General features: G+C 40.9%; 1 pseudogene; it reads left to right on the top strand.

Moving 5' to 3' along the window:
- The first annotated feature begins 20,832 nt into the window (after positions 1-20,832).
- On the top strand, positions 20,833-39,267 carry LOC138603254 (immunoglobulin gamma-1 heavy chain-like; annotated as a pseudogene).
- Positions 39,268-71,599: the final 32,332 nt, after the last annotated feature.

Below are 71,599 nucleotides of genomic sequence, written 5' to 3'. Positions count from 1 at the left end.
TGGACCAGTGGTTAAACGTCCTGGAGAATCCCACAGACTGACCTGTACAGGCTCTGGATTCACATTCAGCAGCAACAGCATGAACTGGGTCAGACAGGCTCCTGGAAAAGGACTGGAGTGGATCGCTTACATCAGATATGACAGTAGCAGCAAACACTACTCTCAGTCAGTTCAAGGCCGGTTCACCATCTCCAGAGACAACAGCAGACAGCAGCTGTATCTGCAGATGAACAGTCTGAAGACTGAAGACACTGCTGTGTATTACTGTGCCAGAGAGCCACAATAACACAAACCATCAGCAGAGCTGAACAAAAACCCCTCAGTGCCTGAACACTTGTAACATGAAGCCACCAGAGGAGGAGCCCTCAGACCACTAATGATTATAACAACAGTCTCAGTGGGACAAACAGGCTTTAAGTGTATTTAGGTGTTAAACACTGCAAAATAGTTCATAGTGGTAGTATCAGACCCTCCCATCAAAATGTATAAAATGTAACTCATAAAATTTGCACAAATTACCATAAAAATGGTGCATGTAGTTGAAAATTGTGCTTCTGAAACATCCTTTAGCTGAATCATTGTTCTTGTAAAACGTCTTCACTTAACCTCAGTGAGATGTGAACCAAAACTACAAGTTAACGTGTCTTCATGATCCAATAAAAATAAAAACAAAAATAAAGATTAAGTTCATGTGAATAAACTTCATCTTTATTTCGTCACCTGTCACCTGTCAATACTTGACTCTGATTGGTTGCAGGGTGTCACTTCTTTTCTCACTTTGGATTGTTCTGGCCTCTAAGTCGTCCATAAGTTCATCATAATGGAAACATCATCAGGGAATGTCCCTTTCTTAGTTTTTTAAGAGAACAGTGTTTATTCTTTTCTCTCGATTATAAGCATTATTAACAGGCAATATAAAAAGTCTATCTCTGTTTCTAACTATGCTGATTAAATCATTTGTATTTCTGTCATGAAACAGTATAATAAAGTCTTACTGCAGCAAAGAAATCAGTAGCAATGAAGTTCTTATTCTCAGGCTTCTTTTAATAATTGGTCTATTTTCATGTCAGAAATTCATGTTGTCTCTGATTCAATCATCAGAAAAATACACTGATACACATTTGAACACAGAGAACATGAAAAACAGCAGACAAGTTACAGCCACAAGCGGCGATGAACGGGTCCTCGCACCCATGGCCACGTTGGGGAGTGTCGCGGCTACGGGGTGTGAGGCAGCCTCGGGACGTGCTGCAGCAGCAGGGTGTGCATGAGCCACAGCATGTGCTGCAGCCAGGGGCTGTTAACCAGTAGGTGGTGCTATCAGCATGACCCAAATTCCTTTGTAGATCTGTTCAGGCCGAGACTTTAATCAAGCAAATGAAATTTGAAGCTGATTGAAAAATGTATACGAGAGTTACTACTGCCTCTTTCCACTAGGTGGCGCCAAGAGTATGAGTGAAAATGTATATGCAGATCTCTTCAGGGCAGTACCCCCATGAAAAATCACCAGTGCGTGTCACTATAGCTATCATGAAAAAATGACTCTGTTCAGGGCAGAGATGATGAAGTACAGCCACGTTATCAAAGCCTTGATGTTAGGCGACGCATCATGGCGAAGGTTATCTTCGCCACGGCACCAGGGTCACGACGTCTGTTGAAACCTCACCGGGTTTTTTCACAAACCTTGATCAAGGTCTTAAGGCTTTCCTGGCCAAAGTTTGATGTTGATGTGTCTTACCACCTTGGAGGGGAAGCTTGGAGAATAAAACATGTAATTTCCTGTTTCCAGTAGGGGGCGCTAGGCCCGATGGGAAATGTTTTCATGTAGTTGTGTTCAGGCAGGGGCTGTTATCATACATGTAAAATATGAAGAACATTGAACATTGTGTATGGGAGTTACAATGATTTCCTGTTTTTGGCCTTTGACCCCCTGCCAAGGCCCCGCCCTTTGATGAAAACTCAAGCTTGTGATAACTTTGAATGTCCAGTGTGTTGTCAATACACTGACTGAGTTTGAAAAGGATCAGATGAAGTCCCTCGGAGGAATTCATTAAAGTATGACCACTGTAAATCATCAAAAACAAGCCTTATTTTGAAATTCAAAGCAAAATGGATGACTTCCTGTTGGGTTTGAGGTATGGGTGCAAGAGGCTGTTTTGTGCATCTTGACCTGCTATATATACCTACCAGAATTCATACGTGTACGTCAGAGTAACCTTTATGGGGACCCCTTTTTTAAATTTGTTTTTTAAACAACCCTGATCGCTGTACGAGAAGCACTGAAGCATGTCGGACTTTAAAAGAATTTCCCCTTCAACAATGAAGAATTAACACTGACGCACATTTGATCAATGAAAGTGTGTTTGTCAGCATGTTGGGACAGTTCATCGTGACTCACAGCAACGGCTGCATTTATGTAAATACATCATCAATACGACTGAACAGAGAACTGTACTTTAAAAAGCTCTCTCTCACCTGTTATGTCTCTGGTTAGTCTTTGACTGACAGCAGATGTGCAACAGGTTGGATCAGTCAGTATGAAGGAAAACCAATGGACGGGATTTTTCATCAGTGGGGGGAGGAAACTTTCACCAGAATAATGTTCTGAAGAACACTACAGCAGAGACACTTGTGCTCGATCAGTGACTCTAACCAGACAGAATGTGCAGACTGAAGACACTGCTGTGTATTACTGTGCCCGAAAGCCACAGAAAGAGACAATAACAGGAGAGTCGTACAAAAATCACTTCCTCTGTTTACAACCATCAGTGGAAACATTTATTTGTCTCAGCGTCACTTCGTCTTCGCAATACAATTCTTTATACTCAGACTCCCTTCAGCTAATTTGTCTGTTTGTGTCACAAATTCATGTTGTCTCCGTTTCAATCATCACAGAAATACACCAAAACATATTTGAACTCAGAGAAGTTTAAAAACAGAAGAGAAATGATACAAGTGACTCCTGTTCAATTAAAAATGTCAGTAAATATTAGATTCTAGATAAAAGTCTGAAATCTGTTGTTTAACACGTAGTGAAAAATGAAGTGTTTTATATTCAGGAATAAAAGGAGGAAGCTTTCTTTTGTGTTCCAGAGTGTTACGTGCCGTAGTTTTGTCTCATGTTTCCTGTGTGCGTCTCTCTCCTGTGTGCTCCTCAGGTGCTGCTCTCCCTTCACTGCAGGTGATTGAGCTCACCTGGGTCTCATTCAGCAATCAGGAGAAGGCATAAAGAGCAGCAGAGAGGAGACAGCCAGGGCCAGTGGGCCATTCGGCTGCACGTGTGTTGGACGTCGACTAGCTTGTGTATATTCCTATTGTGGAAGGAAGGGGTTCTGTCTTCGAGGCCTTCGTGTTTGTTAGTCGTCATTTTGGGTTTAATAGTCTTGATTTATGTTACAGCTTCTCTTTTGTTGGTTTTGAAAGAAGCTCGCTTTGTGTTCCGTTTTTGCTTAATTTGTGAATAAATTCCTTTAAATTTGCAGATACTTTGTTCCTCCCTTCTTTTTTCTGGGTTATAATTTATCGTTACTCCCCTCATCACCTAACCATCCTCGGGGAACGTAACAGAGAGAATGAGAAAAGTGTAAATGATCATTTTCTACATGAAGTTTTCTTGCTTTGCCCGACCACACTGCAGTTAGAACAGAGGAAACATGATGATCAAATATGACTAAATATGTCGAGGCCACACAAAGAAAATCTCCCACCTGCCCCCAGAACACTCCTTTTCTCTCTGTGAGGAGGAGTCAATGCAAACTGTGATGTCTTCCTCCTCTACTTATGTGACTGCAGAGAGGAGGACAGAGAACAGTGGACACACAGTTTAACATGATGGACTACAGGACAGGACTGCTGCTGTTAACTGTCTGCTGGGCAGGTGAAGATCATCACTATATTCATGTTACATAGCGTATATATCTGTCAGCAGCTGATTTCACTTGATGTTTTTATCCTCTCTCCAGGTGTTGATGCTCAGACTCTGACACAATCTGGACCAGTGGTTAAACGTCCTGGAGAATCCCACAGTCTGACCTGTACAGGCTCTGGATTCACATTCAGCAGCTGGGCTATGAACTGGGTCAGACAGGCTCCTGGAAAAGGACTGGAGTGGATCGCTTACATCTACGATGATGGTAGCACCAAATTCTACTCTCAGTCAGTTCAAGGCAGGTTCACCATCTCCAGAGACAACAGCAGACAGCAGGCGTATCTGCAGATGAACAGTCTGAAGACTGAAGACACTGCTGTGTATTACTGTGCCAGAGAGCCACAGTGAGAGACAATAACAGGAGAGTCGTACAAAAACTACTTCCTCTGTTTACAACCATCACTGGGGACAGTTGGAACATATGTTTGTAATACTGATGTGCCATAATGTAAATTCTTATTATAGATTCAATGTTGAAGTCTTGTTTAATCTCATTCATCTGAATGTTAAAGTCGTTTCCATCAAGAATTCAACATCATTCATTTGTCATTGCACAACAGAGTTCCACAATGATTCAATGTTTTAGCCCATTCCTGCAACACACAGAACAAAAGGACACATTGTTTAAAGTAGAATAGAAAAAGATACATTGTCATATTTGAGTTATTTAGATACTAATACACTGGTTCATTAGCATAATTAAAATTATAATTCTGTTGCATTCTTTTTGGATTTGTTGTTTGGGGGAATGTAAACGGCAGCAACAAGATAGTGCTGATAACTTTATGTGATGAAATCTGAACTTTAAAAACATGACATCTGGGAAATATTATTAACTTTTACAATATTTGAGCACCAAGTATCATTGATAAAAACAGTTTCTCCCCTTGTGAACACTAACATGAAGCCACCACAGGAGGAGCCCTCAGACCACCAAAGATTTCAACATCAGTTCACTGTTACAGCAACAACAGAAACAGTCTTTAGAACATTGGAAATAATAGACAATGTTCCAATCACTGATAAAATAGTGTATGTTGTCACAGTAACAAACTCCACGATACATTATTAAATATTAAAGCATTCAACAACTTATACAAATTAGGTTGATTACTTTGCTCAGTGTTCCTCGTCTCTGAAAGTCAGTTCCTTTTTGAGAACATACTAAAAAATATAAAACTGATAAGTTATCAGAATCATACGTGCATTAGAGACTGAACCGGTCTTTAGCCAAAGTCATGGTGGTGTTTATTATTTAGGACATAAAAAATGTGATTTAAACATCAATCTCATTACGTTTGATATGACTGAAGTTTCACCAACTCTTTCTGTGAGACGGAGAGAAAACATTTTAATAAACTTTACTGTCCGATGGATGTAAATAAGCCTCCTTGTGTGTTGCCTTATAAGGACATAAAGTGTCTTCTCCTCTTGCTGGTTTCTAGTTTCTATTCACGGCTGCTCCTTTAGTTTCCAGTAGTCCTCTTCTTCATTGTTACAGCAACGCTGATTTTAATAAATATTATCAATGAATGCTTCTGGTTGTTTGCAATTTGAAAATAAATTACATGATGCTTAAAAATCAAATGTCTCTCAGTGCAAAACATTCAGACATTTATATTCTGTAAATGTTGGGACATTTTAAATGTTGAGTGTTCTGAAATGAAAATATCACATGTGAAGCAAAGGTGATTTCCAGGCATGTTTCTACTCGATTGCCCCTCCCTGCTTCACACACATAACATTCATAAAAACGTTTAAATCATCTCTAAGTCGTCCATAAGTTCCTCATAATGGAAACATCATCAGGGAATGTCCCTTTCTTAGTTTTTTAAGAGAACAGTGTTTATTCTTTTCTCTCGATTATAAGCATTATTAACAGGCAATATAAAAAGTCTATCTCTGTTTCTAACTATGCTGATTAAATCATTTGTATTTCTGTCATGAAACAGTATAATTAACAAGTCTTACTGCAGCAAAGAAATCAGTAGCAATGAAGTTCTTATTCTCAGGCTTCTTTTAATAATTGGTCTATTTTCATGTCAGAAATTCATGTTGTCTGTGATTCAATCATCAGAAAAATACACTGATACACATTTGAACACAGAGAACATGAAAAACAGCAGACAAGTTACAGCCGCAAGCGGCGATGAACGGGCCCTCGCACCCATGGCCACGTTGGGGAGTGTCGCGGCTATGGGGTGTGAGGCAGCCTCGGGACGTGCTGCAGCAGCAGGGTGTGCATGAGCCACAGCATGTGCTGCAGCCAGGGGCTGTTAACCAGTAGGTGGTGCTATCAGCATGACCCAAATTCCTTTGTAGATCTGTTCAGGCCGAGACTTTAATCAAGTAAATGAAATTTGAAGCTGATTGAAAATTGTATATGCGAGTTACTACTGCCTCTTTCCACTAGGTGGCGCCAAGAGTATGAGTGAAAATGTATATGCAGATCTCTTCAGGGCAGTACCCTTATGAAAAATCACCAGTGCGTGGCACTATAGCTATCATGAAAAAATGACTCTGTTCAGGGCAGGACTCAAGCATATGAAATTTGGTGCAGAGATGATGAAGTACAGACACGTTATCAAAGCCTTGATGTTAGGCGAGGCATCATGGCGAAGGTTATCTTCGCCACGGCACCAGGGTCACGACGTCTGTTGAAACCTCACCGGGTTTTTTCACAAACCTTGATCAAGGTCTTAAGGCTTTCCTGGCCAAAGTTTGATGTTGATGTGTCTTACCACCTTGGCGGAGAAGCTTGGAGAGTAAAACATGTAATTTCCTGTTTCCAGTAGGGGGCGCTAGGCCCGATGGGAAATGTTTTCATGTAGTTGTGTTCAGGCAGGGGCTGTTATCATACATGTTAAATATGAAGAACATTGAACATTGTGTAAGGGAGTTACAATGATTTTCTGTTTTTGGCCTTTGACCCCCCGCCAAGGCCCCGCCCTTTGATGAAAACTCAAGCTTGTAATAACTTTGAATGTCCAGTGTGTTGTCAATACACTGACTGAGTTTGAAAAGGATCGGATGAAGTACCTACGAGGAATTCGTTAAAGTATGACCACTGTAAATCACCAAAAACAAGAGGCTGTTTTGTGCATCTTGACCTGCTATATATACCTACCAACATTCACACGTGTAGGTCAAAGTAACCTATATGGGGACCCCTTTTTGAAATTTTCTAGGGGACGCTATGGAGCCATTTTGCCACGCCCATGTGCGTAACCCACAAAATAGCAAACTTTTCGTCAGACCTGATGCACAATCCAAATGTGGTGAGTGTTTCGGCATGTTTAAGCTGCGAAATTTGCGCTTCATTTGGGGAGAAAAGAAAGGGTCTTTGCACCCATCGGTGCTCGGGCACCAATAATACGAGTGACTCCGGTTCAATTAAAAATGTCAGTAAATATTAGATTCTAGATTAAATTCTGAAAGCTATGTTATTCAACACAGTGAAATTTGAGGTGTTTCATATTCAGGAATAAAAGAAGGAAGATTTCTTTTATGTTCCAAAGAATGAGGAAACTGTACATGATCATTTTCTACATTAAGATTTCTTGCTTTGCCCGACCACACTGCAGTTACAACAGAGGAAACATGATGATCAAATATGACTAAATATGTCGAGGCCACACAAAGAAAATCTCCCACCTGCCCCCCAAAACACTCCTTTTCTCTCTGTGAGGAGGAGTCAATGCAAACTGTGATGTCTTCCTCCTCTACTTATGTGACTGCAGAGAGGAGGACAGAGAACAGTGGACACACAGTTTAACATGATGGACTACAGGACAGGACTGCTGCTGTTAACTGTCTGCTGGGCAGGTGAAGATCATCACTATATTCATGTTACATAGCGTATATATCTGTCAGCAGCTGATTTCACTTGATGTTTTTATCCTCTCTCCAGGTGTTGATGGTCAGACTCTGACACAATCTGAACCAGTGGTTAAACGTCCTGGAGAATCCCACAGTCTGACCTGTACAGCCTCTGGATTCACATTCAGCAGCCACTGGATGCAATGGGTCAGACAGGCTCCTGGAAAAGGACTGGAGTGGGTCGCTGCTATAGACACTGGTGGCAGCAGCAAACACTACTCTCAGTCAGTTCAAGGCCAGTTCACCGTCTCCAGAGACAACAGCAGACAGCAGCTGTATCTGCAGATGAACAGTCTGAAGACTGAAGACACTGCTGTGTATTACTGTGCCAGACACCCACAGTGAGAGACAATAACAGGAGAGTCGTACAAAAACTACTTCCTCTATTTATCACCAGCAGCAACATCATTACAATAATATCTATATATTTTTGTTACATTTGAAGGACATTAATATTAATCCAAATCAATCTCTAAATCTAATCTTGTTTTATTAACGTGTTACATGATATTTTAATTGCAGGACTTCAGAGAGTTTTTCAGTGATCATCATCATTAAAGTGCTCAAACATACTTCCTGTTTCTCCCTAAAGTTACTTTCTCTGTAGTTTCCTCGTGAGTGTGAAATCTAATCAAACCAGCATTACTGTGACTCACATTCATTCAATTATCTGGCAGTGATAGAAATTCCACTGATTGACTCAATGTTGGGATCTTTTTTCATCTCATTCAGCTGAATCTGAAATTCACATTCAACCTGAAAATCAACATTAATATAGAAAGTTGTTTTTTCTCTCATGAAGAAGAGAGCCAGAGAGTCACAATAACACAAACCATCAGCAGAGCTGAACAAAAACCCCTCAGTGCCTGAACACTTGTAACATGAAGCCACCAGAGGAGGAGCCCTCAGACCACTAATGATTATAACAACAGTCTCAGTGGGACAAACAGGCTTTAAACAACCCTGATCGCTGTACGAGAAGCACTGAAGCATGTCGGGCTTTAAAAACATTTCCCCTTCAACAATGAAGAATTAACACTGACGCACATTTGATCAATGAAAGTGTGTTTGTCAGCATGTTGGGACAGTTCATCATGACTCACAGCAACGGCTGCATTTATGTAAATACATCATCAATACGACTGAACAGAGAACTGTACTTTAAAAAGCTCTATCACATTATATTCTGTTTTTCTACATAAACCTACAAATACATCTCCACATAAACTTTTACAAGTTTAAACACATTTTCACTGTATGACTCAAATCAGAGCGGCCCTACAAGTTTGATATATTAACCATCTAGATGGTGACATTTCATAAAAGCAGAACAAATAAAAAATGACGTTTATGTTCATTTAAGAAGAAAACAGAACCTCCAACTGATTCAAATTAAACTGAGATTATTTAAAAATATGCAAATATATGTAACTTGTACTTAAGGGCGTGTTTGTGTCAGAGAGAGAAGAGCTCACATCAGTCCAGCTTCATCATCAGCCATGTTCTCTGTAGCTCAGCTGCTGCTGCTGACAGCTGGATCCTGTGAGCAGCTTTAAACTAATAAACACATTAGAAACAGTGAATAATCAGATGAATGAACAGGTGAACAGATGAACAGCAAAGAGATTCAAACACAACCATCTTGTTTCTTCTACAGAACGATGAAACTGAAAACAGTTACAGTCCCTCCTTTAAAACTGTTGAGGGCAGACAAGGACTGACTGTATTCAGTGCTGATCACAGTAATGGCCTCCATGGAACGAGCTGTATGTACAAGTAATGGCCCTGAGGAAAACACTGACAGTTTAACACAGTTAACACCCTCAAACATCCTCTGAGTGTCTGTGATGCTTTCCTCATCTTGTCAACACACATGTATTTAGGTAAAATGGCTTTTGGAATCCTTTCAGGTGACAATATGTGTGAATGTGTTTGTCTCGTGTTTCAACTTGCTTGTTGAGAATGCAATGAGAAAAGTCCAGTCACCATGAAAAAGACAAAGTGGGTTGGAAGCTTGAAAGAATCCTGGTACCGCTCTACAAACAAAGTTGTGTCTCACGTCAGGCTATAAAACTCATTAGTGCAACGAGTCATTAATTAATGAAAGGGGTTATATGTTGCTTCTACTGTCTGTCTGTCTGTCTGCTGAAATCTGGCACCAAAGACTCGATCCATTCAGTTTGATTTATCGTGCACGTCTTGTCCAACCAGCCCTGAAACCTCCAATAAAAAACAACATGGAAACATGAGGCTAAATCTTCATGCTTCTATTTTCAGCTCTGTGAGGCGGAGTCAATGCAAATCTACATCTCTTCCATCGTTATTAATCTCACTGCAAACTGAGGACAAACCAATCCACCAACCAGACATACAAACACATTTTCACAATGACTTTGGATGTTTTTAGTTTCCATTAGTGCTTATCTTCATTGTTATAGCAGTGCTGATTCTAATAACATTTTCTATTGTCCATGAATGTTACATTAACATGAAGTAATAATGTTTGTAATTTGAAAATCAACATAATGTTTCAGTATCATATTTCTTTCAATGCAAAACATTCAGACATTAATATTCTGTAAATGTTGGGACATTTAAATGTAAATGAAAATATCACATGTGAAGCAAAGGTGATTTCCAGGCATGTTTCCACTCGACTGCCCCTCCCTGCTTCACACACATAACATTCATAAAAACGTTAAAATCAAGAATGTCATGAATTAAAATAAAACTATTTAAATAAAGTTATTTAGAGGAACACCAATACACGTATGCATGAAGTAATAATTCTGTAGTGCATTTGAATTTGTGTTTGCAGCTGAGGGGAAATGTAAACTGCAGAAACGAGATAGGCCTGAAAGTATGGCTGACATCTTAACATTAATAAGTCAACATCTGGGTAACATTGTCCATCGACTTTGGCTACAATACAGCCCCAAGCATCACTGATGTAAACACACAGTTTACAATGTGAACAACAGGAGGAGCCCTCAGAGCAACAATGATGTCAACATCAGTTCACTGTTACAGCAGCAAGAAAAACTTGAGACTTCATGAAAGAACTCTTCTGTTTCCATCAATAGAACTGATCATTATCAGAATCATGTGAGCATTGGAAACTGAACCAGAAGTCACCTTTATTATTCAAACTACAACAAATGAAGCTTTCAATACCAATCTAAACTCTGGGCAGATACCCAGAAACAAAGGAGACAAAACCTCCCACACATGTCGACAGTGAGATCTATAATGAAAGAACATCACGGGCAGTTAACACCTGATAGAGGTTTATATGGGAGCAGATCTTCTGGTGTCAAACAAGAGAAGAACTTACTGCTTCAGTCTGATGAACTGAAAATAACAGAGATAAAAGTCAAATGATATTCCTCCCTGAGGAGGAGTCAATGCAAACTGTGATGTCTTCCTCCTCTACTTATGTGACTGCAGAGAGGAGGACAGAGAACAGTGGACACACAGTTTAACATGATGGACTACAGGACAGGACTGCTGCTGTTAACTGTCTGCTGGGCAGGTGAAGATCATCACTATATTCATGTTACATAGCGTATATATCTGTCAGCAGCTGATTTCACTTGATGTTTTTATCCTCTCTCCAGGTGTTGATGGTCAGACTCTGACAGAATCTGAACCAGTGGTTAAACGTCCTGAAGAATCCCACAGACTGACCTGTACAGCCTCTGGATTCACATTCAGCAGCCATGAGATGGCCTGGGTCAGACAGGCTCCTGGAAAAGGACTGGAGTGGATCGCCTGGATCCAAACTGATAGTAGCGAAAAATACTACTCTCAGTCAGTTCAAGGCCGGTTCACCATCTCCAGAGACAACAGCAGACAGCAGCTGTATCTGCAGATGAACAGTCTGAAGACTGAAGACACTGCTGTGTATTACTGTGCCAGAGAGCCACAATAACACAAACCATCAGCAGAGCTGAACAAAAACCCCTCAGTGCCTGAACACTTGTAACATGAAGCCACCAGAGGAGGAGCCCTCAGACCACTAATGATTATAACAACAGTCTCAGTGGGACAAACAGGCTTTAAGTGTATTTAGGTGTTAAACACTGCAAAATAGTTCATAGTGGTAGTATCAGACCCTCCCATCAAAATCAGAGTTTCTGCATGTATAAAATGTAAGTCATAAAATTTGCACAAATTACCATAAAAATGGTGCATGTAGTTGAAAATTGTTCTTCCGAAACATCCTTTAGCTGAATCCTTGTTCTTGTAAAACTTCTTCACTTAACCTCAGTGAGATGTGAACCAAAACTACAAGTTAACGTGTCTTCATGATACAATAAAAATAAAAACAAAAATAAAGATTAAGTTCATGTGAATAAACTTCATCTTTATTTCGTCACCTGTCACCTGTCAACACTTGACTCTGATTGGTTGCAGGGTGTCACTTCTTTTCTCACTTTGGATTGTTCTGGCCTCTAAGTCGTCCATAAGTTCCTCATAATGGAAACATCATCAGAGAATGTCCCTTTCTTAGTTTTTTAAGAGAACAGTGTTTATTCTTTTCTCTCGATTATAAACATTATTAACAGGCAATATAAAAAGTCTATCTCTGTTTCTAACTATGCTGATTAAATCATTTGTATTTCTGTCATGAAACAGTATAATAAACAAGTCTTACTGCAGCAAAGAAATCAGTAGCAATGAAGTTCTTATTCTCAGGCTTCTTTTAATAATTGGTCTATTTTCATGTCAGAAATTCATGTTGTCTCTGATTCAATCATCAGAAAAATACACTGATACACATTTGAACACAGAGAACATGAAAAACAACAGACAAGTTACAGCCGCAAGCGGCGATGAACGGGCCCTCGCACCCATGGCCACGTTGGGGAGTGTCGCGGCTACGGGGTGTGAGGCAGCCTCGGGACGTGCTGCAGCAGCAGGGTGTGCATGAGCCACAGCATGTGCTGCAGCCAGGGGCTGTTAACCAGTAGGTGGTGCTATCAGCATCACCCAAATTCCTATGTAGATCTGTTCAGGCCGAGTCTTTAATCAAGCAAATGAAATTTGAAGCTGATTGAAAATTGTATATGAGAGTTACTACTGCCTCTTTCCACTAGGTGGCGCCAAGAGTGAGTGAAAATGTATATGCAGATCTCTTCAGGGCAGTGCCCCCATGAAAAATTTGTGAGGAGATTGGACAATGCATATGAGGGTTGATACAGGCTGTCACCAGCGTGTGGCACTATAGCTATCATGAAAAAATGACTCTGTTCAGGGCGGGACTCAAGCATATGAAATTTGGTGCAGAGATGATGAAGTACAGCCACGTTATCAAAGCCTTGATGTTAGGCGACGCATCATGGCGAAGGTTATCTTCGCCACGGCACCAGGGTCACGACGTCTGTTGAAACCTCACTGTGTTTTTTCACAAATCTTGATCAAGGTCTTAAGGCTTTCCTTGCCAAAGTTTGATGTTGATGTGTTTTACCACCTTGGAGGAGAAGCTTGGAGAGTAAAACATGTAATTTCCTGTTTCCAGTAGGGGGCGCTAGGCCCGATGGGAAATATTTTCATGTAGTTGTGTTCAGGCAGGGGCTGTTATCATACATGTAAAATATAAAGAACATTGAACATTGTGTATGGGAGTTACAATGATTTCCTGTTTTTGGCCTTTGACCCCCCGCCAAGGCCCCGCCCTTTGATGAAAACTCAAGCTTGTAATAACTTTGAATGTCCAGTGTGTTGTCAATACACTGACTGAGTTTGAAAAGGATCAGATGAAGTCCCTACGAGGAATTCGTTAAAGTATGACCACTGTAAATCACCAAAAACAAGAGGCTGTTTTGTGCATCTTGACCTGCTATATATACCTACCAACATTCACACGTGTAGGTCAAAGTAACCCATATTTGGAACTTTCTAGGGGACGCTATGGAGCCATTTTGCCACGCCCATGTGCGTAACCCACAATATAGCAATCTTTTCGTCAGACCTGATGCACAATCCAAATGTGGTGAGTTTTTCGGCATGTTTAAGCTGCGAAATTTGCTCTTCATTTGGGGTTAAAAGAAAGGGTCTTTGCACCCATCGGTGCTCGGGCACCAATAATACGAGTGACTCTGGTTCAATTAAAAATGTCAGTAAATATTAGATTCTAGATTAAATTCTGAAAGCTATGTTATTCAACACAGTGAAATTTGAGGTGTTTCATATTCGGGAATAAAAGAAGGAAGATTTATTTTATGTTCCAAAGAATGAGGAAACTGTACATGATCATTTTCTACATGAAGTTTTCTTGCTTTGCCCGACCACACTGCAGTTAGAACAGAGGAAACATGATGATCAAATATGACTAAATATGTCGAGAACACACAAAGAAAATCTCCCACACTCCTTTTCTCTCTGTGAGGAGGAGTCAATGCAAACTGTGATGTCTTCCTCCTCTACTTATGTGACTGCAGAGAGGAGGACAGAGAACAGTGGACACACAGTTTAACATGATGGACTACAGGACAGGACTGCTGCTGTTAACTGTCTGCTGGGCAGGTGAAGATCATCACTATATTCATGTTACATAGCGTATATATCTGTCAGCAGCTGATTTCACTTGATGTTTTTATCCTCTCTCCAGGTGTTGATGGTCAGACTCTGACAGAATCTGGACCAGTGGTTAAACGTCCTGGAGAATCCCACAGACTGACCTGTACAGCCTCTGGATTCACATTCAGTGACTACAATATGCATTGGGTCAGACAGGCTCCTGAAAAAGGACTGGAGTGGGTCGCTTACATCTACGCTGATGGTAGCAGCAAATTCTACCCTCAGTCAGTTCAAGGCCGGTTCACCATCTCCAGAGACAACAGCAGACAGCAGGTGTATCTGCAGATGAACAGTCTGAAGACTGAAGACACTGCTGTGTATTACTGTGCCAGAGAGCCACAATAACACAGACAATCAGCAGAGCTGAACAAAAACCCCTCAGTGCCTGAACACTTGTAACATGAAGCCACCAGAGGAGGAGCCCTCAGACCACTAATGATTATAACAACAGTCTCAGTGGGACAAACAGGCTTTAAACAACCCTGATCGCTGTACGAGAAGCACTGAAGCATGTCGGGCTTTAAAAACATTTCCCCTTCAACAATGAAGGATTAACACTGACGCACATTTGATCAATGAAAGTGTGTTTGTCAGCATGTTGGGACAGTTCATCATGACTCACAGCAACGGCTGCATTTATGTAAATACATCATCAATACTACTGAACAGAGAACTGTACTTTAAAAAGCTCTATCACATTATATTCTGTTTTTCTACATAAACCTACAAATACATCTCCACATAAACTTTTACAAGTTTAAACACATTTTCACTGTATGACTCAAATCAGAGCGGCACTACAAGTTTGATATATTAACCATCTAGATGGTGACATTTCATAAAAACAGAACAAATAAAAAATGATGTTTATGTTCATTTAAGAAGAAAACAGAACCTCCAACTGATTCAAATTAATCTGAGATTATTTAAAAATATGCAAATATATGTAACTTGTACTTAAGGGCGTGTTTGTGTCAGAGAGAGGACAGAAGATCTCTACCTCACTAAATGTTAACTTTATAAAGACAATACTCTCTGATTAGTAGATAAGATAAATGTTTATGTAACTCACAGAATCAGAGAGTTCAATATTTCAAAGAATCAAAGCAGATCTAGTTTCACCTTTACTGCAGCTGACATCAGTACAGAAGAATCAGAGAGAAGCTTCATCTTGTGATACCTAGAAACAGTTTGTTTCTGTTTTTATGGGATGGGGCAGAAATTACCATCTGATAATGTAACTACATAAACATTATAGCTCCCCGTCTCACACTTTTGTAAATCGTCAAGATAAAAACAGGCTCTAAACTGCTGAACCATGAGTTAAAGATCGTCAGTGAGGAGAGAAAGGTGTATTCTCCTTCTCAGCTGGTTCAGTTACTGTATGAATATATAAGTATTTAAGTCGCGGCTCTGTGCTGCAGCGGTTTTTATTCCCTGAGATCAGAAATCGACCAGTTTTTGAAAGAGAAGGACCGACCTCTTCATGAACCGAGTGACCCTCTCTGGTTGGCAGACCTGGCGTTTTTAGTTCATCCGACTGGTCATCTTGACACACTGAACAAGAGCCCACAAGGCAAAGACCAGTTTGTTCCACAGCTTTACACACAAATCATCACTGCTCCCACTGAGTGCAACGCTCTTCACATCTTCCCTGCTGTTTTGAAAATGAGCTGCCAGAAAAGAACGAAGGACACAAGCTACAATTTTAGGCCATTTTATTAAAGTCATGGACCACCGAACCCGCCCTCTTTTCTGTCACCTTCCTGAGACATTCATATTCCAACCCTTTGTGCTCAGGAACAAATGAAAACCATTCATGGAAAGCTGTGATGGAGGCTGTTTGTTTCTTTGAGCATATTCAATTACCAAGCATATCTTACCTTCATTGGATTGGTTTCACTAACTTTAATACACGAGAGGTGAGGTATGTTAAAGTGGGCCAGTTTCTCTCTGTGAGGAGGAGTCAATGCAAACTGTGATGTCTTCCTCCTCTACTTATGTGACTGCAGAGAGGAGGACAGAGAACAGTGGACACACAGTTTAACATGATGGACTACAGGACAGGACTGCTGCTGTTAACTGTCTGCTGGGCAGGTGAAGATCATCACTATATTCATGTTACATAGCGTATATATCTGTCAGCAGCTGATTTCACTTGATGTTTTTATCCTCTCTCCAGGTGTTGATGGTCAGACTCTGACACAATCTGGACCAGTGGTTAAACGTCCTGGAGAATCCCACAGACTGACCTGTACAGGCTCTGGATTCACACTCAGCAGCTTCTGGATGGTCTGGGTCAGACAGGCTCCTGGAAAAGGACTGGAGTGGATCGCTACTGATGGTGGTAGCAGCAGCAAATACTACTCTCAGTCAGTTCAAGGCCGGTTCACCGTCTCCAGAGACAACAGCAGACAGCAGGTGTATCTGCAGATGAACAGTGTGAAGACTGAAGACACTGCTGTGTATTACTGTGCCAGAGAGACACAGTGAGAGACAATAACAGGAGAGTCGTACAAAAACTACTTCCTCTATTTGCCAGCACCACATGGGACACTTGGAACACATTTTTGCAATACTGATTGTGATTAACTGTCATGTTCATTCTAACGGTGCCCCAATTGGTCGGCCACCGATCGCGATCAGCCGATATACATACTAACTGCTTTGATCAGTGGCCTGTATTAAAGGCCGATCATAAGAGCTGATCAGATGATGCAAAAAAACAATTTCTCTAAGCGACACTAAAATGGCGTCACCGCTCTGGCAGTTTTACTTGGTGTCTGAAGAAGATAATAAATTAGTCATTTGCAAGGTGTGTTCCAAGTTAGTACCTCGTGGGGGAACGCAAACGATAACATTCAACTCCACAAATCTCAGACGTTTGAGGTTGAGTCACGTCAAAGAATATGACGAGTATTCAAAGTGAGCTTGTAGCACTAAGGAGAGAGAGCAGCTGGCATCAGCAACACTGCCACGACTCACTCAAACATCTGCAGCAGAGACATTTCAATGACAGCAACCAGAGAGCAAGGTCAGAAAGAAATCCACCAAAATAATGGTATTGATCACCAGCCGCTGTCAGTTGTGAAAGACGAGGGGCTCAGATGACTCATGTCATACATGGATCTACGTTACTCTCTGCCGGGGCGTAAATATTTCACAGATGTACGCCAGCCGCAGTTATACCAAACAATCTATACGCTTATCGACAGCCTTATGAAGAACAAGATCACTTTGATAAGTTTCACAAGTGACATCTGGAGTTCGAGTGTGTGTCTCATGTCCATGTTGAGCCTAACTGGGCAGTTTATTGATCAAAACTTCAAACTAAACAAAGTTGTTCTTTATCCTCAAGAGTTCTGCAGGTCACACACCACAGTTGCATTCAGTGACATGTTACGAGCAACGGGGATACCGAAGGAAAAAGTGCACGTTATTCTAAGAGATAATGCCAAGAACACGGAAAAGGCCATGAGGGATACGGATTTACCCAGCCTGCCGTACATGGAGCGTACACTCCAGCTTCCCGTTGCCGAAGGAGTTTCGTCACAATGAAGCATCACATTTGAAGCATTTAATAGCTTCTGAAAGACGCATCGTTGGCCATTTCGAACAGTCCAAGTATCCAGAAACAACTGGGTCAGCCTATCAACAGGCTTTGAAGAGCTCACACAACAGATCAGCTCATTAACGGCATCTGCTGCAGATGTGATAACATTCATCAGAGCTTTAACTCGTCTTGAGAAAAACTGCAGATTCTGACCATGAAGTAAAAACATCGAGAGCCACATTGTTGGAAGCAGTCCAGAGGAGATTTAGGGACATTGAATCTGAGCGCCTGTATACCATCGCTACAGTCCTAGATCCGAGGTGAGAAAACCTCATGAGCGCATGTGCGTTTGTGTGTGTCCAGTGCTTATGTCGCTCTGAGCGAATTAAAGAACAGGAAAGAAAGCAAGCAAAATGAGTAGGCTATTGAAAATGTTTAGATTCAGAAGCAATGTAAATTAAAACGTATTTATTGCTTTGATAAACATATGACAAATCAAAACAAGACTTATGAACAATCTTCGAAATTCATAAAATTATTGTTTACATTTATTTTTTTAAATAAAAAGGTCTAAAGAGATATTTTCCCGACACACTAAAGCCAAAGATACGTGGGCTGTTTTCTGAAGTCCTAGCTGCCCAAACGAAGCAACAGAATAGTCAGGCGAGTTCAGAAGCAAGTGGCTCCAAGCCCCCAGAGAAAGTACCACGAGCTAGGTCCTAGCATGCTATGTATGCTGAATTGTCGGATGAAGATGGGGAACATGGTGGCGGCGGCATCGTCAGCCCAACATCATCACAGATGAACCTCTGCCTATTGGAACAAGTTATCCCACGAAGCCGGCAGCCACTTGTTTTTTGGCAGGACAATAAAAGTAGCTTCCCTGCTCTTGCACAAGCAGCACGAGCCTACCTCGGTGCACCATGCACAAGTGTAGATAGCAAAAGACTTTTCAGCACAGCAGGGGATAGTGTTGATGACAAGAGGAACAAGCGGTCTGCCAAAAATGCAGAGATGCTTATATTTATAAAGAAAAATGTGCCATTGATGCCAAATAAATAAGCTTAGAGAGACACTGATCTCCACCCCCCACCACCACCACCTTTCACCCTCTAAACATGCACCAAACTGCCTCAGCTTTACAGAACAAAAGAACAGGACTGTATTATTTACTTGTGATGCCAAAGTCATCATAATGTTGGAAACATGTTTGAAACTTTATAATCAAATGTTTTAGAGTTGAAGTTATATATCCATAAGATTTATAAATGAAATGTTTTAAAAGTTAAAGGTCTTATAGTCTAATGCCTTAAAATTAACTTTCCTATAGTCTAATGCCTTTATAGTTAAAATGTCTTAAAGTTAACTTTTCTATAGTCTAAAGCCTTAAAGTTTTACAGTCAAATGTCTTAAAGTTAAAGTTTGAAAGTCAAATGTTTTATAGTTAAGGTTTTTCAGTCAAATGTTTTAAAATAAGTTTTTATAATCTAAAGTGTTAAAACTTTAAAAATAGAATCCTTAGCTGAGAAACTCGCTGGGCTCAGTATAAAAGCCAGGTGCAGGGTGGGCAGCTGGCCAAGAAAAACAGGTGTCCCCCCGAGCCCCCCCCTTATCTGTTGTACAGTGCATGAACGTGCCTAATTGGCCGGAGTGAGGAAGAGTCCTGCGGAAAAGTTGGAAATGGGTCGGGCAAAACTGAAAGGAAACAAACTGAGGGCAGAGAGCCAGAGTGAGGGGGGGTCTCCAACAGGTGCTGTCAATTAAATGAATAGATCATGTTAAAACAATAAATAGAGCTACACAATCCATCCAGGGCTTCAAAAAGACCCTGTGATCGGCATCGGCAGATCCTGCATCCGGTGATTGGCCTGAAAACTCAGGATCGGAGCACCCCTCTTAAATCCATACTATAGATTCAATGTTGAAGTCTTGTTTAATCTCATTCGTCTGAATGTTAAAGTCGTTTCCATCAAGAATTCAACATCATTCATTTGTCATTGCACAACAGAGTTCCACAATGATTCAATGTTTTAGCCCATTCCTGCAACACACAGAACAAAAGGACACATTTTGTAAAGTAGAATAGAAAAAGAAAAAATAAATTGTTATATCTGAGTTATTTAGATACTAATACACTGTTTCATCTGCACACTTAAAGTTATAATTCTGTTGCATTCTTTTTGGATTTGTTGTTTGGGGGAATGTAAACGACAGCAACAAGATAGTGCTGATAACTTTATGCTGAAATCTGAACTTTAAAAACTTGACATCTGGGAAATATTAACTTTTATTATTATTTATTATTATTTAACAATATTTGAGCACCAAGTATCATCGATAAAAACAGTTTCTCCCCTTGTGAACACTAACATGAAGCCACCACAGGAGGAGCCCTCAGACCACCAAAGATTTCAACATCAGTTCACTGTTACAGCAGCAAGAAAAACTTGAGACTTCATGAAAGAACTCTTCTGTTTCCATCAATAGAACTGATCATTATCAGAATCATGTGAGCATTGGAAACTGAACCAGAAGTCACCTTTATTATTCAAACTACAACAAATGAAGCTTTCAATACCAATCTAAACTCTGGGCAGATACCCAGAAACAAAGGAGACAAAACCTCCCACACATGTCGACAGTGAGATCTATAATGAAAGAACATCACGGGCAGTTAACACCTGATAGAGGTTTATATGGGAGCAGATCTTCTGGTGTCAAACAAGAGAAGAACTTACTGCTTCAGTCTGATGAACTGAAAATAACAGAGATAAAAGTCAAATGATATTCCTCCCTGAGGAGGAGTCAATGCAAACTGTGATGTCTTCCTCCTCTACTTATGTGACTGCAGAGAGGAGGACAGAGAACAGTGGACACACAGTTTAACATGATGGACTACAGGACAGGACTGCTGCTGTTAACTGTCTGCTGGGCAGGTGAAGATCATCACTATATTCATGTTACATAGCGTATATATCTGTCAGCAGCTGATTTCACTTGATGTTTTTATCCTCTCTCCAGGTGTTGATGGTCAGACTCTGACAGAATCTGAACCAGTGGTTAAACGTCCTGGAGAATCCCACAGACTGACCTGTACAGGCTCTGGATTCACATTCAGTGACTACTATATGGCCTGGATCAGACAGGCTCCTGGAAAAGGACTGGAGTGGGTCGCTGCTATAACTGATGGTGGTGGTAGCAACAAATACTACTCTCAGTCAGTTCGAGGCCGGTTCACCGTCTCCAGAGACGACAGCAGACAGCAGGTGTATCTGCAGATGAACAGTCTGAAGACTGAAGATTCTGCTGTTTATTATTGTGCTCGAGACCCACAGTGACCGGAGGAGGCTGAGCAGCTGTACAAAATCCTGTTTCATATTCTTTATTTTACATTATAAACATTATTTAAATAACAAACAAAATATAGAATCCTTCAAACTGCTCCTAAAATGTTTCTAAGAAACACAATAAAGATCACTGGCTCGAACAGGCCGAACACAAAACAACAGTTTGGTTGCTGAAATTATATTTTGTAATATTTTTTTTATCTTGTTCACACAAGATAATAAAAGATTATTTCCACAAGAGTTCAAACACAAGACACACACAGGGCAGCAAGTTAATACATCTCTGAGAAGATGATCGCATTGTGCGCACAAGATTTGCATCTGGTCTCAGATCCTCTGGCCTGCTTGAAGTTTCTTGTATTTCTGTGTCTTTAAACTGTGATAACACTGACACCTTTAAGAGTCTGTATGCAAACCTGCAAAGCAGCGCTATTAAATATGACTACTATTTACATGATGCTGACTGACGTCACTGTATTTCTGTTAGCAGCAAATGAGTAGAGTTAGTGAGAAAATACATTCATTCATAAATGCTACAATTAGAAACAAAGCTGTTTATAAATGTTCAAAGTCAATCATAAATTTAATGTAGCAGGCGACCGGTGATAAATTCTGTCAGGAAAACTGCTGAAGTAATATTTAAAGTGGATTTTAATCATTTGTAAACTTATTATTAAACTTACTGTAAATGTGGCTCATAAAGTAACAGATAGACAGCTGCTCCTTTAGACTCCATTAGTGCTCATCTTCATTATAGCAATGCTGATTTTAATGAATACATTTTCTATTATCCCTGAATGTTAATGTTAATATTCATAAGAGGAATAATTATCCTTATTGTTGTTCTCAATATTATTATTATTATGTTTCCAGTCTGCAGATATAAAAGCAGTGAACAGACTCTTCTACTGGCTCCACTTAAACCAACACTGATGCTTCATATGTTTGACTCTATGCAAACTCAGTGAGCTTCCTTGTTACTCGGCTATAAAAGCTTCACATCAGGCTGTCAGTGGAGTTCACAGCACGTCACTTTAACATAAAGCATGTTTTCTGTAGCTCTGCTGCTGCTGTTGGCAGCTGGATGTGAGTCTCTCTGGATTTGTCAAAGTCAACAGTTCTTCTTTTGCACTTTAACTTGATCATTTCTTACAAAACATGTTCTTTATTTTAACAGGTGTGAAGTGTGAACAGTTGACACAGCCGGCCTCTGAGACTGTGCAGCCAGGTCAACGTCTGACCATCACCTGTCAGGTCTCTTATTCTGTTAGCAGCTATGCTACAGCCTGGATCAGACAGCCTGCAGGGAAAGGACTGGAGTGGATTGGAATGAAATACACTGGTGATTCATACTACAAAGATTCACTGAAGAACAAGTTCAGTATCGACTCAGACTCTTCCAGCAACACAGTGGCCCTCATTTATCAAACGAACGTACGGCAGAAAACTGTGCGTACGACCATTTCCATGCAAGCTTCGGCATTTATCAATTTAGACGTGAGCGGAAGCTACGATCAGATCTCACGTCAGGTCTGAGCTTGTGTACGCAAATCTGAGTCTGTGGATTTGCGGTGCAGCACAGCAAAATCTGGCTGAGTCTGAAAGTAATTATTAAACAAGCCTCAGCTGTCATCTAAGCATAAGCAGCCACATATTCAGAACAGATCAAAGAGGATTCTTAAAACGAATAAAACAAAATGATTATTTTTTAAAATCCCACGTTTTTACTGATACCACTTTTTTGTAAAATAAAAAAAATATGATAGGCTAAATATCCTTAACATGACAACTAATTATTCAACATTAAAATTTGAAATAATAATAAATACAAGCAGAAATCCGTGTTTGCAAATGAACTCAAAATAGCCTTTGGTAAAATTGTGCAATTGTTTTTGAGCACAGGTTCAACAGTGCGCACACACGCACACGGGTCACAGTGGAGCGCTGCTTCAGGTTGCTCAGGGGCAGGTGGCTCTGTCTTGGACCAGCGGGGGGAACGCTGCTGTATATAATGTGTTATTTATCGCCTCAAGTGTGCCGACAACTGAGGCAGCGCAGCACGGGGGGCGGAGGGCACGCGCTCGCTCTCTGCAGCCTGACTCTGTGGGTCTGGCTCAGTGGGACCGCTCTGGGGAGGAGAGCTGGCCGACATACTGCTGGTGCCTGGCTCTGAAACATTTAAACATACAATAGAAATATATACCCATGTATCATGTGTAATCCTAATTATTTGTAAGAAATTTGTAAGTTATTGAGAATTTTAATCAAACCCCAGCCAGAGTCCGTTCCTGTACGGCAACGCTGTTGACTGCCTCCGTTATCCTCTTCCACACAGCGTTTTATGAGCTCCTTTAATTCCATTTTTCAGACTGCCAAAAAGCACATCTTTGTTTTGCTCCACCTCAGATGTGAGGATGCCGATTAACATCTCGGAAAAGTTTCTTTTCTTGCCAGTGTTTCTTTTCTCCATGTTTGACCTCAGTGGGCGAGGCCTCCAAACCAGGAATATTTAAGTTGCGTAACATGTTAATGACGGTCGAATTCAGCCGCCGCATTTATCAAGACCGGATCAATCGTACGCTGGGATTGGTCAGATACGAACGTTTCATAAATCACACGTGTGTCCTGTCGTAAGACCAATTCTGCGCTCAGATCTGCACCCGTTTTCACGCAAGATTGATAAATGAGGGCCAGCGACTCTAAACGGACAGAATGTGCAGCCTGAAGACACTGCTGTGTATTACTGTGCCAGAGAGCCACAGTGAGAGACAATAACAGGAGAGTCGTACAAAAACTACTTCCTCTGTTTACAACCATCACTGGGAACATTCAGTTCTCTCAGCATCACTTCATAAAAACTGAGTGTTATTATCTGTCAGTGATTAAAATGATGGTTATTGAATGTTTTTTCTTTTCTTTTATTTGTTGGAAGGTTTAATTCAGGTCCAACTTCACAAAAACAGTGAAATAATTTCAGTTTTTACTTGTAAGAAATGTTCACAGACACTTATGAAAGATTGTGTCCTGTTTCAATGCTGATTAAATTCATTTTAATTAATGTGGTTGAACTGTGTCCATGTGTATTCAACATGTTAAAGCCCTTTATTATTATTACTGCAATATCTACAGTGGAGTGGGCATTTGTGATGGAACTTCTGAGGCTTCCGTTAAAATAAGCAAAATGAAACATAATTCTACACAAAGAAAGTCAAAAACAAACAGTAACCACCTCTTTACAGCGGTTTGAAGAGACATCCAAACATCTAAACACATTTTAAAGAGTGGGAAACTGAGTTTAATTTGATGTTCAGAGAAGAAGAAAGCTGTTAATCTTCAGTTTTCACATGAACTCTTTTAACATCAGTGTTTTTTGTGTTGATTTACTCATGGCTTTGCCCGACCATACTGCTGTTAAAACAGAGGAAAATATGATCAAATATGACTGGTCAATACAAAGAGATGTTCTCTCTGTGAGGAGGAGTCAATGCAAACTGTGATGTCTTCCTCCTCTACTTATGTGACTGCAGAGAGGAGGACAGAGAACAGTGGACACACAGTTTAACATGATGGACTACAGGACAGGACTGCTGCTGTTAACTGTCTGCTGGGCAGGTGAAGATCATCACTATATCCATGTTACATAGCGTATATATCTGTCAGCAGCTGATTTCACTTGATGTTTTTATCCTCTCTCCAGGTGTTGATGCTCAGACTCTGACAGAATCTGAACCAGTGGTTAAACGTCCTGGAGAATCCCACAGACTGACCTGTACAGCCTCTGGATTCACATTCAGCAGCTATCCGATGCATTGGGTCAGACAGGCTCCTGGAAAAGGACTGGAGTGGGTCGCTGCTATAAGCAGTGGTGGTAGCGACAAATACTACTCTCAGTCAGTTCAAGGCCGGTTCACCATCTCCAGAGACAACAGCAGACAGCAGGTGTATCTGCAGATGAACAGTCTGAAGACTGAAGACACTGCTGTGTATTACTGTGCCAGAAGAGACACAATAACACAAACCATCAGCAGAGCTGAACAAAAACCCCTCAGTGCCTGAACACTTGTAACATGAAGCCACCAGAGGAGGAGCCCTCAGACCACTAATGATTATAACAACAGTTCACTGTTAAGAACAGAACAGACATATTTAGAAACAGGAAAAGTCAAAGATTATAATGTATAAAAAGATATTTAATATACAGTGAAGTGTCAACATGTGAAATAGTGACATTATTTCTCTTCACAACTCTGTCTCAAAAAGGTTTCCATGAAACAAATGAAACATTAAAGATGGAATTTCTGTCTTTGACTAAATAACATGGGGTTAAATGGCATCTATGTTCTGAGGGCTTACACACGTTTCCTCACTTTGTTGTTGAAGCTTCATTAATATCCACAAATGTTTTCTACACATTTATTCCTGCTGTTTTTTTCCTAATGATGTTCTGAGAAATAAAACTGATGAGAACTCAGTGAGAAAATAAACAACAGAAAGAAAAACTCTGAAGGTTTGATTTGTTGGGAAAACTCACTTTGGCAAAACTTTAAAACTGATTAATTGTTGTCAAAGTCGACACATCATGCAGCCTGAGCTCCAGAACGTAGAGCAGGGGTGTCCAAACTACGGCCCGTGGGCCAACTGCGGCCTGTGGTCCATTTCTAATTTGCAGCAATTCCTAAACACAGAATGGAATATGGCCCGCATGAGAAAATAAAGCTTGTGCTTGACTGTATTGTACGTCTTAGTTTTGACACTAGGCGGCGCTGCTGTCTTGAACAAGGCAGCTTCTCCGTCCTCACAAAACAGGTGCAATCACTCAGAGAAGATTTTGCCACGGGTGATTAAACATGAAAACCAAAGAAACACAAATTAGCAAGCGAGTGCAGAAAGTTTCAGACACAGTGGGAAAATGAATATTTCTTCATGGAAGTCAAGGGGAAGTGTGTCTGTTGGATTTGCATTGAAACTGCTGCAGTGATGAAAGACTACAATGTTCAACGACACGATGAAACCAAGCATCAGTCCGACACGTCCTACACTGGTGCCGAGCCACAACAGAAAGTTAAGCAAATGGCAGCTAGCCTGTTAGCTCAACAACAGTATTTTTTCCATCCTAACAAAACACAAGAAGATGCCACAGTCACCAGATACGAGGTAGCTCAACTCATTGCCCGACACGGGAAACCTTCCTCAGAGGGTGACTTCATGAAACAGTGCCTCACTAAAGTGGCAGGAATAATGTGACCAGAGAAAATGCAGGAATTCAACGTCAGCACGTCCAGAAACACAGTCGCCCAGCGAATCCAAGACTTGTCAGCTGACTTAAAGCATCAAGTGTCAGATGAAGCTCGTGCTTTTGATTTCTACTTGATTGCATGTGATGAGAGCACAGAGGCCACTTTGTCCTTTTTTGTTTGCAGGAATTGACGAGAACGTTTGACAATAACTCTGTGCCAAGAAGGTCCAGCTTGGCGACGTGATGAACACTTCTGAAAACATATTTCGAGCTCGAGGGCTCTATCACAGAGAATTTCAGGCTCTCCTAAAATTGCTGCTGAATACGGGGACCTAATCTTCCAATGTCCAAAGAGCAGTTTGTGCCACAGCTTTACACACACATGAAAGCCTTCTGTGTGAAGCTCCGTCTCTTTGAGACACAATGAGGCAACTTCAATGCTGCACACTTCCCCACGCTGTGTGAAATTAAATCTGCTTTTCCAAAGGCCAACTTCTCTGCTAAGAAAGGGAAATATGTGTCTGTGATCATTTTTCTGCTATTGACAAAGACATCCAGCTGTTCTCTACCTCCTTCTTGATGGATGCAGAAGAAGTGGATGAGAGTCTGCAATTAGAACTGATGGAAATGCAGTGTGAAGACTCTGAAGAATCAACATCAGCTTCTCTTCAAACATGACTTCTACTGGAGCTTAGAAGAGGCCAAGTTTCCTCTGATGAGGCGCCAAAAACAATGATCAGTCTTTTTGTCTCTTCATACGAATGTGAGCAAACTTTAATACACGAGAGGTGAGGTAAATTAAAGTGGCCCAGTTTCTCTCTGTGACGAGGAGTCAATGCAAACTGTGATGTCTTCCTCCTCTACTTATGTGACTGCAGAGAGGAGGACAGAGAACAGTGGACACACAGTTTAACATGATGGACTACAGGACAGGACTGCTGCTGTTAACTGTCTGCTGGGCAGGTGAAGATCATCACTATATTCATGTTACATAGCGTATATATCTGTCAGCAGCTGATTTCACTTGATGTTTTTATCCTCTCTCCAGGTGTTGATGGTGAGACTCTGACACAATCTGGACCAGTGGTTAAACGTCCTGGAGAATCCCACAGACTGACCTGTACAGGCTCTGGATTCACATTCAGTGGCTATGAGATGCACTGGGTCAGACAGGCTCCTGGAAAAGGACTGGAGTGGGTCGCTTACATCAGCAGTGCTAGTAGCAGCATCTACTACTCTCAGTCAGTTCAAGGCCGGTTCACCATCTCCAGAGACAACAGCAGACAGCAGCTGTATCTGCAGATGAACAGTCTGAAGACTGAAGACACTGCTGTGTATTACTGTGCCAGAGAGCCACAGTGAGAGACAATAACAGGAGAGTCGTACAAAAACTACTTCCTCTGTTTACAACCATCACTGGGGACAGTTGGAACATATGTTTGTAATACTGATGTGCCATAATGTAAATTCTTATTATAGATTCAATGTTGAAGTCTTGTTTAATCTCATTCGTCTGAATGTTAAAGTCATTTTCATCAAGAATTCAACATCATTCATTTGTCATTGCACAACAGAGTTCCACAATGATTCAATGTTTTAGCCCATTCCTGCAACACACAGAACAAAAGGACACATTGTTTAAAGTAGAATAGAAAAAGAAAAAATAAATTGTTATATCTGAGTTATTTAGATACTAATACACTGTTTCATCTGCACACTTAAAGTTATAATTATGTTGCATTCTTTTTGGATTTGTTGTTTGGGGGAATGTAAACGGCAGCAACAAGATAGTGCTGATAACTTTATGCTGAAATCTGAACTTTAAAAACTTGACATCTGGGAAATATTATTAACTTTTATTATTATTTATTATTATTTAACAATATTTGAGCACCAAGTATCATCGATAAAAACAGTTTCTCCCCTTGTGAACACTAACATGAAGCCACCACAGGAGGAGCCCTCAGACCACCAAAGATTTCAACATCAGTTCACTGTTACAGCAGCAAGAAAAACTTGAGACTTCATGAAAGAACTCTTCTGTTTCCATCAATAGAACTGATCATTATCAGAATCATGTGAGCATTGGAAACTGAACCAGAAGTCACCTTTATTATTCAAACTACAACAAATGAAGCTTTCAATACCAATCTAAACTCTGGGCAGATACCCAGAAACAAAGGAGACAAAACCTCCCACACATGTCGACAGTGAGATCTAGAATGAAAGAACATCACGGGCAGTTAACACCTGATAGAGGTTTATATGGGAGCAGATCTTCTGGTGTCAAACCAGAGAAGAACTTACTGCTTCAGTCTGATGAACTGAAAATAACAGAGATAAAAGTCAAATGATATTCCTCCCTGAGGAGGAGTCAATGCAAACTGTGATGTCTTCCTCCTCTACTTATGTGACTGCAGAGAGGAGGACAGAGAACAGTGGACACACAGTTTAACATGATGGACTACAGGACAGGACTGCTGCTGTTAACTGTCTGCTGGGCAGGTGAAGATCATCACTATATTCATGTTACATAGCGTATATATCTGTCAGCAGCTGATTTCACTTGATGTTTTTATCCTCTCTCCAGGTGTTGATGCTCAGACTCTGACAGAATCTGAACCAGTGGTTAAACGTCCTGGAGAATCCCACAGACTGACCTGTACAGCCTCTGGATTCACAATCAGTGGCTCCTGGATGAGCTGGGTCAGACAGGCTCCTGGAAAAGGACTGGAGTGGGTCGCTGCTATAAACACTGGTGGTAGCACCAAACACTACTCTCAGTCAGTTCAAGGCCGGTTCACCGTCTCCAGAGACAACAGCAGACAGCAGCTGTATCTGCAGATGAACAGTCTGAAGACTGAAGACACTGCTGTGTATTACTGTGCCAGAGACACACAGTGACTGGAGGAGGCTGAGCAGCTGTACAAAATCCTTCAGGACTCATCTTTACTGCACTGATAGATCAACAATAACCATAGAACTCAAAGGCTGTCTTACAGTAATGATCACTTACTCATGTAACAGACAATAACAGAAAATCCATCTGCTAAAATAATTGTCTAGATATAAATAAAATAAATACTACATGTTTACATTATTGTTGCATTATTGTTTATATTATTTGGCGTCTAAAATCAGTCTCAGTATGAGATTGAAAATAATAATGCAGTTCTCTTTATAGAAACACTAGATGGCAGTCAGTGTCCAGTCTCTCTCTGCTCTGTTACTGTAATGAGACACTCATGTCTACGGTGGCCAGCAAGGGCAAACGTGCTGCAACAGCCCAAACAATTTTGTTTAGAAGAAATGAGCTGCAAATTCAGAAACGATGTAAATTCAAAAACACAAGCAAAAGTCTAAAACAAATTCAACGACGGAAACGCGCTGCAAATGAAAAAACTGCTGCAAAAAGCCAAAACAAATACATTAACATCAAACACGCTGCAAATACAGAAACGATGCAAAGTCAAAAACACACAAACCCAGAAAACACATGCAAAAGAAAAACGCTGCAAACACAGCCAACACAACGGAAGAGCTCCAGGCCTGTAGGGGGCGCTCTGTGTGACAGGTTAGTATTAACTGGAGAGAGAGGGAGACGAGACAGTGAATTTATTACCTCTCAGACTTTCTCATTTTAGACGCTGCTGGAGCGGAGCGTCTCTGTTGGTCATGTACTACTGACAACTTTAAAATATGAGCAAAGAAATCACACACTTTTGTTGAGACACGGCTCCCGATCAACTGATAGCTTTACTAACTTAACCGCTGCTAATTGTAGCTTCTGTTAGCCGTGCAGCTAGTGGTTCTTTATGATTACTCTGTCCGGTATCGGGCTCCGAGTACAGTTAAGTGTCCGTGTTAACTCAACTAGCAAAAGGTAGTTTGGGTGTTTGGGGTTATCTCGTCCGCAGCAGAAGTCACGGCCGGGCCGCTACCATATGGCCAGAGACCAACACTGCTCAGTTTGAGAACAGGGAAGACAGTAGCGTGGTGGTTTTCTTGCAGAGTTCGGCACCAGTGAGATTTCCCATCTGAACCCCCACTTAGGCTGTCTTCTGTGTCACGAAGCTGCCTTCTTGTTTGCTTTTGTTTTGGACTTTTGCTTGTGTTTTTGAATTTACATCGTTTCTGAATTTGCAGCTCATTTCTTCTAAACAAAATTGAAAAACTAAATTTAAAAACTAAACACTATTAAAAGCATAGACCTAACACTAACACCAGAAGCAGTGGAAGCAGACGGCACTTATTCAGCCGATATTCTAACATTAGCTGCAGCCAAATGCGTCTTGGTGTATGTGTGATGGTATAAAATATGCAGCTTTATATTCTTGTATTGCGTTCACATCGTTCACATCCTGCTTGAAAAAATAACATAAAACATCAAGAGAATTGCACTTTCATTTATTTTCATATTTTTGTAAAACAATCTCTAAACCATTTTAATTTTTATTTAAAATAAAATCCACTGATTTTCTGACCAAGTCAGAGAACTGTGTTGTCTCCTGCAGATGTGGTGAGGTTTTGTCATGTACTTTTGTCACTGTGGTAACTGATAGCAGCTGGGGTGACGACACAGTGTTACACACTGTAACCAAAACCTGTTCATATATTCATCTCTCTTTTTAATCGAAATGGCAGCAGAGCTGCTGGTGAATGACCATCAGACTGTCACAGGATTGGTTCAGTAAAAGTACTTATGTTCATTTCAACTATGGAGATTGTAGAAATATCGCAAAAAACATGTTTAAGAGAAGTGAAATCCTGTGTTTATATGCAGAGAATATTGTCTGACTTGACTCTGCATTTACTAAACTGAGTCAGCATAAACGATGTCAGCTATAAAGTCATATTTAGTCTGCTTTGCAACATAATGCTTTTGTGACTCTGTGGCTTTGCAGAAATAGCTGTGGCTGTATTCTTATGTATTAAGTTCATGTTCATTTTATGAAAACACTGTAAACATTGTTTAAACATTAATTTACCTAAAAAAATACTGAACTCTTCATCAATGATGAAGATGAAGGATGATGGTAAGACCAGGATAATAAAGTTAAATCTTTCATTTATAATTTCAGTTGTCAGTTAAACTGTAGTAAATATTATATAGAAAAGAAAGTGGGCTACCATTAATTATAAATGGTACTGTATAGCATAGCACAAATACAATTCAGTATTGTGTCATTACTCTCGTGCACATGAGATAGTAAATCGTGGCCTCGTTTTAAATAATGGTCATAGATTCTCGAAGCTGCAGCTTCGCTCTCATCCTGATGGAGCTCAATTCTGCCACATAGGCACTTTGTACGTCTACTGCCCAAACTTTGCTGTGTTTTAGCCCAGACGCCCGCTCTACGTATAGACGGCAATTAGACTTCTATTAGCTGCAGAATTGCTTGCTGGGTAATTCCGTGAGTGCAACCTTAAGAAGTCCAAACTGTGCAGTCGGCTGACGCACGGACATCTAAGTGACATAATGAAAATAGCCACTGCTCAGAAACTAGTTCCTGATGTCGACAGGCTGGTAAGAGCCAAAAGTGTCGGGTGCAAGTGAAAATGCGAGTGTACGGCATTCATCCGCGTTGTACGTCTTGTTTTGAAAGTGTGTCTGTATGTGCGGGGGGTAAGCCTTGGACAGCCTGTACTGATTTAACACCTGGTATTAACAATAATAGTAATGTCTTAATGACTTCACAGTAAACTGGTGAGAGGTGCCTCCTCCCCATCCAGCTCATCATCTGTGAGAGTGGAGGTGCGGACAGCTCCTCTCCTCAATCATACATAAACTAAGAGCAAACTGCACGGAGAAGAGAAACTTTATGCTTGTGTTTGTGCTTGATTATCATTAACACAATATGCTTTGGGAATTGGACCTTGAGACAGGCCTGACATAACCCAGCAAGCAAAAGCCGTCATTTAAACAGATGGGCTCGATATAGGCCTGATTTAGTCTGGCTATGTGTAGCAAATTTCAGCCCGAATTTTAATGAAGTAGATTAGTTAGTTAGTACTGTTATGACATCAACGTGTCAGAAACACATTTTTGTTTAATCATTTTGTTAATTTGTTCATCAAAGCAATGAAAGGGTGATGAAAGTAATGACATAGCTTCATTTCTCAAAAATCATTTGGCAGTGGTATGTGAAATACGCTCCACACAAAGATGTAATTTCAACACATTTTATTTTACATACAAAAACCATAAACACCGCGCTTTATGGGCTGTGTGATGTTAATAATTACATTCAGAGACATCATAAAGGGAACAGTTTGGAACATTTTCCACAGAAGAAGAAAAAAGAAGAGTGCGCATGCTCAGGTTCTTTGGCTGTGCAGCTCTGACTGTGAATGCTGAACGATCCCTGGATGCTGACGTAGTTCATTAATACCTAAGGGACATGTGATTAGACAAAGTGTCCGGTAGCCGACAGGGATAAGAGCTCAGCTTGAATACATGCATGCAGTGATGGAATCCCAGTCGATCCTTTTCTGCTTAATATTTTTTGGGTTACTGTGATGCACTGCTCACTTACATAATCATTTTAGCCACTATGAGACTTGAAAGTTGCTGTAAATGTGTGTCAATGTGTGATGAATCTTGTGACAGAAGCAGGTGAAATCTGGTCCGAACACAAACGTTTAATCAAAGTCTTCAAATAGACGTCTACTGAATTATCACGGACAGCCCAAATTTTGCCGTGTATTAGCCCAGACGCCAGGTCTACGCAAAAGATATGAGAATTAAATGTGGTCTGTTAAAGCTGCAGTAGGTAGCTGTAATAATGAACTTAATCTGGCATTGTTAATACAAAGCCCTGAACGAGGACATGATACATCTCCTCTATTCCGTTGGTAAAGAAGCCTAAATAAACCCTAAAATATTACAGAAATAGAAAAGAGAACACCTTCCACTGACAGTTAAATATTTGATTATTATTACTTATGCATTGATGTAGCTGGAAGATGTGGAGTTCATTTTAAACTATTTTGTAATAGTTTTTTTATTATAGGAATGTTGTCACAATAATATAGAGTCTAGCAGGTTTGAATAAATATAAAAATGTGGGGTGCCAGTCAGAGTCAAGTCTGACAAATACCAAAAATAAAGAACAAAAATAGTTTCCTGGTAAGCTGGCGTTCCTCTCCTCCACTCAACAAACAACACATTAGCCTCTGACATACAGTATATAAAGATATGTCTGGGTTTTCCACTGCATGGTTATTTTGGGAGGGTGTGATTGGGTTATTGAATGATTGTGGCTGCTGACTGTGTGAATGAACACAAGGAATATTGGGCGGTGTTATTTGAACCAGATCGCTACAAGAGCTTAAAGGGACACCTTCCGATGTTTTGGTTTGCCCAACCTTTTGCCAAATCTGAACCATGACATGATGAATGGAGATCCTGATAATAGTTGCCAAGTTAAACAGAAAAAGCTTGTAAGCTGTTTTGACATTGCTTCTTGAAGATTCACAACCGAGAATAATTAAAAATCCTCCAGTAAGAACTGAGTCAGAATGACTAAAATCCATACGTTACCTAAACCTAAAAAGTTAATGGACTAAAACATGAGATACTTTCAGTATGGATGTTGTGGATGATTGAGTGGATATGACAGCCCGATATCATAAACCTATTTCCATGTCCAAGTAATGCAGCTAAATCAAGTATATCTGGTTATCCACGCTGCAGTAACTGAAGGTGACAGGAGGATGTGATAAAGCTGTACACCAACTGTTGGCAAACACTTGGTTTTATATAAGCCCCACCACAGGAAAGGAATACCTTTAGGGAAGTGGTTAATAAATGGTACATTGGGGATTGCTTTAGTCAGTGAAACATGTTTGCTTTTCATGGTTTTTTTCATTATAAAAATGTATGTTGGTTAAAACTGTACTCAAACTAACATTTAATCTTTAGTTAAAACATAAGATCAGAGTAAATATTACATATATACACTAATTTACTGAGTAAGTACAACAATTTAGAATATGATACAAGCTCCCAAGTATTTTCGTACTATAGTTCAATTGAAACCTCTCCTTACATTTCAAATGTCATTGATATCACATAATTTGACCTCAGTGGCGTGAAAGGCGTCTTTGAGGTGCTTGTTTTTGTATGTTGGATGTGTTGACATATCACACTGTGACGGTGCTTTTGACATCTGGGGAAAAGGAACCATGGTGACCGTCACATCAGGTAAAATAATTCATTTTGGTCTTGATAATGACAATTTGGTGATTACACATTTAAATATAAGGTATTTTGACCTCAGTGGCTTGAAGGGAGTCTTTGAGGTGCTTGTTTTTGTATGTTGGATGTGTTGACATATCACACTGTGACAATGCTTTTGACATCTGGGGAAAAGGAACCATGGTGACCATCACATCAGGTAAAATAATTCATTTTGGTCTTGATAATGACAATTTGGTGATTACACATTTAAATATAAGGTATTTTGACCTCAGTGGCTTGAAGGGAGTCTTTGAGGTGCTTGTTTTTGTATGTTGGATGTGTTGACATATCACACTGTGACGGTGCTTTTGACATCTGGGGAAAAGGAACGATGGTTACAGTCACATCAGGTAAGCCAAACACTTATTTTGTCTTTTTAATTTGTTTGTTTGATTTTGAAGCAGAATTAGGAAATCCAGTTTTGACTCCGTAAGTTAATGTATATCTGGAATACTGTATGTTAAAGGTGTTAAAATCCATAGACTCAATTTAAACTGAGCGGATCCAATTTCAAAGTTGGTAATTGCAGAGGCCAATGTAACTATGTAATAGGGTAGATTATTACAAAATCACACACTATGGAACATGTAGATGCTTGAGATCCAGGTTTTTGTATGCAGCGGTTAATTATTTGTTGAACTGTGACAACTGGGCTTTTGACTACTGGGGAAAAGGCACTATGGTCACTGTCACTTCAGGTAAGTGATTTTAATATGTTTGATTAGTGAATGAAACTCCCATTGATCCCATTACTAATGCAATTTCATCTTTTTTCATGTGGTCACAAGTGTTGAACAAGGATATCATAGCCAACAGTATTTTGTAGGCTGGCATAGAATCTCTGATAATATTAAAACTCCTGGCTGGTAGTTCTATGGACAGGTTTATATCTTACTTTGGTTTTGGCAACAGTTCAAATCAAACTGTTTGATGAGAAGTTATTATTAAGGGATATTACAGTAAAAAGTAAGTTTTCGTGTTAAGTCCTTATGACTTTCTGAACTGTGACAACTGGGGTGCTTTCGACTACTGGGGAAAAGGCACTATGGTAACGGTGTCATCAGGTAAGATTTGCACTGCTAAATCCCTTTTTAAGTTACATTTAAATTGCTAAAACCTCTAAAGATTTGGAGTGTCACAAAATGAAAGTGTTTTACTATAAGGGTAAAAAAAAAAAAAATCTGTTTGCCGGTAAAAATTCTCTGAAGACACTGGTGAAGACTTATACTAAGTGTATTTTATTTCATTGGAAGAAAATATATGACAAAGCGAGCATTATTAAAAGTTAGAGTAGAGTAGAGTAGCTCTCAACGTTAGTAGACAGCCTTACCAGACTAGTGGTTCAGTAATTTCAGCGCTGTGTTACTATGAAGCTTTTGACTACTGGGGAAAGGGTACAATGGTAACTGTTACATCAGGTAAGAATACTGTTTAATCTCAAACATATTTGCCTAATTTAAACAAAAGTTAAAGTTAACAAAATGATATGATGCCATAAACTCAGTACTGTATGTTTGTCAAATGTACAGCTACGCTCCATTTAACTTTGAAAAAATAACAATGATTATCATCAAAGTTACGGACTAAAAGTTATCGACATTTATATTTTAAAAAGAGTATACCACAATTGATATTACTGAGGGAGGCTAGTTCATCAAATAACATCTAAAGAAATGTGATAAGATAAAGATGTATGTACGGAGCGCACTTCTCTCATTCAACATATGAAAAGGTTAAGGTATTAAAATGTATCCTTGATTGCAATGCTTTGCTATGCTTTTGATGAAGTAAGCCAACTTCATTCCATTGTTAACTTATGTTTGATGAAAAATATCTTATTTTAAATGTTCACTTCACTTTTTTAACGGCATTTTTGTTTCTACTTTGTTAGCATGTGTTTCCAAGCCAACCGTGTATCCTCTGATACAATGTGATTCTGGGACTGGTGACCTGGTCACTCTTGGCTGCCTTGCCACTGGCTTCACACCGTCCTCAGTGACCTACACATGGAACAAACAGGGGTCTAACTTGCCGGAATTCACTCAGTATCCTCCAGTACTGAAAGACAATGTTTATACGGGAGTCAGTCAACTCAAAGTGAGCAGACAGGACTGGGACAACATGAAGCCCTTCCAATGTGTTGTGACAAATACAGCAGGAACAGGACAGGGGACATTCATCAAGCCACGTAAGTCTTGTGTTTAGTCATATATAAATGCCTTTATAGTAGTTGATTTGAAATGTAGCAGGTTAACATGGCAGAGCTGTTAACATATTTTAGCATTGTGAAACAATTTAAAAGGTTTTCAAATTGATTGTGATGACACAAAGCGTACATGTATTGCCAGTAGATAACAGTAGAATACAGTGCCAAATACATAAGATCCATTTCTTACGGTGCACTAATCAATAATAATAATACATTGATAAATGTTATTGGTGCAATGTGTCTCTACTAGTTGGTTTTATTACTGTGTTCTTTAGAGGTGTTATCAGAGGTAGACTAACCCCGTCATTGTACCTTTATCCTGAGCTGATATTTTGACGTTTGAAGTAAAAGTAAAAGTGAGCCATCACTGTTGTAATTGTTTTACAATATACTCAATTATGAAGGAACGTGAACACAAAGGAGAGCACAAAAAAGAATTTAGCTATTAAAAGGTTAGAGTGTTTCTAAGGTTTCTAATGTCATAATGAGCAGACCTGACCGGTTAACCAAACAGTGTGGTGGAATGAGAAGGTTGGCACTTTCTCGTGCACATACAGCTGCTGACTCAGTCTATATTATCTATTACTAATATTCTGCATGCCCTCTGCACCTGCTGAAGAACAAATTATTGTTGTGTGCTCTGCTTCTTTCCATCTATCTGCATAATCATAGTGATGCAGATAGATTGAACCTTTATGGTGATAATTAACGTTCAAGTTAACTCCATGTTTGCTTGCCTGAGCAGTCAATGTATATGCAGAAGCGAGCATCAGAGCTCTGCTGTTCAATTGTATTTTCCTCGAGTCCTTCTGCACACTTTAAAAACAAGCTAAAGAGATCCTTTGAGTTTTATCAAACTACATGAACCTCTGCTTCTGCATATATATATTATACACACACACACACACACACACACACACACACATCCCCTGCTTGCGCATACATATATTTGTTTATATCTTTTTTTTTTTCAGATATGCCTTATCAGATACCAGATGTTAAAGTGTTTGTCTCATGTTATGAGGATCAGGAGGTTGCCTTCACCTGCATTGCCAGTGATTTTTCACCAAGTAATCAAAAAGATCAAATGGCTGAAAAATGAAGCACCAATAGCCGATGAAGCAAATGTGATGAAAAGCTCTTCTGCAGAGAAAAAGACAGCTAATGGACTGTACAGTGTTTACAGTGTTCTCAAAGTACCAGCCAGTGAATGGACTGAGAGCATTAATTATACATGCGAGTTTGAAGGGAAAGGTCAAAATGGTGCAACGTTCAATAGATCCACTGTGTCCTACAAACAGACGTCCTCTCCCTCTAGTAAGTAAATGAATACTAATTATTGAAACATTTTGTGTGAATTTCTATGGTTTATATTCTCATTGGTTTGCAGCCATTCCTGTCCAATAATGTTTCCCTTATTCCTCAGCCCCAAAGGTGACGGATGCAGTGAATTAGCTGCTGACGTAGTGATCAAAGACCCTTCACTGGAGGACTTGTTTTCAAAAGGAAAAGGAACAATAGTATGTGAAGTCAAGGTAAATACGCCATCAGTAGAAGAGGTACGTTGGGAGGACGAGGAAGGAACTGAAATCGCTAATGCCAAATCGAAGGACAAAAAAGGACGTGGAGGCCTTTACAGAGTACCACTCGAGATCACATTTGAGGACTGGACCCGGGGGATAAAACCCAGCTGTGTTGTTATTCATCCAGATTTACATGAACCGCTCAAGAAACCCTTTGAAAGGAATATTGGTAAGAAAACTGAAGGGCTGTCTTTATTTTTTCTAATCATGCCATCAAATCCAGTGATCTTTCTCAGCTGATTATGGAGCAGAGATTTTCTTCAGCACTGTATGTGTGGCAGGAGGTTTAATGTTTCTCTCATGCTTGCAGGAGGACCGACTCGGCGTCCTTCAGTGTTTATGCTGGCTCCAGTAGAACATACTAGACAAGAAATGGTGACCTTGACTTGCTATGTGAAAGACTTCTACCCTCGTGAGGTTTTGGTGTCTTGGCTTGTTGATGACGAGAAAGCAGATTCAACATACACGTTCCATACCACAGAGCCTGTAGAAAACCAAGGATCCTATTCGGCTTATGGCCAGTTATCGCTCAGCCTTGATCAGTGGAAACAGAGTGATGTAGTGTATAGCTGTGAAGTGTCCCACGAGTCTATGGCTCAACCAAACTCAACCAAAGCTATTGTCAGGTCCATTGGGTACAGAATGCATGAAGGGAACAACCTGGTCCACCTCAACATGTTTCGACACATGCCAATACTGCCTTTTTAAAATGCGTTGTTGTCTATTGAATTAACTGACCGAACAACTGATTAAATCTGGTCTTACCTCGAAGGTTATAAAGTATATAACCCTACAAAAAATGACTCAAATACTTTTGAAATCCAAAAACCAACATTTAGCTTTGAACGTTTTACTTAAACTATGAAGGTCATAATTATGAAGATGTCAGACAAGTACTCATTGTGATATTTTATTATACAGTAATGTAGGCCTAACTGGAAAAGCAGGACTTTGATTACTTTGGTGCATTTTCACTCAACATTTGTTTTCTTTGTCTTCACAGGTTAAATGAAACAAGGTGAACTTTCTGTAAGACTTATTTTGTCTGCCTTTTTTTCATTAACTTAAGAGTCATTATTAAGAGTATTGTGTAAGTATTTTCCTTTGTTTTAATTACAAAAGCTTTATGTCTGCTGAACAAAAATGTTTAAATGTCATTAACCATTGATGTTGATCCATTTTTTGCTTTTCCATTTAATTGTTCATACTATCTATTGTCTAAATGTCTATTTCACCAATAAATGTTTTAATACGTAACACTTATTTCTTGTTATTGACATTTTAATTGTTTTATCATGTTATTTATTGCATTACTCTGTTTATCATCTCCATTGCATCTGCAAAAGACAAAAGTTCTCGGTTCTATTATTAAGAGACTTAAACCTTCAGCAGGTCCTGACAAGCAATGCAAAAACTATAGTGCATGTACACTGACATGAGACGACATGAGATATTTAAATGTGCACTCTGTTTCTCTTACTGGCATAACCCCAACTCACACCTGGAGTCTGTGATGCTCCGTTGCTCATAACTTTGTTTCACTTCTGTAATTTGGTGCTTTACTAGGGGCGGCTGTGGCTCAGTGCTAGAGCCGGTCGTCTTTCAAACGGAAGGTCGGAGGTTCGATCCCCAGCTCCCTCACGCTCAGGTCGAAGTGTCCTAAATTGCTCCCGGTGGCATAGCCAACGGGTATGAATGTGATATCTGATTGACAGTTGGGCACTTTACGTAGCAGTCCTGCCATCAGTGTGTGTGAATGGTTGAATGTGAAATGTAGTGTAAAAGCAGCTTTGAGTGGTCGCAAAGACTAGAAAAGCACACAAGTACAGTCCATTTACTTTATTGGGAGCTGGGTGTTACTCAATGCTTCCGCCTGCTGCTTGCCCTGATCACTCTACCCTGTCATGCTGCAACATCTGTGCAACAGACTTCCAGCCTTCTCTCCACCTAACTTTTAGGACACACACCATCTAGCCTAGACACAAAGGTATTACCATTTACAATTCAGGCCCACATAATGTAAAGGTATGTACAACTGCTGATATGATATCAGCTCATTTTTTATAAATAAACATCTAATAGTGAGAAAGAAGCAAGCAAAGGTAAAATAATACTCTCTCTCTCTCTCAGGACCGCAGGTTCTATCTCCAAACATCAATAAAATCAGCAATAAAAAAAGGTCATAACTTTCTTCAAGGATAGGCTTATACTGCAGTACATTGTTCTCACAATACCAACACCCCTGTGTTACTTAGACTGTCCACAAGAGTGAGACAAAGCTCCACGTACAGCAATGTTGAGCTGCATCCTCTGTGAAACACCAGTTGGGTAGACATTTGATGATTCTGAACTGGACTTGCTAAATGCTAAGACACAGAGGTACATTCACTTGAAGAACAGAGACTGTTTTTCTAACTATTTCTGTTCCTCCATACATACACATGCAGAGTTACTGTCAATGTGTGCACATTCTGTCTTTGAGGTAGAACTGCTTGTTTGTATTGTTTATAGATGCCGATGGTCTCTTTTCCCATTCCCAGTGGAGTGTAGTGCTTTCAGTCTCTTTTCTGCTGCGTCACCATCTGACGTCACAAACGTGCCAGGGACAGGGTTAGTAAAGGGTTTTATTGTACCTATTACTCAGTCTGTTTATCAAACTCGGCACCCACAACTTGGAACGATGTTCGAGCGCTGCTTGGAAGGAGACGGGCGGAAATTGTAGCTGAGTTGACAAGGAGTCACAGAAGTTACCGACGTAGCATGGCATTGCCCCTGAAAGGGGGCGGAGATTAGCGTGTCAACATGGTTTTTGTGTTCCCATCAATGCCGATTGGAGACGAGGCGATAATTACCCGGGTCTACTGCAGAGTCATTTGACCCGGGTCTGAATGTTGATTGTAGCCTTTCCCATTAAGAAAAAAAGATGAGTGTTCCCGGGTGTTAGAGGGTTTTTCGACCAGTGGGGAAAGGGCTTAAGAGAGAGTGTTCAAACATGGTTAGATTAACGTAAGTGGTCCATTCAGGAGACAGGGACTCATATTGGCCCCCGAGCCCACCTTGAGGCACAGATCTTATTCAACATTAAACAGAGCTGAATAAAATTCCAACAAGGTCTTCCACAACATCTATACTTTGATGTTACAAGGGTGATTCCTTTCTTCCTAAACCCTCATTTACAAAAAACATTGAGATTTCAATTATTTTCATTTTTGGAAATAATATAGTGTAATTATAGTTAATTATAGTGTAATAGTGTAATTAAAAAGCACCTGTAAAGTGCCTTTGAGTGTCATGAAAAGCGCAATATAAATAAAATGTATTATTATTTTAAAATTCAACTGAAATTTAATAAGTGAGCCACTTGTCCCAAACAGTCAAAAAGTACATTTCTATCTGATGCTACTTCAACAGACAACCATAAAAATATTGTACCGACAAAAATAGTGACAACTTCAAATCTTCAATACAAAAACAAAAAGACACTTCACCCGTCATAGCTGCAAATGCACAGGTGTTACTCATAAAACTGATAGCTGTTTTATCAGTGTCCCAGTGAGCTGTGATAAAAGAGCCTTTGCTACGTCTTAACTTAAGGATGAGCTCTGTCTCCTCTTGGACCCTTTAACAATATAATGTGATTAAAATGTTTGAAATGCCCCACAGCATCAATGGAGGCATAGCAAATCAGTTCATGCAAATGCAATCTCGGATCCCATTGGCTACAGTCTGACGATGATATAGTCTCTGGGCACACCTGTTAACATGCCGGAGCAAGTACCCAGCGGTTAGCAATAAACAACTTCCTTTTCTGCCTGCTGCATTGTATACAGAAAAAGAAACCGTTTTTCTTGCTCTTTACTTTAATTAACAGGTTTTGCCTTTGCCGAAATTTCAACGTCATGATGCGGATTAGTAAGTAGTAAACATGAAGCTTTGTCAGGTCTGTCCTCAAGAGGAAACTACTTTTACAATGCTGGTTTGTTGAACGGAGGTCGGATTGATCATTTCTTATGCATTTGAAGAAGTCGGGAAATCTAAACGCTGAACGGCTTTTGTGACACCGTGTCAGGAAATGTAACTCAAGTTGAATCTTGATCTAGATGTATCTTTAGCTGTTAGCATGATGTCTGTTTATAGAGATTAATAAAACACTAAATCATCGCCAGACAGCCGCTGATGGGAGCCGGGATGTCATCTGCCTGCTTTTGCTCTCCACACGGACTGTTTTTCCTGCATACGCAGCAGCCTGCTGATATGTGATTGGTCACAGCCTACAGATTAATGCAAGTATTAGGTCTGTGGGTAACATGAGCTTTTAAAAAGTATGACATATACATGTATATTGACAATATGTTTATACTGATGACATGTTGGCACTGCAGTAAATATTGTTTGAGAAACTGACCTTGCTTGTTTTGTTCATCTTCTCGTTCTTCGGTGGTAAAAAGCAGCCAGAGTGTTAAGTTTATTACTGCCACCAAACCATGGATGCATGTTCTTCCTGGAGTGACCTTTGTTGTTACTCACTCCTGCAGTCCTTCCAGGGTGGATCGAGCAAAGTTCCCTTCAGTTTTTCAGACAAAAGGAACTACACTTGTTGGCTGCGGGGATACCCCAACTCATGGGAGTAGACACATGAAAGGCATCTTATGTGAAGTCTGCAGAAAGTTTGCTCTGAGGCCTTCGTGGAATGGATGAAATGTGGATTTGGAGAGCATTTCTTTGTTGCAGAAGAACAGTGGTAGAAATTCACGGTGGGAAATGACGTTTTTTGTACGTTTTTGGAGTATGTTTGCTTTTTCAAACATAGAAACAAAACAAGCTCCTCAGAGTGGATCAAGTTTCCATTTGTTGGTAAGCCTCAGAAAGAAATACCTTAAGCAGCATCAAGAAGCTGCAGCATCTGTTGTCCGAGCGTTTGTTAGACCTACCTGTAGGGTTGCTAGCCTTTAGGGAAGGTGGCCTGTGGGTAGGATAAGTTTGTGCCATAGACTGGCAGGTTTGTTATGTTTAGTGAATCTGACCTGTGTGTCAATTGTAATTAACTTTAATTACTCAACATGTGTGAAACATTGTCCATCAGCTTTGACTACAATTTGATAATGATGATGTATAATTGATGTAAACACAGTTTAAACCAGAGGAGGAGCCCTCAGACCACCAATGATTTCAACATCAGTTTAGTATTATAGCAGAAAGAAAAACTTTAGACTTCTTCTGTTTTTATTTGGGAGCAGATCTTCAGTTCAAGTTAGTGAATTTAAAACAGTAAAAGAAGAAACGAGTGGTATCTTATTCAAATAGTTGTCACCCTCCTGTGAGGAGGAGTCAATGCAAACTGTGATGTCTTCCTCCTCTACTTATGTGACTGCAGAGAGGAGGACAGAGAACAGTGGACACACAGTTTAACATGATGGACTACAGGACAGGACTGCTGCTGTTAACTGTCTGCTGGGCAGGTGAAGATCATCACTATATTCATGTTACATAGCGTATATATCTGTCAGCAGCTGATTTCACTTGATGTTTTTATCCTCTCTCCAGGTGTTGATGCTCAGACTCTGACACAATCTGAACCAGTGGTTAAACGTCCTGGAGAATCCCACAGTCTGACCTGTACAGGCTCTGGATTCACATTCAGCAGCTACTATATGTATTGGATCAGACAGGCTCCTGGAAAAGGACTGGAGTGGATCGCTGCTATAAGCTATAGTGGTGGTAGCAGCAAATACTACTCTCAGTCAGTTCAAGGCCGGTTCACCATCTCCAGAGACAACAGCAGACAGCAGGTGTATCTGCAGATGAACAGTCTGAAGACTGAAGACACTGCTGTGTATTACTGTGCCAGAGACCCACAGTGAGAGACAATAACAGGAGAGTCGTACAAAAACTACTTCCTCTATTTGCCAGCACCACATGGGACACTTGGAACACATTTTTGCAATACTGATTGTGATTAACTGTCATGTTCATTCTAACGGTGCCCCAATTGGTCGGCCACTGATCGTGATCAGCCGATATACATACTAACTGCTTTGATCAGTGGCCTGTATTAAAGGCCGATCATAGGAGCTGATCAGATGATGCAAAAAAACTATTTCTCTAAGCAACACTAAAATGGCATCACTGGTCTGGCGGTTTTACTTGGTGTCTGAAGAAGATAATAAATTAGTCATTTGCAAGGTGTGTTCCAAGTTAGTACCTCGTGGGGGAACGCAAACGATAACATTCAACACCACAAATCTCAGACGTTTGAGGTTGAGTCACGTCAAAGAATATGACGAGTATTCAAAGCGAGCTGGTAGCACTAAGGAGAGAGAGCAGCTGGCATCAGCAACACTGCCACGACTCACTCAAACATCTGCAGCAGAGACATTTCAATGACAGCAACCAGAGAGCAAGGTCAGAAAGAAATCCACCAAAATAATGGTATTGATCACCAGCCGCTGTCAGTTGTGAAAGACGAGGGGCTCAGATGACTCATGTCATACATGGATCTACGTTACTCTCTGCCGGGGCGTAAATATTTCACAGATGTACGCCAGCCGCAGTTATACCAAACAATCTATACGCTTATCGACAGCCTTATGAAGAACAAGATCACTTTGATAAGTTTCACAAGTGACATCTGGAGTTCGAGTGTGTGTCTCATGTCCATGTTGAGCCTAACTGGGCAGTTTATTGATCAAAACTTCAAACTAAATGTGGCAGTGACAGCGAGTGGAAGCGCATTGGAACAACATCTGTCTAATGTTATCAGATCAATTGAATATTTAGTTGCCAAACAACGCCACTCTGGGAGTTTCACCCAGAGAATTATTTAGTTTACCCACACTTAGGACACACAGATTCATATAGTCAGGAGGCCAGAGACGTGGTTCCAATACTTACAATACCAATACTTTATTTTTAAATCAGCTTTTTTTTTAAAGTACTGAAAACACACCATTCACACAAAGGGGGGGGGGAGGAAAATAAAGAAAAACCTAATCAGGTGCTGAGGCTTACCAGATGGACGAGGGACTAGTGAAGGGGGGAGGGATCCACCAAAACAAACCAAACAAATCACCCAGGCACAAGTGACACACACACGATGGTGAAGTAACTAAATCCCAGGGGAGCACAGCACACAAAGGGGGGGGATACCGCCACCTGGATCACCAGTACCACCACCGGCCCTCAGCAACTGAAAAGGAATAACACATTTAGTGAAGTTGAAACAATAAAACAAACAAACAATATAACAAAACTATACTAACTTATCGGTAGGTTACAAATTAGACAAACTATACAAATTAACTTCCCAAATGAAACAAAACAAACAACTTAAGTTCACACAAAAAGGAAACTACCTACACACCCAAAGGAAAACCCACAAACTACCCAAATTCAAATAAAGGAACTAAGGAACAGGTAATCTGACTAAATCAAAATAATCAAACAACAGGAGTACACTTCTAGAAATTAATCTAAACAAAAAGGGACATAAATCCCCACCACTCGATCACACCATTAAAATGTCCATTAAATGCCAATAAGCGGTGTGGCTGGCATCCGTCTCCCTCTGAAGGAGGAGGTGAAGCAGCCAACTCTAGCAGGTGGCCAGACGAGCAGCATGCAGGGCAAGAGACGGACAACCAAACAACTTCCAAACAGTCAGTCGGATCCTCGAACACAAAGCAGCAGTGTTTCCTCGTCAGCTGATGGTGACGTGACGTATAGCGGCGAAATATTTACAGCCACTCAGTTCAACTTCACCTGTCAGAAATATTAACATTTACCATCTAGCTGACAATGATGCGGTTGGACCTGCAGTGATGGATCTACATACCTCTCAGCAGCAGCAGACCCACACACACACGAGAGGAGGGCAGAAGAGAGAGACCCAGGCAGCTACCGGCATCTCACTTGCGACCACACTAGCATTAGCCAGCTATGAGCATGCACAATAACGCAGAGAGAGATGAGAACACTCACCACAGCAACCCGGAGAGAGACATGCACGCGCCAGGGGCACCCCAGTCACTCTGTCGCAGCCGGAAGTGACAGACAGGAGCGCAAAAGAAAGAGGCAGGGGGGAAGTCGCTGCTTAAATGCTTCCCTCTAGTTCAATGATTGGCCACCAGTGGCGCTCCGTTAATTGAAGCCGCACACTGCATAGAGAAATAAATATATTTCTATGCTGCTACATAAACAAAGTTGTTCTTTATCCTCAAGAGTTCTGCAGGTCACACACCACAGTTGCATTCAGTGACATGTTACGAGCAACGGGGATACCGAAGGAAAAAGTGCACGTTATTCTAAGAGATAATGCCAAGAACATGGAAAAGGCCATGAGGGATACGGATTTACCCAGCCTGCCGTACATGGAGCGTACACTCCAGCTTCCCGTTGCCGAAGGAGTTTCGTCACAATGAAGCATCACATTTGAAGCCTTTAATAGCCTCTGAAAGACGCATCGTTGGCCAACACTCCCAGCTTGCCTACTGGCGACTTCAAAGTATCCAGAAACAACTGGGTCAGTCTATCAAAAGACTTGAGCAAGACGTACCCACCCGATGGAACAGTTCGTTATTTATGCTACAGAGTCTACTTGAACAGAAACGTGCACTGTGCGCTTATGGAGCTGACTACAACAGAGTTGTTACTGTTGATCTCAAATCTACTCACGGCTGAAAGGACATTAAATTAAGCTCTCATCAATTTCAAACAATCGTCATTGCATCATTTTTGTTTATCCTTGTTTACAGCCTCTGGATTCACACTCAGCAGCTACTGGATGCACTGGGTCAGACAGGCTCCTGGAAAAGGACTGGAGTGGGTCGCTGCTGATGCTGGCGGCAGCACCAAATCCTACTCTCAGTCAGTTCAAGGCCGGTTCACCGTCTCCAGAGACAACAGCAGACAGCAGGTGTATCTGCAGATGAACAGTCTGAAGACTGAAGACACTGCTGTGTATTACTGTGCCAGAGAGCCACAATAACACAAACCATCAGCAGAGCTGAACAAAAACCCCTCAGTGCCTGAACACTTGTAACATGAAGCCACCAGAGGAGGAGCCCTCAGACCACTAATGATTATAACAACAGTCTCAGTGGGACAAACAGGCTTTAAATAATATACAATCATATTCGGAAATAATTTTAAAAATGTAATGGTCATATCAGATACTTCCAAAAAGTCTGAATCTTTTCATCAGTGATCATGAATGAAAAATGTACAAATAGAATATAAACAAAAGTTTTATTCAAATGTGTTAGTGTATGAATTATTAAAACATGTTTAAATGTAAGAGACTCAGATTAAATTAAATTGACCTGCTTCAGTTTAATAAATGGAGGATGTATTTTAAATGGATGTGTTATGAAATGATTGAGCATGAACCTGTTACTTCAAACATCCAGCATAGATGGACAATCAGCTACATGAAATGTTGAATTGAACTCTAACAGTGCTGAGTTCAGGAGCCACTCCCTGTTGATGCAAATGTTCAGTGTGTGCAGAGTACTTGTGTCCTGCTGACTGCTCTCGTCCTCTGTGTGGAGCTTCAGAGGTCACATCTCCAGCCTCAGGATGATGAACACACTCACTCTTCTGCTGGTTGCTCTCTCTCTGCCCTGTGAGTTCTCCTGCTTCTTGCTCTTTAATATTTTATCAGACAACATCGCCTGATGGTCAGTCAGTGATTCCAGATCCCCGTCTCACTTTCTCCTGTGGTTCCTGTCTGCTTTCCTCTCATCAGGTTGTACAGGTCAGAGTATGGAGTCCATTCCTTCCAGTTCAGTGGTGAAAATGCCCGGGGAGACTCTCAGTCTCTCCTGCAGGGGATCTGGCTTCACTTTTAACTGCTGTGTTATGAGCTGGATAGCACGACCTGCAGGAAAAGCCCTGGAATGGATAGGGAGCAGTTTCTCTGATGCCAGCAGGAACACTTATGCCAGATGACTCTAAGGAGAGTGTAACACACTCTAAAACACACACGCATGAACACACTGAAGGCAACAGCTGTAGTTGTGGTTTGTGACTTCCTGTTTCTTAGTGTCACCTTAAACATGAGCTTTTCTACAACAACAATGGTCAGTGCTGTTATCATTACTCACTTTTAACAGCAGCTGTCAATCATTTATTCGGTCATGTATAATATATCCAGGTTATGGATGAAATGCTGCTGTGCAGAATGAATCTACATTTAATGGTTCTGTGGCTGAAAAGGCCTCTTCATCATTTAAAAACACATATTTAGAATCATGATGTTAAAAAATGTCTACATCAGATCTCTCTCAGATACATGTATGAGGAGGAGGAGTCAGTGCAAATCTCTGATGTCTTCCATCACTACATATGTGTGTGTCAGAGTGAGGACAGAGACTGAATCACTGACACACACACTGGAGACTGGACAGAGACAACCGGCGTTTACAACGACAACACCTGATTATTTGGTTGTTTTTCTCATACTGTCTTTTCACTGGGCAGGTAAGAACAGTCATTGTTTTTCTGACAAACCTGTTGGAACATTACAGGAACTAATGAGCTGTTGAAATGTCTGCAGGTACTGAGGGTCAGACCCTGACTCAGTCTGGACCAGTGGTTAAACGTCCTGGAGAAGGGCACTGGTTTAGCTCAGTTGGTAGAGCAGGCATCCCGTGTCCAGAGACTACATTCTCGACGCACTGATTGCAGGTTCGACTCCAGGTTCCTATATAATAAAGGCAAGGCAAAGGCAAAATAATCTAAAAAAGAAAAGTCCTGGAGAACCCCACAGACTGACCTGTACAGCCTCTGGATTCACATTCGGTAGCCACTGGATGCAGTGGATCAGACAGGCTCCTGGAAAAGGACTGGAGTGGGGCACTTACATCTACACTGATGGTAGCAGCAAATCCTACTCTCAGTCAGTTCAAGGCCGGTTCACCATCTCCAGAGACAACAGCAGACAGCAGGTGTATCTGCAGATGAACAGTCTGAAGACTGAAGACACTGCTGTGTATTACTGTGCCAGAGAGCCACAATAACACAAACCATCAGCAGAGCTGAACAAAAACCCCTCAGTGCCTGAACACTTGTAACATGAAGCCACCAGAGGAGGAGCCCTCAGACCACTAATGATTATAACAACAGTTGATAGTAAAAGAGAGAGATAGACATAATTAGAGATGTAAAAGTAGAAGCAACAACGTTTATCATCATCCGAAACAATAATTATAATAATGATCATGACAATAATTTGATTTAATGAGGACATTTCAGGGTACTGACATACTCTTAAATTAAACTACTAAAATAAAAATATTAAATACAAAGTGGAGGATTTTCAGTGTGTTTTCTGACTTCTCAATATTTATGTGAGTTAACGAGAACATTATATCAGCTTTGTACATTAAATTTCACTTTGTCTAAATATCATTTTATTTGGCTGTTGTCTAAACTCTGACATTATTTTTTCAAGTGGATCAAACAAAAGTCCAAAACTCAAGTCAATGTAAAACCTAGCTGTCTTACAGCTTTACCGATGTGACTCCAGAGAGAATGACAACATGTCTGACTGTGTGTGAGGATGAGTCAGTGATAGAAAGGTTCTAGTTGATCTCTTCTCCTTTTTTATATCATTAGAAACACTAACTCTAGCAGCACTGTAAAACTGATGAACTGAAAATAACAGAGATAAAAGTCAAATGATATTCCTCCCTGAGGAGGAGTCAATGCAAACTGTGATGTCTTCCTCCTCTACTTATGTGACTGCAGAGAGGAGGACAGAGAACAGTGGACACACAGTTTAACATGATGGACTACAGGACAGGACTGCTGCTGTTAACTGTCTGCTGGGCAGGTGAAGATCATCACTATATTCATGTTACATAGCGTATATATCTGTCAGCAGCTGATTTCACTTGATGTTTTTATCCTCTCTCCAGGTGTTGATGCTCAGACTCTGACACAATCTGAACCAGTGGTTAAAGGTCCTGGAGAATCCCACAGACTGACCTGTACAGCCTCTGGACTAGACTTCAGCAGCTACGGCATGGCCTGGGTCAGACAGGCTCCTGGAAAAGGACTGGAGTGGATCGCTTTCATCAGCTATGGTGGCAGCAGCAAATACTACTCTCAGTCAGTTCAAGGCCGGTTCACCATCTCCAGAGACAACAGCAGACAGCAGCTGTATCTGCAGATGAACAGTCTGAAGACTGAAGACACTGCTGTGTATTACTGTGCCAGAGAGCCACAGTGAGAGACAATAACAGGAGAGTCGTACAAAAACTACTTCCTCTGTTTACAACCATCACTGGGGACAGTTGGAACATATGTTTGTAATACTGATGTGCCATAATGTAAATTCTTATTATAGATTCAATGTTGAAGTCTTGTTTAATCTCATTCGTCTGAATGTTAAAGTCATTTCCATCAAGAATTCAACATCATTCATTTGTCATTGCACAACAGAGTTCCACAATGATTCAATGTTTTAGCCCATTCCTGCAACACACAGAACAAAAGGACACATTGTTTAAAGTAGAATAGAAAAAGATACATTGTCATATTTGAGTTATTTAGATACTAATACACTGGTTCATTAGCACAATTAGAATTATAATTCTGTTGCACTCTTTTTGGATTTGTTGTTTGGGGGAATGTAAACGGCAGCAACAAGATAGTGCTGATAACTTTATGCTGAAATCTGAACTTTAAAAACTTGACATCTGGGAAATATTATTAACTTTTACAATATTTGAGCACCAAGTATCATCGATAAAAACAGTTTCTCCCCTTGTGAACACTAACATGAAGCCACCACAGGAGGAGCCCTCAGACCACCAAAGATTTCAACATCAGTTCACTGTTACAGCAACAACAGAAACAGTCTTTAGAACATTGGAAATAATAGACAATGTTCCAATCACTGATAAAATAGTGTATGTTGTCACAGTAACAAACTCCACGATACATTATTAAATATTAAAGCATTCAACAACTTATACAAATGAGGTTGATTACTTTGCTCAGTGTTCCTCGTCTCTGAAAGTCAGTTCCTTTTTGAGAACATACTAAAAAATATCAAACTGATAAGTTATCAGAATCATACGTGCATTAGAGACTGAACCGGTCTTTAGCCAAAGTCATGGTGGTGTTTATTATTTAGGACATAAAACATGTGATTTAAACATCAATCTCATGACGTTTGATATGACTGAAGTTTCACCAACTCTTTCTGTGAGACGGAGAGAAAACATTTTAATAAACTTTACTGTCCCATGGATGTAAATAAGCCTCCTTGTGTGTTGCCTTATAAGGACATAAAGTGTCTTCTCCTCTTGCTGGTTTCTAGTTTCTATTCACGGCTGCTCCTTTAGTTTCCAGTAGTCCTCTTCTTCATTGTTACGGCAACGCTGATTTTAATAAATATTATCAATGAATGCTTCTGGTTGTTTGCAATTTGAAAATAAATTACATGATGCTTAAAAATCAAATGTCTCTCAGTGCAAAACATTCAGACATTTATATTCTGTAAATGTTGGGACATTTTAAATGTTGAGTGTTCTGAAATGAAAATATCACATGTGAAGCAAAGGTGATTTCCAGGCATGTTTCTACTCGACTGCCCCTCCCTGCTTCACACACATAACATTCATAAAAACGTTTAAATCAAGAATTCATGAATTTAAAGAAAATAAGTTGAGATAAACACCAATACACGTATGCATGAAGTGATATTATATAATATAATTTCCATCAATAGAACTGATCATTATCAGAATCATGTGGGCATTGGAAACTGAACCAGAAGTCACCTTTATTATTCAAACTACAACAAATGAAGCTTTCAATACCAATCTAAACTCTGGGCAGATACCCAGAAACAAAGGAGACAAAACCTCCCACACATGTCGACAGTGAGATCTATAATGAAAGAACATCACGGGCAGTTAACACCTGATAGAGGTTTATATGGGAGCAGATCTTCTGGTGTCAAACAAGAGAAGAACTTACTGCTTCAGTCTGGTGTGTGAGTGTGTGTTATTTGCCTTCTGTTTTGATGTTGATGGACTTAAGTTCAAGTTAGTGAATTTAAAACAGTGAAAGAAGGAACGAGTGGTATCTTAGTCAAATAGTTGTCACCCTCCTGTGAGGAGGAGTCAATGCAAACTGTGATGTCTTCCTCCTCTACTTATGTGACTGCAGAGAGGAGGACAGAGAACAGTGGACACACAGTTTAACATGATGGACTACAGGACAGGACTGCTGCTGTTAACTGTCTGCTGGGCAGGTGAAGATCATCACTATATTCATGTTACATAGCGTATATATCTGTCAGCAGCTGATTTCACTTGATGTTTTTATCCTCTCTCCAGGTGTTGATGCTCAGACTCTGACACAATCTGGACCAGTGGTTAAACGTCCTGGAGAATCCCACAGACTGACCTGTACAGGCTCTGGATTCTCATTCAGCGACTACAACATGAACTGGATCAGACAGGCTCCTGGAAAAGGACTGGAGTGGATCACTCAAATTCAAATCACCAGCAAATACTACTCTCAGTCAGTTCAAGGCCGGTTCACCATCTCCAGAGACGACAGCAGACAGCAGCTGTATCTGCAGATGAACAGTCTGAAGACTGAAGACACTGCTGTGTATTACTGTGCCAGAGAGCCACAGTGAGAGACGATAACAGGAGAGTCGTACAAAAACTACTTCCTCTATTTACAACCATCACTGGGAACTTTCAGCTGTCTCAGCATCACTTTGTAAAAAGGCACCAAATGTAAAATCTAAAAGTAAATAAAAATGTAATAATGATCGCAGAGTTGAAGTTCATTGATAAAAAAAAACAGCTGATCGGTCTGCGGCTAAGCAGCCCCATACACAACAATGTGATGCTCTGTGTGTTCTGACACCTGTCTATCAGAACCAGCATCAACTCTTTCAGCTCTTTCAGCTACAGTAGCTCTTCTGTTGGATCGGACCACATGGTCCAGCCTTCACTCCACACGAGCATCAATGAACCTCGGCTGCCCATGACCCTGTCAGCAGTTCACCTGTTTTCCTTCCTTGGACCACTTTTGGTCGGTACTGACCGCTGCAGACCGGGAACACCCCACAAGAGCTGCAGTTCTGGAGATGCTCTGACCCAGTCATCCAGCCATCACAACTTGGCTCTTATCAAAGTCGCTCACATTCTTACTCTTGACCAATTTTTTTCCTGCTTTCAACACACCAAGTTCGATGACAAAATGTTCCCTTGCTGCCTATCATATCCCAGCCACTGACAGGGGCCATTGTAACGAGATTATCAATGTTATTCACTTCACCTGTCAGTGGTCATAATGTTATGGCTGATTGGTGTATACACTGTAGCGTGGCATCAGGATAGGCCTGATCCAGGCCTGACCTGGTCATTTGACCCCAGCAGGAAGAGAGCTAGACCACGAGCTCTGCTATTAATCAAGAGGACACTAATGGACTCAGAGGGGGGGTTTACAACCCTCTCCCTCATTTGTTTCAGTATTCCACAGAGTCAGGATGTAAACCTTGGGACACCTTCCAATAAACTGCAATGATTGTCGTTGTTTAAAAATGTGCATTTAGAATTGTATGTTGAGGATCAGTAACTAAATGCTTTGATCCAAGGACTGTGGACAACAGGGACGAGTCACACTTCAGATGCCAGACTGAAAGACTTTGTGGGTCACATATCTGCTTTCCCCCCTCTCCCTCACACAGAGAGGAGAAGGGAGGGGTGAAACAGAGCTAACTTAGGACAGAGAAAAGGTTGATTCATCACTGTGGCTCTTTTATTTGGTTTAATAGTCTGTAAACACACATATACATTCACATATACATGTGTGTTCACCATGATATGTTTATTACTGAATTAACTTACTTTCATGAACTGTTTGTTTCATTTCATTCTGTGTCTCATAACCCAACAATGTTTGGAGTCTACGCGCAGCTGAGAGTCCAGAGGGGGGGGGTTATATAGATGAGATTAACTACTTAAATTTAGGTAGAAATAGTTTATTTGATAAGAAGGTTTTGGACAAAGGAGTGGTCAACTTCGCACCGTTTCGCTCAAGACACCGCCCTCGGGAGAAGAGACCCTTGAAATAAGAGACGACACCCCAGGATCGCTCTCTTACTCTCTTCCCCTTTTCCACTCTTTGACCCTTCGCGTTCCTGCATCCTCTTTGACCTGACAGCTGACGAGCGCTACACCCTGCCTCCGGTCTTTTAACCCTTTCTTTATCTTTTAAGTTTTGCCCCGCGTGAAGGCCCGGAGCCTGCGTGCGCCTTGCCGCGCTGAAGACCTCGCGAGTAGACATTGCTCCAAGTAAACTTTAAGCTGTTCTAGCCCTGTGTTCCAAGAACTGAAGACCACAGCTCTCTTTTTGCTCCAATCCTTGCGCTCTGACAAGCCTCGAACCCAGAGCCCAAAAGACGCACGCAGCCTCCATCCAGTACCAGTCACAACACGGAGTGACCTGCACATTGTCATCTAGAGAGACCGAACCGGCCGTGCGGCTGCACCGTGCTCCCTTAACAGGTTTCATTTGAAGCCAAGTTTTCCATCATATTCATCCTATTATTAATCATTTTCATGCTCATCACCATATTTCTTTATCTCATGTGTATTTAGTAGTTGAGTTAATTCTTAATTTAGAACTGATTACGTGCTTTGCATGTGTAAAGTACTAAGCCTCTATACACCGTGAAACAAAGTCAATTCTAGACTGTAGCAACCTTCAGATTATGAGATTGAATAAAATAATTAGGTAACTAATTATAAGCTTTCCCTGTTTTATCAAAATAGGGTGGTGCCACAATAAATACCTACAGTAGGTTAAATCTTTTAATTAAAGTTAAACTTTAATTTCCAATAGTCAAAGTAGAGTGCAGGCATTCTACGACTAATTAATAATTAAATAATTAATCAACCGAATTATGCTACAATGAAATGACCCTTGGCTGCGTGATCTTGGAACTTTAGTCACGTATCAACTCTGCAGCAGCAACGAGATCGAGCTGAAAATATTTCTGACATCTGAACACTAATAACTCAACATGTGTGAAACATTGTCCATCAGCTTTGACTACATTTGAGCCCCATGTATAATTGATGCAAACTCAGTTTACACCAGAGGAGGAGCCCTCAGACCACCAATGGTTTCAACATCAGGTTACTATTATAGCAGAAAGAAAAACTTTACACTTCTTCTGTTTGTGTTTTTATGTTGGAGCAGATCTTCTGGTGTCAAACAAGAGAAGAACTTGCTGCTTCAGTCTGGTGTGTGAGTGTGTGTTATTTGCCTTCTGTGTTGATGTTGATGGACTTAAGTTCAAGTTAGTGAATTTAAAACAGTGAAAGAAGGAACAAGTGGTATCTTAGTCAAATAGTTGTCGCCCTCCTGTGAGGAGGAGTCAATGCAAACTGTGATGTCTTCCTCCTCTACTTATGTGACTGCAGAGAGGAGGACAGAGAACAGTGGACACACAGTTTAACATGATGGACTACAGGACAGGACTGCTGCTGTTAACTGTCTGCTGGGCAGGTGAAGATCATCACTATATTCATGTTACATAGCGTATATATCTGTCAGCAGCTGATTTCACTTGATGTTTTTATCCTCTCTCCAGGTGTTGATGCTCAGACTCTGACACAATCTGAACCAGTGGTTAAACGTCCTGGAGAATCCCACAGACTGACCTGTACAGCCTCTGGATTAGACTTCAGCAGCTCGGCTATGAACTGGATCAGACAGGCTCCTGGAAAAGGACTGGAGTGGGTCGCTGCTGATGCTGGCGGCAGCACCAAATCCTACTCTCAGTCAGTTCAAGGCCGGTTCACCGTCTCCAGAGACAACAGCAGACAGCAGCTGTATCTGCAGATGAACAGTCTGAAGACTGAAGACACTGCTGTGTATTACTGTGCCAGAGAGCCACAATAACACAAACCATCAGCAGAGCTGAACAAAAACCCCTCAGTGCCTGAACACTTGTAACATGAAGCCACCAGAGGAGGAGCCCTCAGACCACTAATGATTATAACAACAGTTCACTGTTAAGAACAGAACAGACATATTTAGAAACAGGAAAAGTCAAAGATTATAATGTATAAAAAGATATTTAATATACAGTGAAGTGTCAACATGTGAAATAGTGACATTATTTCTCTTCACAACTCTGTCTCAAAAAGGTTTCCATGAAACAAATGAAACATTAAAGATGGAATTTCTGTCTTTGACTAAATAACATGGGGTTAAATGGCATCTATGTTCTGAGGGCTTACACACGTTTCCTCACTTTGTTGTTAAAGCTTCATTAATATCCACAAATGTTTTCTACACATTTATTCCTGCTGTTTTTTTCCTAATGATGTTCTGAGACATAAAACTGATGAGAACTCAGTGAGAAAATAAACAACAGAAAGAAAAACTCTGAAGGTTTGATTTGTTGGAAAAACTCACTTTGGCAAAACTTTCAAACTGATTAATTGTTGTCAAAGTCGACACATCATGCAGCCTGAGCTCCAGAACGTAGAGCAGGGGTGTCCAAACTACGGCCCGTGGGCCAACTGCGGCCTGTGGTCCATTTCTAATTTGCAGCAATTCCTAAACACAGAATGGAATATGGCCCGCATGAGAAAATAAAGCTTGTGCTTGACTGTATTGTACGTCTTAGTTTTGACACTAGGCGGCGCTGCTGTCTTGAACAAGGCAGCTTCTCCGTCCTCACAAAACAGGTGCAATCACTCAGAGAAGATTTTGCCACGGGTGATTAAACATGAAAACCAAAGAAACACAAATTAGCAAGTGAGTGCAGAAAGTTTCAGACACGGTGGGAAAATGAATATTTCTTCATGGAAGTCAAGGGGAAGTGTGTCTGTTGGATTTGCATTGAAACTGCTGCAGTGATGAAAGACTACAATGTTCAACGACACGATGAAACCAAGCATCAGTCCGACACGTCCTACACTGGTGCCGAGCCACAACAGAAAGTTAAGCAAATGGCAGCTAGCCTGTTAGCTCAACAACAGTATTTTTTCCATCCTAACAAAACACAAGAAGATGCCACAGTCACCAGATACGAGGTAGCTCAACTCATTGCCCGACACGGGAAACCTTCCTCAGAGGGTGACTTCATGAAACAGTGCCTCACTAAAGTGGCAGGAATAATGTGACCAGAGAAAATGCAGGAATTCAACGTCAGCACGTCCAGAAACACAGTCGCCCAGCGAATCCAAGACTTGTCAGCTGACTTAAAGCATCAAGTGTCAGATGAAGCTCGTGCTTTTGATTTCTACTTGATTGCATGTGATGAGAGCACAGAGGCCACTTTGTTCATTTTTTGTTTGCAGGAATTGACGAGAACGTTTGACAATAACTCTGTGCCAAGAAGGTCCAGCTTGGTGACGTGATGATCACTTCTGTCAACATATTTCGAGCTCGAGGGCTCTATCACAGAGAATTTCAGGCTCTCCTGAAATCGATGCTGAATACGGGGACCTAATCTTCCAATGTCCAAAGAGCAGTTTGTGCCACAGCTTTACACACACATGAAAGCCTTCTGTGTGAAGCTCCGTCTCTTTGAGACACAATGAGGCAACTTCAATGCTGCACACTTCCCCACGCTGTGTGAAATTAAATCTGCTTTTCCAAAGGCCAACTTCTCTGCTAAGAAAGGGAAATATGTGTCTGGGATCATTTTTCTGCTATTGACAAAGACATCCAGCTGTTCTCTACCTCCTTCTTGATGGATGCAGAAGAAGTGGATGAGAGTCTGCAATTAGAACTGATGGAAATGCAGTGTGAAGACTCTGAAGAATCAACATCAGCTTCTCTTTGTACCCGACTTCTACTGGAGCTTAGAAGAGGCCAAGTTTCCTCTGATGAGGCGCCAAAAAGAATGATCAGTCTTTTTGTCTCTTCATACAAATGTGAGCAAACTTTAATACACGAGAGGTGAGGTAAATTAAAGTGGCCCAGTTTGTCTCTGTGAGGAGGAGTCAATGCAAACTGTGATGTCTTCCTCCTCTACTTATGTGACTGCAGAGAGGAGGACAGAGAACAGTGGACACACAGTTTAACATGATGGACTACAGGACAGGACTGCTGCTGTTAACTGTCTGCTGGGCAGGTGAAGATCATCACTATATTCATGTTACATAGCGTATATATCTGTCAGCAGCTGATTTCACTTGATGTTTTTATCCTCTCTCCAGGTGTTGATGCTCAGACTCTGACAGAATCTGAACCAGTGGTTAAACGTCCTGGAGAATCCCACAGACTGACCTGTACAGCCTCTGGATTCTCATTCAGCAGCTACTATATGAACTGGGTCAGACAGGCTCCTGGAAAAGGACTGGAGTGGGTCGCTGCTGATGGTGGTGGTAGCAGCAAATACTACTCTCAGTCAGTTCAAGGCCGGTTCACCATCTCCAGAGACAACAGCAGACAGCAGCTGTATCTGCAGATGAACAGTCTGAAGACTGAAGACACTGCTGTGTATTACTGTGCCAGAGACCCACAGTGAGAGACAATAACAGGAGAGTCGTACAAAAACTACTTCCTCTATTTATCGCCTCTGAACATATTCAGTCGTCTCAGCACTGATACTGATTGTTATAAACTATAAGTGATGAAAATTCTTAGTTGTGATTGAATGTCTTTTTTATCTTATTTGACTGAAATTGTTTTTTTTGTTTTTTTTTAAAAAGAGACAAATCTAAAAATGTCCATCCATCCGTTATCTTCCGATTATCCGGGGCCGGGTCGCGGTGGCAGCCTACTCAGTAAGGTGACCCAGGCGTCCCTCTCCCCAGCAACATTTTCCAGTTCCTCCTCTGGGATTTCGAGGCGTTTCCAGGCCAGACGGGATATATATCCCTCCAGCAAGCTCTGGGTCTGCCCCAGGGTCTCCCCCCAGTTGGACGTGCCCAGAAAACCTCCAAAAGGAGGCAGCAAAGAGGCATCCAAACCAGATGCCCGAACCACCTCAACTGGCTCCTTTCGACGCGAAGGAGAAGCGGCTCTACTCCGAGCTCCCCCCGGATCTCAGAGCTCTGTACCCTGTCTCTAAGGCTGAGCCCAGACACCCTCCGAAAGAAACTTATTTCGGCCGCTTGTATCCGTGATCTCATTCTTTCAGTCACTACCCAAAGCTCGTGACCATAGGTGAGGGTTGGAACGTAGATCGACTGGTAAACACAAAGCTTTGCCTTTAGGCTCAGCTCCCTCTTCATCACCACGGTCTGGTACAACGCCTGCATTACTGCTGATGCTGCACCAATCAGCCTGTCAATCTTACGATCCATTTTACCCTCACTCGTGAACAAGACCCCGAGATACCCACCCGGAGGGGGCAATCCATTGTTTTCCGGCAGAGAACCATGGCCTCAGACTTGGAGGTGTTGACTCTCATCCCAACCGTGTCACACAACATTATTTATCTGATGTATAGCAGCTTACCCATACCACTCTATACTTAGAGACATTATGAACAGGGATCTTAACCTCATCACTTGGAATGTCAAGGGTCTTAATCACCCAGTTAAGAGAACAAAAGTTCTAGCACACTTTGCCATTGCCTTTATGCAGGAGACCCATCTCCGCAGATTGGATCATCTCCGCCTAAAATGTGGGTGGGTGGGGCAGCTTTTTCATACTACTTTACGGGCGAAGGCAAGAGGGGTGGCCATACTGGTGGACAAGCAGGTGGCTTTTACCCCTTCTGACTCCATAATAGATCCTAATGGACGCTATGTTATAATTACAGGTTTACTTTATAACACTAAGGTCATGCTGGCAAACATATACGCTCCAAACTCTGACGATGCCTAATTTTTTCATCACCTTATTACACAACTTCCAGATTTAAATTCACACCTCCTCATTATGGGAGGAGATTTTAATCTATGTATGGACCCTGTGTTGGACAGGTCATCTGTCAGGGTCGGATTAGTGTATCCAAACCGGCCTCTTGCATACAATCATTTCTCTCAGAATTTGGCATGTCCGATGTTTGGCGTTCTCTACATCCAAACAGTAAATAATACTCCATCTTTTCCCACGTTCATCATTCATACAGCCGTATTGACTACTTTTTCATAGACAATAAATTGACTTCCTACATTTCCTCGTGTGAATATCAAATCATAATAATATCTGATCACGCCCCGCTCGTAATGAAACTGAGTTTACCAGGAACAATGGCAAACAGAAGGAACTGGAGGTTTAACTCCCTTTTGTTAGCAGATGAAAACTTTGTGAAATTTATGTCAGAGCAAATCTCCCTATTCTTGTAAATTAACATGACCCCAGATGTCTCAGTTTCAACAGTTTGGGAGACACTAAAAGCATACTTAAGAGGTCGGATTATATCTTTTATGGCTAACAAGAAAAAGAAGTCAGAAGCAAAACAACTACAAATTAGTAAACAAATAGCAGAACTAGATAAAAGTTATGCACAGCACCCGTCCCCGAACCTATATAAAGAACGGCTTAAGCTTAAAGGGGAATATGACCGGGTCTCCTCATATTCCATTACAAATGTATTGCTTAGAAACAGAAGTAACCTGTATGAGCATGGCGAGAGGGCGGGGGCGATTTTGACCGGGCCGTTGAGGGGGGCTAGAGCTAAACAAATCATCAGCGGTGTAGCCTCTCAAGATGGCAAGGTTGCCACAGAGCAACAAGAAATAAAAAACATTTTTAAGGATTGCTATTATAAATTTTACACCTCAAGTAAATCTCCTAACTCTACGATATGTCAAAATGCCTCGGATTGCATTCTCTCCATGGATGCAGAGAAGGCGTTCGACAGAGTGGAATGGCATTACATCTTTGAAACTTTGGGAAGGTTCAGTTCATGTTACAAAAACTACTTCCTCTGTTTACAATCATCACTGGGAACATTCAGTTCTCTCAGCATCACTCTATAAAACCTGATTGTGATTATCTGTCAGTGGTTAAAATTCCAAGTAGTGATTGACTGAATATTGGAATCATGTACCACGGTCAGGGTGAATACTTGACTCTGATTGGTTGCAGTTTGTCACTTAATTTCTCACTTTGGATGGTTCTGGCCTCTAAGTCATCCATAAGTTGCCCCCCAAACACTCCCTTTCTCTCTGTGAGGAGGAGTCAATGCAAACTGTGATGTATTCCACTTCTAGAAGAATCAGAGAGAAGCTTCATCTTGTGATACCTAGAAACAGTTTGTTTCTGTTTTTATGGGATGGGGCAGAAATTACCATCTGATAATGTAACTACATAAACATTATAGCTCCCCGTCTCACACAAACAGGAAACTATTTTCCCTTTTGGAAATCGTCAAGATAAAAACAGGCTCTAAACTGCTGAACCATGAGTTAAAGATCGTCAGTGAGGAGAGAAAGGTGTATTCTCCTTCTCAGCTGGTTCAGATATGAGTTGCCAGTTGCCATCATACATGTAAAATATAAAGAACATTGAACATTGTGTATGGGAGTTCCAATGATTTTCTGTTTTTGGCCTCAAGCTTGTAATAACTTTGAATGTCCAGTGTGTCAATAAACTGAGTTTGAAAAGGATCAGATGAAGTCCCTACGAGGAAGTCGTTAAAGTATGACCACTGTAAATCACCAAAAACAAGCCTTATTTTGAAATTCAAAGCAAAATGGATGACTTCCTGTTGGGTTTGAGGTATGGGTGCAAGAGGCTGTTTTGTGCATCCTGACCTGCTATATATACCTACCAAAATTCACACGTGTAGGTCAAAGTAACCTATATGGGGACCCCTTTTTGAAATTTTCTAGGGGGCGCTATGGAGCCATTTTGCCACGCCCATGTGCATACAACACAAAATATCAAACTTTTCAACAGACCTGATGCACAATCCAAATGTGGTGAGTTTTTCGGCATGTTTAAGCTGCGAAATTTGCGCTTCATTTGGGATAAAAAGAAAGGGTCCTCGCACCCATCGGTGCTCGGGCACCAATAATACGACTGACTCTGGTTCAATTAAAAATGTCAGTAAATATTAGATTCTAGATTAAATTCTGAAAGCTATGTTATTCAACACAGTGAAATTTGAGGCGTTTCATATTCAGGAATAAAAGAAGGAAGATTTATTTTATGTTCCAGAGAATGAGGAAACTGTACATGATCATTTTCTACGTGGAGTTTTCTTGCTTTGCCCGACCACACTGCAGTTAGAACAGAGGAAACATGATGATCAAATATGACTAAATATGTCGAGAACACACAAAGAAAATCTCCCACCTGCCCCCAAAACACTCCTTTTCTCTCTGTGAGGAGGAGTCAATGCAAACTGTGATGTCTTCCTCCTCTACTTATGTGACTGCAGAGAGGAGGACAGAGAACAGTGGACACACAGTTTAACATGATGGACTACAGGACAGGACTGCTGCTGTTAACTGTCTGAAAAACTTTGAAAGTTTGATTTGTTGGAAAACTCACTTTGGCAAAACTTTCAAACTGATTAATTGTTGTCAAAGTCGACACATCATGCAGCCTGAGCTCCAGAACGTAGAGCAGGGGTGTCCAAACTACGGCCCGTGGGCCAACTGCGGCCTGTGGTCCATTTCTAATTTGCAGCAATTCCTAAACACAGAATGGAATATGGCCCGCATGAGAAAATAAAGCTTGTGCTTGACTGTATTGTACGTCTTAGTTTTGACACTAGGCGGCGCTGCTGTCTTGAACAAGGCAGCTTCTCCGTCCTCACAAAACAGGTGCAATCACTCAGAGAAGATTTTGCCACGGGTGATTAAACATGAAAACCAAAGAAACACAAATTAGCAAGTGAGTGCAGAAAGTTTCAGACACGGTGGGAAAATGAATATTTCTTCATGGAAGTCAAGGGGAAGTGTGTCTGTTGGATTTGCATTGAAACTGCTGCAGTGATGAGAGACTACAATGTTCAACGACACGATGAAACCAAGCATCAGTCCGACACGTCCTACACTGGTGCCGAGCCACAACAGAAAGTTAAGCAAATGGCAGCTAGCCTGTTAGCTCAACAACAGTATTTTTTCCATCCTAACAAAACACAAGAAGATGCCACAGTCACCAGATACGAGGTAGCTCAACTCATTGCCCGACACGGGAAACCTTCCTCAGAGGGTGACTTCATGAAACAGTGCCTCACTAAAGTGGCAGGAATAATGTGACCAGAGAAAATGCAGGAATTCAACGTCAGCACGTCCAGAAACACAGTCGCCCAGCGAATCCAAGACTTGTCAGCTGACTTAAAGCATCAAGTGTCAGATGAAGCTCGTGCTTTTGATTTCTACTTGATTGCATGTGATGAGAGCACAGAGGCCACTTTGTTCATTTTTTGTTTGCAGGAATTGACGAGAACGTTTGACAATAACTCTGTGCCAAGAAGGTCCAGCTTGTCAACGTGATGAACACTGTTGTGAAAACTGTCAACATATTTCGAACTCGAGGGCTCTATCACAGAGAATTTAGGCTCTCCTAAAATCGATGCTGAATACGGGGACCTAATCTTCCAATGTCCAAAGACCAGTTTGTGCCACAGCTTTACACACACATGAAAGCCTTCTGTGTGAAGCTCCGCCTCTTTGAGACACAATGAGGCAACTTCAATGCTGCACACTTCCCCACGCTGTGTGAAATTAAATCTGCTTTTCCAAAGGCCAACTTCTCTGCTAAGAAAGGGAAATATGTGTCTGGGATCATTTTTCTGCTATTGACAAAGACATCCAGCTGTTCTCTACCTCCTTCTTGATGGATGCAGAAGAAGTGGATGAGAGTCTGCAATTAGAACTGATGGAAATGCAGTGTGAAGACTCTGAAGAATCAACATCAGCTTCTCTTTGTACCCGACTTCTACTGGATCTTAGAAGAGGCCAAGTTTCCTCTGATGAGGCGCCAAAAAGAATGATCAGTCTTTTTGTCTCTTCATACAAATGTGAGCAAACTTTAATACACGAGAGGTGAGGTAAATTAAAGTGGCCCAGTTTCTCTCTGTGAGGAGGAGTCAATGCAAACTGTGATGTCTTCCTCCTCTACTTATGTGACTGCAGAGAGGAGGACAGAGAACAGTGGACACACAGTTTAACATGATGGACTACAGGACAGGACTGCTGCTGTTAACTGTCTGCTGGGCAGGTGAAGATCATCACTATATTCATGTTACATAGCGTATATATCTGTCAGCAGCTGATTTCACTTGATGTTTTTATCCTCTCTCCAGGTGTTGATGCTCAGACTCTGAGACAATCTGAACCAGTGGTTAAACGTCCTGGAGAATCCCACAGTCTGACCTGTACAGGCTCTGGATTCACATTCAGCAGCTATCAGATGGCCTGGATCAGACAGGCTCCTGGAAAAGGACTGGAGTGGATCGCCTGGATACACACTGGTAGTAGTGACAAATCCTACTGTCAGTCAGTTCAAGGCCGGTTCACCATCTCCAGAGACGACAGCAGACAGCAGCTGTATCTGCAGATGAACAGTCTGAAGACTGAAGACACTGCTGTGTATTACTGTGCCAGAGACACACAGTGAGAGACAATAACAGGAGAGTCGTACAAAAACTACTTCCTCTATTTATCACCAGCAGCAACATCATTACAATAATATCTATATATTTTTTTTTACATTTGAAGGACATTAATATTAATCCAAATCAATCTCTCAATCTAATCTTGTTTTATTAACATGTTACATGATATTTTAATTGCAGGACTTCAGAGAGTTTTTCAGTGATCATCATCATTAAAGTGCTCAAACATACTTCCTGTTTCTCACTAAAGTTACTTTCTCTGTAGTTTCCTCGTGAGTGTGAAATCTAATCAAACCAGCATTACTGTGACTCACATTCATTCAATTATCTGGCAGTGATAGAAATTCAACTGATTGACTCAATGTTGGGATCTTTTTTCATCTCATTCAGCTGGATCTGAAATTCACATTCAACCTGAAAATCAACATTAATATAGAAAGTTGTTTTTTCTCTCATGAAGAAGAGAGCCAGAGAGTCACAATAACACAAACCATCAGCAGAGCTGAACAAAAACCCCTCAGTGCCTGAACACTTGTAACATGAAGCCACCAGAGGAGGAGCCCTCAGACCACTAATGATTATAACAACAGTCTCAGTGGGACAAACAGGCTTTAAACAACCCTGATCGCTGTACGAGAAGCACTGAAGCATGTCGGGCTTTAAAAACATTTCCCCTTCAACAATGAAGAATTAACACTGACGCACATTTGATCAATGAAAGTGTGTTTGTCAGCATGTTGGGACAGTTCATCATGACTCACAGCAACGGCTGCATTTATGTAAATACATCATCAATACGACTGAACAGAGAACTGTACTTTAAAAAGCTCTATCACATTATATTCTGTTTTTCTACATAAACCTACAAATACATCTCCACATAAACTTTTACAAGTTTAAACACATTTTCACTGTATGACTCAAATCAGAGCGGCCCTACAAGTTTGATATATTAACCATCTAGATGGTGACATTTCATAAAAACAGAACAAATAAAAAATGATGTTTATGTTCATTTAAGAAGAAAACAGAACCTCCAACTGATTCAAATTAAACTGAGATTATTTAAAAATATGCAAATATATGTAACTTGTACTTAAGGGCGTGTTTGTGTCAGAGAGAGGACAGAAGATCTCTACCTCACTAAATGTTAACTTTATAAAGACAATACTCTCTGATTAGTAGATAAGATAAATGTTTATGTAACTCACAGAATCAGAGAGTTCAATATTTCAAAGTATCAAAGCAGATCTAGTTTCACCTTTACTGCAGCCGACATCAGTACAGAAGAATCAGAGAGAAGCTTCATCTTGTGATACCTAGAAACAGTTTGTTTCTGTTTTTATGGGATGGGGCAGAAATTACCATCTGATAATGTAACTACATAAACATTATAGCTCCCCGTCTCACACAAACAGGAAACTATTTTCCCTTTTGGAAATCGTCAAGATAAAAACAGGCTCTAAACTGCTGAACCATGAGTTAAAGATCGTCAGTGAGGAGAGAAAGGTGTATTCTCCTTCTCAGCTGGTTCAGATATGAGTTGCCAGGACTCTGATATTTTACAGTTTGCTCTGCCGCTGTAGAGATACTCTACTTATGGAAATGTATCTGTGTCACATGTTCCCTTTTAAACCTGCAGAGGGAGGTCCATGCAAACTCTTCCTCTCTTATAAACACACCATCAGTAACCTGTGGCAGAACACCGGGACACTTTAGTTTATTCTGTAACACTGAGATCAGAGAGAACTAAACTACAGGATGGAAAAAATGATTATCTGGGCCCGTATTCATAAAGCTTTATAGTACAAAGAGTTGCTCCTAGTGAAGAAATTCTAAGAAACTTCTTAGAATCTTGACGTTTTCTAAGAATTTCCCCTGAAAGTTAAGACAAGATCCTGGTAAAAATAAGAGTTATTCAGAAAGCATCTCAGCCCTTAAGAGAGCTCCTAAGGTGAGACACTGTTAGGAGTAGTGAGGAGGACTTTTAAGAGGCATACGAGGTTTTTAAGCGGAGAAGAAAATGGGGGAAAGACGGAGAGAGAGGAGAAAAGTTCTCAAAACACTGAATAACAGTGAGCTAATTAAACAATAGCCTACAGAGTGGATCGTGCAGGGATCATGTTTGTGGTAGATCTCATTAGAGATGCGACGCAACAACGCGATATTGCCAGAAATGAAAGTGATCACAACATTAAAATATTTGGCAACTGGAAACATGCAAAGTGCAGCAGTGATGACTTGGGTCTGTCGCAACTGTCAATCAGCAGAGTGATCGCAATTACAGGCAATAGGAATGGGTATAGCGGGCTTGGGTATGGGACGCACATCCGTAGAACTGCACGGACATATTTTAATTCAGCATTTAATTTAACTTTGACAGCAGTTACAAGTAAGAGGTAAACTATCTCACCTGTGCTTGCAGACTCCCGTTTGGGTGCTGCAGTCTCCTCTCTCACGTTAGACTTTAACACAGAGCCTAACACTGCTTTTCGCACTCTTCACTAGTTCGCACAACCAGAGGGAAAGATGCATTTCCCTGCTGCGCTACATTTTCCCATGCCTGCCTCTTGGTTTGAGCTGTAAAACCGGGGCTGAATTTATGTCCTAAAATGTTTTTTTATTCATCAACTACTTGAGATAAAAGTAAACACTGTCCCTCCATCCAGTTGGGATTTCTGGTTCTTCTTGTTCAATGCAACAAACCCATTTTCCCTCGTTAATATCAGTTAGATCTAGAACTTAAATTAGCAGCATGGTAAATAAAAGTGATCAAGTAAATATAACTACATCAGCATGTGAAGATGAGCAGCTTCAAACATTCTGTAGGCTACTTTAAAGTGTGGCTTACAATTCATTCAACAGAGACGTTCAGTACATAAAATAGTGTTCATGATGACACAATGTCTGAGTAAATTCTATGATTAGGCCGATAGATTTCACTGTCCTTCTCTGCCCATCATCACTGAAAGACCTTTTTTTTTCAACCAATCACAGCTTCTGAAAGAATGTGTCATACCTGGCAACGGGGTCAACCACGCCTCCTCACTAAGATACAAGTTTCTGTCCCTTCCTTGCTCAGAGTTGATCTGAGAGTGTTCCTAAATCACTCCTAAGCTAGGACTCTGCTAGAAGTTTATAAGCAAAGTGAGGAGCTCTCTGAGAGTATTCTGAGAATGTTTGTAAATACAGGCCCTGGAGTTTAGTTTTTGTAGTTTCTATTCATGGTGAGAAAATCAATTCTGCTTCACTTTTTAATGTCCAACCTGTTCTTTTCACGTTTGTTTGATAATGATCACTATTCATTTTTCTACAGGAGTTTGGAGTGAGTTCAAACTGGAGCAGTCTCCCTCTGAGGGGAAAAGACCTGGAGAGACAGTGAAGATGTCATGTATCATATCAGGCTTTGACATGACGAGCAGCTATATGCACTGAATATGACAGAGGCCAGGGAGAGCTCTGGAGTGGATTGGTGGGATGGATACAGGCACAAACTCTGCTCGCTATGCCAGCTCCTTTCAAAGTCGTTTCTTTATGACTGAAGATGAGCCCAGCAGCACTCAGTACCTCCAGGTCAACTGGAGCCCGACATCCACATTGAGAGACAGTAACAGGAGAGTCATACAAAAACTGCTTCCTCTATTTACAACCATCACTGGGAACATCCAGTTCTCTCTGCATCACTCTATCAAAACTGATTGTGATTATCTGTCAGTGGTTAAAATTCCAAGTAGTGATTGACTGAATATTGGAATCATGTACCACGGTCAGGCTGAATACTTGACTCTGATTGGTTGCAGTTTGTCACTTAATTTCTCACTTTGGATGGTTCTGGCCTCTAAGTCATCCATAAGTTGCCCCCCAAACACTCCCTTTCTCTCTGTGAGGAGGAGTCAATGCAAACTGTGATGTATTCCACTTCTAGAAGAATCAGAGAGAAGCTTCATCTTGTGATACCTAGAAACAGTTTGTTTCTGTTTTTATGGGATGGGGCAGAAATTACCATCTGATAATGTAACTACATAAACATTATAGCTCCCCGTCTCACACAAACAGGAAACTATTTTCCCTTTTGGAAATCGTCAAGATAAAAACAGGCTCTAAACTGCTGAACCATGAGTTAAAGATCGTCAGTGAGGAGAGAAAGGTGTATTCTCCTTCTCAGCTGGTTCAGATATGAGTTGCCAGTTGCCATCATACATGTAAAATATAAAGAACATTGAACATTGTGTATGGGAGTTCCAATGATTTTCTGTTTTTGGCCTCAAGCTTGTAATAACTTTGAATGTCCAGTGTGTCAATAAACTGAGTTTGAAAAGGATCAGATGAAGTCCCTACGAGGAAGTCGTTAAAGTATGACCACTGTAAATCACCAAAAACAAGCCTTATTTTGAAATTCAAAGCAAAATGGATGACTTCCTGTTGGGTTTGAGGTATGGGTGCAAGAGGCTGTTTTGTGCATCCTGACCTGCTATATATACCTACCAAAATTCACACGTGTAGGTCAAAGTAACCTATATGGGGACCCCTTTTTGAAATTTTCTAGGGGGCGCTATGGAGCCATTTTGCCACGCCCATGTGCATACAACACAAAATATCAAACTTTTCAACAGACCTGATGCACAATCCAAATGTGGTGAGTTTTTCGGCATGTTTAAGCTGCGAAATTTGCGCTTCATTTGGGATAAAAAGAAAGGGTCCTCGCACCCATCGGTGCTCGGGCACCAATAATACGACTGACTCTGGTTCAATTAAAAATGTCAGTAAATATTAGATTCTAGATTAAATTCTGAAAGCTATGTTATTCAACACAGTGAAATTTGAGGCGTTTCATATTCAGGAATAAAAGAAGGAAGATTTATTTTATGTTCCAGAGAATGAGGAAACTGTACATGATCATTTTCTACGTGGAGTTTTCTTGCTTTGCCCGACCACACTGCAGTTAGAACAGAGGAAACATGATGATCAAATATGACTAAATATGTCGAGAACACACAAAGAAAATCTCCCACCTGCCCCCAAAACACTCCTTTTCTCTCTGTGAGGAGGAGTCAATGCAAACTGTGATGTCTTCCTCCTCTACTTATGTGACTGCAGAGAGGAGGACAGAGAACAGTGGACACACAGTTTAACATGATGGACTACAGGACAGGACTGCTGCTGTTAACTGTCTGAAAAACTTTGAAAGTTTGATTTGTTGGAAAACTCACTTTGGCAAAACTTTCAAACTGATTAATTGTTGTCAAAGTCGACACATCATGCAGCCTGAGCTCCAGAACGTAGAGCAGGGGTGTCCAAACTACGGCCCGTGGGCCAACTGCGGCCTGTGGTCCATTTCTAATTTGCAGCAATTCCTAAACACAGAATGGAATATGGCCCGCATGAGAAAATAAAGCTTGTGCTTGACTGTATTGTACGTCTTAGTTTTGACACTAGGCGGCGCTGCTGTCTTGAACAAGGCAGCTTCTCCGTCCTCACAAAACAGGTGCAATCACTCAGAGAAGATTTTGCCACGGGTGATTAAACATGAAAACCAAAGAAACACAAATTAGCAAGTGAGTGCAGAAAGTTTCAGACACGGTGGGAAAATGAATATTTCTTCATGGAAGTCAAGGGGAAGTGTGTCTGTTGGATTTGCATTGAAACTGCTGCAGTGATGAGAGACTACAATGTTCAACGACACGATGAAACCAAGCATCAGTCCGACACGTCCTACACTGGTGCCGAGCCACAACAGAAAGTTAAGCAAATGGCAGCTAGCCTGTTAGCTCAACAACAGTATTTTTTCCATCCTAACAAAACACAAGAAGATGCCACAGTCACCAGATACGAGGTAGCTCAACTCATTGCCCGACACGGGAAACCTTCCTCAGAGGGTGACTTCATGAAACAGTGCCTCACTAAAGTGGCAGGAATAATGTGACCAGAGAAAATGCAGGAATTCAACGTCAGCACGTCCAGAAACACAGTCGCCCAGCGAATCCAAGACTTGTCAGCTGACTTAAAGCATCAAGTGTCAGATGAAGCTCGTGCTTTTGATTTCTACTTGATTGCATGTGATGAGAGCACAGAGGCCACTTTGTTCATTTTTTGTTTGCAGGAATTGACGAGAACGTTTGACAATAACTCTGTGCCAAGAAGGTCCAGCTTGTCAACGTGATGAACACTGTTGTGAAAACTGTCAACATATTTCGAACTCGAGGGCTCTATCACAGAGAATTTAGGCTCTCCTAAAATCGATGCTGAATACGGGGACCTAATCTTCCAATGTCCAAAGACCAGTTTGTGCCACAGCTTTACACACACATGAAAGCCTTCTGTGTGAAGCTCCGCCTCTTTGAGACACAATGAGGCAACTTCAATGCTGCACACTTCCCCACGCTGTGTGAAATTAAATCTGCTTTTCCAAAGGCCAACTTCTCTGCTAAGAAAGGGAAATATGTGTCTGGGATCATTTTTCTGCTATTGACAAAGACATCCAGCTGTTCTCTACCTCCTTCTTGATGGATGCAGAAG

The sequence above is a fragment of the Semicossyphus pulcher genome, unplaced genomic scaffold (assembly GCF_022749685.1).
Source record: "Semicossyphus pulcher isolate SPU_LCO1_2020_fin unplaced genomic scaffold, fSemPul1.0.p SCAF_23, whole genome shotgun sequence".
NCBI lineage: Eukaryota > Metazoa > Chordata > Actinopteri > Labriformes > Labridae > Semicossyphus > Semicossyphus pulcher.
The sequence above is the reverse complement of the archived record's forward strand: the minus strand, read 5'-3'. Positions and strand labels throughout refer to the sequence as shown.